Source organism: Poecile atricapillus, chromosome W, assembly GCF_030490865.1.
Source record: "Poecile atricapillus isolate bPoeAtr1 chromosome W, bPoeAtr1.hap1, whole genome shotgun sequence".
NCBI classification, from domain to species: domain Eukaryota; kingdom Metazoa; phylum Chordata; class Aves; order Passeriformes; family Paridae; genus Poecile; species Poecile atricapillus.
This window is the reverse complement of record NC_081288.1, coordinates 23,361,594-23,422,541: the sequence shown is the minus strand read 5'-3', so window position 1 is coordinate 23,422,541 and position 60,948 is coordinate 23,361,594. Positions and strand designations below refer to the sequence as shown.

Below are 60,948 nucleotides of genomic sequence, written 5' to 3'. Positions count from 1 at the left end.
TTTTATCAAGCCAGGTGATGAAAACCCTGATGGAACAAAGGTATTGAGCTTTGTGTCTAGGTTCTAAGGGAGGAAATGTCCTCTTCTGCATCTGTCCCAACAAGTGACAGTGGGCTGGGAACTGAGGGCAGGGAACAGAAGGATGGGACAGAAGACTTCAGACAGTATCATGATGAGGGGGGATGGATATGGAGGGAGAAGATGAGTAATTTCCAGCTGTTTTGCAGCAGCATCTGGCTTATTCTAGGCAGTGTAACTGGTCTCATCTTCATAAGCTTCAGTGCTGGCAAAGGCAGCCCTCACAGAGATTAGCATGAGCTGAAGTAAAGTGAGAAGGATTTGGTCTTGCTAAAGCAATGGTAAGTATGCAGAGGTCACGTTGCTCCTCTTACTGAATTTGAGTACTTTTTTCATCTTAGTAACAGACCTTCAAACATGCTCTTTGAAAATAACTGTCCTGTTCCATTAAAAATAAATGTTTCTTTCTTATAATACAATTAGTGTCAGCAAAGCATTCTGCAGATCCAAGAAGATTTATTTCTGCATAATTCTTGGGAGGCAGGAAAGAGTATTCTAGTTCTTTAGGAGAGATAAGGAGACACAAGTTTAAAAGTGTTTTTAGGCCCTGGGCCAGATTTTCTGATTGGCCATAGACCAAGGGGGAGATGGAGGCACCTCAAAGCTCTGTGGATTTGCTGGGGAGGGTGGCTCTTTCCTACTGCTAACATTGCCCAAATTGTTGTGCACTTTGCATTGACACAGGCAAGCTGGTGGCATCAATGTGTTGCCTTGCTTCTCCCTGGGGAGTTGGGACTGAATCTTAAGCTTATGTGTTATCTTTCTGGGGTTGTTGAACTGTGACTGTCTGTGGTTTCAATGCAGGCTGGAGAAGCCAGGGAGTGGCTGTCATGTGGACCAGCTAGCATCAGCTCCAAAGAAAATGACCTGTCAGCATGGCAAAAACATGTTCTCCCACCCTTAAATCCCTCCACCCCAGGCCTGACACTCACCCTGCTGTGGGCCCAGCAATGAGGACAGTGCTGGAGTCAGAGGGGCTGTCACTCTTGGATGAAAATGCACGAGGGTGCTGGCATCCTCTGCTCCCCTATACCCACTATGGGGATTTTAGAAATTTGCAGTTCCCTTTATGCTGCATGAGAAGCACAAAGAAAACACAGAGAGTCACAAAACCTTCCCTGTCACAATTCCCTAGCCAGCAAAATGAAATTTTCATGCATAATGAGGCTTTGATCAAGTTTGTCACTTAACCAATTTGCTACTGATTTAAAGAGTCCTCTCTGCGAGCAAACAGGCATGAAAAAATGTGATTTTTAAAAGATCTAATAGAAAATTATATTTGGTTCTTGGGCAACTATACACAAACAGATTCATTTTCCATTTGACTATCCTTTGTAGTTCGCTGCCTGAGAATTCTGGGTATGTCTTTTTCTGTGAAAGTCATTCTGGATGGTTGGTACACATCCTAAAGGCATAATATTCTGTTTACATCTTTCTAATCACTTGCCATAAAATTATGATCTTGCCATTAACATTTTTTTTATTATTTGACCTAGTTTTTTTTACAAGTCATAGAAAACACTATTTTCTAAAGCCAGGAAGTGGCTGCAGACAAATGAAAAGTAAACAAAATAAAGCTAAAGGAAGCTGGCAGTCTCCGTGCTGAATCTATTTTCTAATTTAGTATTGTTTTGACTTTGACAAATTAATGATCAGTGAAGGAAAAATACAGAGAGTCTTACAGCTATGAACTCCAGTATTTCAGTGGGAATTTAAAGGGAGGAGGGGAGGACAAGATGATTTCTCCATGTCAGGTTGTATCCCTAGCATGGAGCCTGTGGCAAGAGCGTGAAGTTGTCCCCTGACTTCTAGAACACCTCCAGTGGGGGAAAGCACTGCCTTTGGAGAAGGCATAATTCAGTCCTTTTTCCCCTTGGTCTGTGGAGGGCAAGGAAGTTACCAGCCAGCCTGTAGCACCTGTAGGCAAAGAGGGTATAGAGAGCCATGTTGCTGTCTAGCCCTACAGATTTGTCTCCCAACAGGACTCAGGTGGCAAACAACGCCCATTTGCCCACTCGATTTGAACCTCACACCCACACTGCCAAGGGAAGTGATGCCTGTTATAAGTTAAATATAACAAAGGATGTTCTGTCTGATGGGGTTCATTGTAAGTCATACCATGGTAATGTCATGGGGTCTGTTTTTGGAAACTGGGCAGCATTTGCTGTCAATATCCCTGATATCTGCCAGTCAGTGATAGTCTTATGGAAAGGTTTGTTCAGGTGTATCCAAATGTAGGAACACCCGGTAACTCACTGGTGTCATATCCAATGTGACTTTTAAGAAAACATCTCACACTTTATCTTCTTCGCTCTAAAATTGATGTATATTTAAGAAGAAAAACCCAACTTTTATCTATGTCTTTTTTATTTCCTATGTTATTAGAGCAGCTTTAACCTTATGTTTCCAATAAAACTGATTATGCATCAAATAGCAGCATGAAAAGAGCGATACAATCTATACACAGATCAACAAACCTCAACATCAAAACAAAAATCTTGTGCAAAACATACTCTTGGTTTTCTACACAAAAGCCACAACTCAGGCTAATACCTCTCTCCTTGTAGGAGCTACCCACTGGCTGTGATATCTCCATTCAATCAGACTGCGCAGGAAATCCCAGAGTCCTGGAGTGATGTATCTGCCCCATCTCATCCATGAGTCATCCAGGATGAAGGGGTCACAGTGGCAAAAGTTCATGCTTACCCATTATGTTCCCACACAAACATCTCTGAGCGAAGGCCCTGAGGCACGCAGCTCCCCGGCGCAGCCCCCAGCAGGATCACACCCATTCCGTCACCACCTCGGCTGCATTTCCCTCCCCTCTCTCTGCCCCAAACCCCCCCAAACCAGCAGTGACTGCACAGCTCCACCCTTTTCCGCCACAACCCGCAAGCACCACTGAACACCACCTATGTTTACAGGATAAGGGCCTGTGGCTTCACCCCCAAAACCCAACAGGAAGACACCTCGCCCGCCTGCACTGTTGCACCGGGCGAGGTGGGGCTGGAGGAATTGAGTGATGGTGGTTGGGGATGACCATTCGTGGTGATGCTTTGGAGCAGCTGGTGTGTACGAGCTTTGCCCAGAGCAGATGTTCCCACTGTGGGAGCTGGCGGTGGGCAAAAGAGGCTGGGTGCAGATCTGGCTGCCTGCACACAGCCTAAAGGGCTGATGGTGGAAAGTGATGCCCTCAGACAGTCTCTCAAAATAAGGGCAAAAAACCAGAAACAGCGGAAGGGATGGAACTGAGGGCAACGAAGGGAAGTGATGAGAGGAGGGAAGTGTGCTGCTGAATGACTAAGATATGTTTTAAATGTCTTTTTTTTGCAGTTTGTGTTGTTGGAATGTGCAATCCACTGGCGATTACCCAATGCAATTCTCTGCTCCAGTGTTGCAACTTGTATGTGAATTTTAATCCTGAAAGGATTAATGTGCAGGGAGAGGGAGGGAGCTGCTAATTTGGATTGTATTGCTAATATATTTAATACAATTAATGTAAAGCAACACCACAGAGTTTTACTGAAAGAACATTTAAACTAAATGAGAAATAGGAAAGCAACAGAAGAAAGTATTGTGTGTGCTCAATCCTTCTCAAAGCTGGGCAACAGAAAAGATGCTGAGCCTCAACTACTACATTTCAGTTTTTGGGTTGTTTCTTCTCACTTCTTTGGTTTTGAGGGCCCCTGTTTAGCAATAACAGTGGGGAGTTTTGAGGAAATGTTGAGCATAGAAAAGCAGGTTTTTTATGGGTAAAATCATGTGACATAAGCATACAGGCACACATTTGCACATGTAATCTGGAGATGTAAATTGAGCAGGTGATTGCTATCCTATGTGCTATGGATATCCCAATAAAACATATCAAGCAGCAGAAGAAATGGAACAGTATTACAGGTAAAAATTATAACACATTAACTCTCTAAGTGCTCAGGGAAACCCAGAGAAACAAAAGCTTGAGGCTTGGAAATGGAATTTTAAAAGGTATTTTATGGACATACAGCTCCTCTCCTATTCAAAGTCTTATAGTCTTATGAAGAACCCTAGTCTCAATTCTAGAGTCCTCTCCAAAAGGGCATTACAAGTATTCCTCAGTTTCTTCACTGCTCATAAAGCTCTATAATGGGTCCAGGATCCAGATTCAGAGGGTTTGATTTCACTTAAGTCTTTATTCTTCCTACTGCATGGACATCTCTAAGAGTCCTAGCATCAATCAAAGAACAAGAGGAGACACATGAACTTAAGTGGATGTTATAACCTCCTAATGTGGGCCCTGTCAGTGATCGTTACTTGACTGAAGTATAGTTTTAATAGTGAATGGACATCTCTGGATGCAAACAAGACACACCTCAAAAGACCACTACTTGTCAAGGCAAAGTTTTTTTATATGGCTCACTACAGAGAAAATCAGGAGTTTTACAGTCTTAATCCTAAACTTTCTTGATAACTGCAATTTTCATAAAGCATGCAATTACAAGGATTGGATGTGATCTGCCAGGGTAGATAATATACAGATTCCTGCCACAGCAACCAGATGGATGCCAGCTGTCTCTGCCAGCACTGCTTTCTAAAGGATAATTCCTATCCTTGAGTGGAATACATTAACATGCTTTCACGTCATCAGATCAGAAACCTGTCTCTGTCTCTCAGCAGGTACTTAACACAGAAGAGACAGTTCCATTGAGAGAATGTCCTCCAGTTTCACATGCCAGTATGTTCCAATGATTTCAGTCATGTTGTCCTTAGATCTGCAGTCTGGACTGTGCTGAACACTAAAGCTTGGTCCAGCAAATGCTAACACCCACACTTAGCTTGATCATCAAGCATGAGCAGTCAAAGCAACTTGACTTAAATATGGTTATGTTTTTCTCCATGTACAGATTATAGAGCTCAGTAGAGAGGACTGAAACCTAAGGAAGCAGCATATTAGAATCCAAGAACACATGTCTATTGCATCCAGGAATCCATTTAGTACTCATTTCTCCTCTTTCCTCTACTTTACACTGTAGGGAACAGTCAAGAAACATATTCCAGCTCTTCAACAACCCCCAGAAGCTGATCTCTGTCAGGGTGGTAACAACACTGTTAAACAACTCACAAACACTGGAGAATTCTGAAGAGCTAAAGGTCTGAGTACAGAAGATACCATCTCACCAAGTTGCCATATGCATAATCCTTGCACAGAGAGTACCTGGCCTCAGTTGGTAAATTAAATATTTAATCAAGTATCTTTGAAATCATGTTTTGTTTTTATTTAGCTCAATATATGTAATGAATTATCATCAGCTCTATGAAACTCATGTCTCATTACAGAAGCTATCAATTTCTTGAGGAGCCCTAAATATTTGACTGAGTTCTATTAAGCCAATGGTCTTTTTTATCCTGAGTGTCTCTATGCCAGATAGAAAATAAGTTGTGCTGTTTTGAAAGTTCACAGCAAAATTAATCCTAAAGATGCACTGAAATTTATAATTTTTTACTGCTTGCATGTTGCAATCTTTTAAGATCATTTTCCAATTCACACTGACTTTACAAAGGTAAGCCTACTGAAATCAATGGCTTTTTGTTATTATTGTGATAATCTGTATAGTTTAGATTTGGCACAACAGAGCCTCCAAAACTGTTCTGAAAATTAGAGCCTAATCCTATTTCCTTTGAAGCTGGCTAGCAGAAGTCTGATGGTTTCAATGGAAGGGTAATTCCTTTTTGTGAATAAGGAAAAGCAGTTATGTAAAATAATACTGTCAGAAATGAAGAATTCCGTAGTGGTATTTATAAACTCAAAGAACTGAAATACTCACCAAATGTGGATCTCAGAAACAATGAAACACTACATGTTTTACACAGACTTGCTAAAAATTGAAAGGAAGCATCTCTGTATGTTGGTGATACATTCAAACATATGTATACTTCTGTATTTATCATTATTTTCAATTACCATTGCTATTACACATGAGCACAGAGAGTTTCTTTTGTCCAGTTTCAATTTACATATCTGATTTGCTCAATGCTCACTGGCTTCACTTTTAAGGGCATGGAAATTTAAAAGGAAAAGTGGTATTTCTAATGCTACATAGTACCTGTGCTAATTCCATTACAAAATCAGAAGTTTTAATTTTGGAGTTTCTGGTAATTTATTATGCTGTCTATCTCTCTAATCACAATCCAATATATAGCAATGATTTATGACATATTTCCTTGAAACTGATGATTTCCATGAAAATGATGATGTATGTTTCCAAGCAGCTAGAAGGGCCCACTCTTGGGGATATTAACAATGCTCATGAGTACAACACAATGAAACCTATTTCCATCATGGGCATTCATGCTTTTCTGCTATTCAAGAGGTATAAAGGACCTGAATGCAGGCTATACTGAGTTTCAGCCTGAAGGGAGCTTCCAGACCGTCTGACAACCATAGCTGGACACTTCCCTGCTGCCTCTGGGGGGCTCCTGTCGGTCCTGAGCTGCTCCTGCAGCACGGTCAGCTGGCACAGGTCAGAGCAGGAGCCGGGCTGCTCTTCTCTTTGGTAGGACTAGGGCTTGCACTGGACATGCAAAACCTCCAGGCCGTTGTCACTATTACCTTGACAGACTGCGCACCCCTGACACCCAGCAGGACTGGGACTCTGATTTAATCTACTTAAGTGAAGTTGCACAGAGGTGAGCACATGCCAGGACAATTTTTCACTTCTCTTGGCAGTCCAAGGGCACCCTTCCAGTTCCCTGTGTTGCCAGCCCCTCTCCTAGGTCCCTCCTGCCTCTTGCTGCTGCTGCATTCCCACCCCGTGCCAGTCCTTGCTTGCAGAAGGTCTGTCCCACATTTCTACACTCTCACGTTTGAGGCACTCCCTCAAGTGTGAGAAGAGCTGTGTAAGTGGGTTTCAGACTGGGGGCATGGAAGTCAGCCAGGGCAGTAGCAGATGTCCCTCTGTCCCTCCCCTGCACGCTCAGGTAGCCCAGGCATTGCATTATTCTGTGCCAGCTGCAGGGAATGCAACAGCACTTCAGAACATCAAAATAAAACAATAACACCCAAGCTACAAATACCATCTGGCCCCTTACAAAGAGAAGGCCACAGAATTTTTGTGCTTTCCACATTTAAGAAAAAGGAAGGGGCAAATGTGTGGGGGTTTTTTTGTTTGTTTGGTTGGTTTTTTTAATACAAACAGGATGAAGCTTTCCTTACCTTTCCTGCTTTGGAATAGCCACTTTCTGGTGCATTCTGTAAAACAGATATTAAATTTCATGCTCTCAGACACCAATATCAGGCTTCCTAAGATCAAGAAGCCAACACAGGAGATGTTTCTTCTGACTGCTGCAAGATCTTTTCTGTCTTCAACTCTTGTGGCATGCTGCTGGCTCCTGCCAGAAACAGAGTACTGCATTAGGCTGACTTGCCTTGAGCCAGCTGGACACTTTTGCTGGTCCTAAAATGAAGGTGTATTGATGTAATTACAGAGAAATTTCTGGTTTCAAGTTCAAGTCAGAGAAGCTAAGGCTGCAACCTCAGGGCAGACTGTTCACAGTCTCAGGAAGAAACCTTGCAGAAGTCCAGCTTTACACACAGGCCTGGTGAGTTAGAGGAACCAATGAGAACCCTCACCAAAGCTGGTGCCTGGGTATCACCCCATCACCTTGACATTCCAGAGGCAGTTACCTTTGACAAACCTAAGCCTTTGCAGGAGCCAGCCAGTAAAACTCTGAGCAGAAGAATCAGCTTCTGTGCTAACACTGCCCCAGCAAACCAGAGGGATGGGGCTGTTGGCTCCTGAAGTTCTGTGCCTTGACAATCCTCTGACCACAAAGTGCAACCCAAGATTTCAAAAGGTCTGTGTGTTGTCTTTGCAGAGCAGACAATGCCAGCTGTAATCTGCATCTTAAGAACAGCCAGTGGGGAAGAGACACTGAACCAGGATTCTCACTTGAAAGCTTTTGTGTTGGTCCAGAACAGTGACCATAGTGGAAAATGCCAGAATGATTCCACCCCATGCAAATTTCCCACTTCTGCTACAAGTGACCATCTGCCTTCCCTAGCCATGCACTTAGGGACGGCTTCTTTTCTAAAGCGATCATGTGATTCGTCTCAACCTTGGCAACAATTTGTATGTCAGTATTTAAGTTTTCAAGCTGTCTTTGTGAAAGAAATAACCCTTACTTTAAAATGAAGAAAGCGCAAAACCGACGCATTCTTTGTATTTCAAAGATCCCGAAAGCAGAGACGAGGTGTTCCTCAGCTCTTGGCGCAAATTTGCAGTCAACCACTGCAGACTGGGCCCAGGAAGGTTTCTCACCAGCAAAAACCTTGTGGAGCAGACAAATACTGCCTGCCCATGCCAAGGACAGGCGGCACCTGGGTGTGTCTGAGTTTTTCTGCCAGCTCCACCAACATGGAAACCCTACAGGAAACCCTCGCCCGCTTGGTGAATGGGAAAAATTAGACGTTTTCTGGAAAAACTTTCCACACCTAAATTTGGTGCAGGCTCGGCTCGAGCCCGTGCCCGCCGTCCGTGCAGGTGCACACGCCAGTCCCGCGGGGCCGGGGCCGCTGCTCCGCCTCGCCTCAGCCCGGCCCGGCGGGGCCCAGGGGCTCAGCCCGGGCCCGCGGCGGCGCGGGGCTCGGACCCGCTGAGGCGCCTTCCAGAGCCCCGCTCTCCCCGGCGCACAAAGGAGCGTCCGCAGCACCGATCCCTGCGGCTGCCGCCCCCGCCAGCCCCGCGGCTCTCGGGGCGGGGCGGCCCGGGCGGAGGGGCCGTCCCTCGCCGGTGCCGCCGCCGGGGCGGGCGGCGGGGAGGGGGCGGAGAGCGGGGCCGCCGCCACCGCCCCCCGGCCCGCCCCGCCCGCCGCGCCCCGTGGTGCCGGCGCGGGCGCGGGGCCGAGGCAGAGGCGGCGAGGCCGGCGGGGCGCTCACACCGCGCCCGCCGCCGCCGGGCATGGAGGGCGCCGAGGCGGCCGCCCGCGGCAGCAGCAGCTCCAGCCCCGCGCAGCCCCGCTGCTCCTCCTGCGGGCCCGGCCCGCCCGGCGGCGGCGGCGAGGCGGCAGCGGCGGCGGCGGCGGCCATGGAGGAGCCGGTCGGGGCGGCTCCGTCCCCGGAGGTAACGGCGGCGAGGAAGCAGCAGGGGGTGAAACGGCATCACCACAAGCACAATCTGAAGCATCGCTACGAGCTGCAGGAGACCTTGGGCAAAGGCACCTATGGCAAAGTGAAGCGGGCCATCGAGAGGTTCTCTGGCAGAGTGGTAAGGCAGGCGGAGCGGCTTCTCTCTGCCCCTTTCTCTTATATATACAGGTATATGTACGCTCAGATTCCAGCGCCGGTTTGGGACCGGAGCCGGCTGGGTGCATCCCCTCCGGAGCCCCGTCCTGTGCGGGGCAGGCGGGTTGTGGCAAGGCGGGGACCCGCTCAGCATCCCAGCCGTGCCGGCGGTCCGGGGCTTTGTTCAGAGTGCAGCCCTGCAGAGAGACTTTCGTCTGGGAGGAGTGGCGGAGGTACTGTTGTATCGCATTTTGAAGGGATGTGTTATTATTGGAAAAACAGGGTGGCTTATTGTTTTTCTTCTGTGTTTTTTTACATGCGGGTCCACTGTGAATAGTTTTTTTCCCCAGTGGAAATTCATGTTTTGGAGAAACCTGTCACATCCCCTGGCTAACCAACACTGCTCACAAAGTACTGTCAGAAGGTTTGCTTCTCTGGTTAAAAATGCCGTGATTCGGTCATACTTTTGTGACCTGAACTTTGCTGACACCTAAAAAAATTGCAGGGACTGCAACCCACCCAATTGGTTTTTACGATGCGTTTCACCGCTCAGCGGTGCCGGCTGGCTGGAGACTTCAAGCAGTCCGGGGGTTGTCCAGCAATAACTCAGCTTCAGCATTTCCTCGCTGCTGCAGCGCTCCAGCCGGGCGCAGAAATGCAACTAAAGCAATGTACACATTAGTCAGAATTATTGTCATTTTTCCTTCCCAGAAATACGTAACTATCCACAGAGGGCAGGCGAATGAGAGGCAGGCGTTGTGTTAAAGAAATAGGTGATTTTCTGCAGAGGTCTTTGTCCTGAAGTACACTAATTGAGTTTTCACTAGATTTCATCTGAAAGCAAGGCATTTCCTTGGTGACGTTACATTTATCTTTCCCTTTCGGTTGCTGGGGAGCTCAACACGCACCCAGAGGCAGAAGGATCTGTAAAACAGAAAATGAAATTTCAGATGCTATGACTTTAATAAGGAACACTTACTTTGCAACTGAATATCTTTGTGTCGACAGTGAAAATGAGAGTTCCAGCCAAGTTGTAGAGTCATATCATATATGCTTTCAGTTTATTAGCTCATTTGGAGGCTGACTAAAGAGAAACCAGAGATGGACATCTCTGCACATGCTCACTCTAAGTCCATGATTTTTAAAGTTTGCTGTCTTGGCTGTTTTACAATTTCAGTCTAACAAAAGCTTCAGGGCTATATTATATGCTAACTCTTCTTTTAAAAGTAGATTAATTTTGAGTTGCTTTATAAAATGTAGTGAATGAGCAAGTAAGTTGAAAACATCTATTTTCAAGGAGTTGAGAAATTAAAAAAAAAAAGGTGACAGTAATGTACCATGAGATTTGGCCTTGGAAAGAGTCCTCACAGGGAAAAGGATGTAGAGTAGATGTGTGTCTCATCTAACTCAACAACACACTAGGTCTTTCCATATTTTGCTGTTAAGCTCTTCAGCTGCACAGCTAAAGGATACTTTGATGTTATAGTCTGAAATGAATTTATATGGATAATGCCATCTTGAAATGGAGAGTGTGAAAATCAGATTACCTATGCAATCTTAAATGTAACAAAAATGTAACATTCGCTGTATCAGCTGGCATGTAGAAGCTGAACAAGTCCTTACCAGGGTGTGAGTTTTTTACTGGAGTAATGCAAGCCTTGGCGTGTGGCACTTTGTAATTATTAACTAGTCTGCAGGCGAGTTCTGGTGTAAGGTGTCTATTTGAACTGTAACATCTGTGAGTGTATGTAAAATATCCACACTTTGTCTGCTTGCAGAATAAAAGCTAGTTGTCAGGATTCCAGCCAGATCTCAGTGAATGGAAAACGCTTCTTGTTTTCTCACAGTTCCCTTGTCTGGCTGTTACAGTGAACAGAGATTCCTTTCCATGGGTGAGATAAAAGAACTGACGGGATGACTCATCAGAGAGGGGCAGTTTTTCTTTGTTTTTACCACCTCTCTTTCCCTTCTCTTCCCTTTTCTCAGTTCTTATTAGTGGCAATGTTTGCATCATCCATGAGCAGGTTGGACCAGATGCTGCTGTGTCCAGCAGGGGATGCACAGAGCAGGGGATGTGGCCAGCACTATCTGTTGTTGCACCACATCCAATGCCAATCCTATTGCAGCCGGCAGCGAGAGTCCTAAGGGTGCTCTTGTCCAGGCTGTTTGCTTCCTGTTCTGCTATCAGTTTAGCTGATCATCTCTTTCTTTACTCAGTGGTAAGCAGGTATTTGAAGCTGTATGGTAACAGATTGCAAATCTGGACCTTGTATTCCCATTTGTCAGTCTTGTTCAAGCAATTCTCCTGTTTGGCCTCTCCACTTCTCTTGTCTGTCAAGAATTTATTTAGCTGTATGGCGTTTAATAAAGAGGTTTGCATGATTAGCCAGGCTTTTAATGTGAAGCACAAACTTTGGATTTGTCGTCATCTGTATAAACAGAGCTCAGAAATGAAATAAAGTGGCAGGTTTCGGTAAATAAAATAAAACCAAGGTGAGAAGACAGTTCGGCGTGAAGTACAGATGTGCTTTAATCCTGTGCCATTGGAAATCAATAGCAGGATTTCTGTTGACTTGAATGAAAGTAGTATTTGGCACGTGTAAGCAGGTTACGGGTTTATTCAAATCGTTATTCCTCTTAACTTTATTGTCTTTCCTTATAACACAGTGGAACGTGATCATAAAGTTTCCTGCCATAAAGCTCCGGGGTAGATTGTATGATACATTTGGTTTGTTACTGGAAACAACTTAGGTGAATTTGTGCCTTAGTTACCACAGTGACTACAGACAGTCTTGCATTCTGCATGGAGCAGTTAAAATATTGCCCAGTATATGATGTATGAGGTGCCTAATTTTGCCAGCAAGGTTTCTTCATTAGTGCTGTCTCAGTATGCACAGTTGTAACTTACGACATTTTAAATTAAGGCATCTGTTAGCAAGTGTAAGGATGAAGAGATGATATCTCAAGCCTGTGAAGTAACACTCAACGTTGATGTTTCTGTGGGTGTTTTTTCCACTTGTCATCTTGCACATGTTAAACCGGAGAATGGAACTTTTGTTCATGTTATGTATTCAATGTTTGTTTGCCAAGAAATCCACAGTTACACTTATTTCAGCCTTACTTAAGGTGTGTATTGACCACCTCTGGCTGATTCTTTGCATGGTGCACGAAGATGGTAAATGCTGCTGGAGTCTTTGAGTAAATTATTCCACTGGAGTAAATACTCATTAGAATGCAAATTTGGATTACAGATAGGCATTTTCTGTTTGCAAAAGCCAGGAAGTTTGTCTCCCTTTTTCTCCCTAGGCTGCACTTGGGAGGCAAAGGGAATAGCTGCAGGAGCCTGCCTCCCCTCCAGCTTCATCTCCCTCTTTCTGCCTGAGCCATGAAGTATTTTCTTCCTCCTCACCAGCAGGTGGAGGAAGCACTATTCTCCTCCACCCATTCCTCCAGAAAGTTAATTATTTTGGGAATTGATGACAAGCAGCAGCCCAACATGAAGAACAGGCATGTGATGCATATTTGGACAGGCATGTTATGTGTGGTGTCTGCCGTGTGTTATTTATCTCTTTTGCATAATAAGTGCAGGTAGAATGATGTTGCCAAATGAAAGTGGTTTTTGAATCGAAATTGTGTAAAAAACCTCAAACTTTAAAGCAACCAGTAATTTTATTTACTACTGCAGTGCAAATCTTTTCTTTGAAACAGGTCTGCTTCTTGATGAGTTCGAAGGGTTGCACAGGGTCTTTGAAACCGGGAACAGCAACGGATTACATGAAAGGAGGACCTTTGCTTTGCTGATTGTATCTCTCCATACCATGACAAAACCAAAACATGAACACCAACAATAACAGCTCTGTCATGTCACTAATTAAGGCCTTGTTGGCCACACAACCAGATGTTTATTGGCAGTGTGGTTTTTAAGGGTTCCTTATAACAGGGTAAAAGTGTGCTCGTGGGTCACTGAGGGCAGTGAAAACCAAGTGGAACATTTGTCCCAGTTCTCTCACCTGTGCTGCTGATATCACAGAAAATGTCAGTATCCCTCTAATGCATGTAAATTCCTTTATCTTTAACGATATATTTCCATTTTTTCCCCCCCAGAACTTCTTCAGTTAAGACTTGGGTGTTGATTGCTCGTTGTGCATCTTCCGCAGGACAATGTCCAAATGTAACACAGAACTGTTTATTTCTTTTGACATTCTTCGTTGCTCTTACTAAGATGTCTTCCTTTGTGGCAGACACAGGTGTATGTATCTACACAGCACTGCTGTGATGTGAAGTGTTTGTACAGTACTTTGCTCAGCAGGTTCCTGATTTGTGAATGTGGCTTCCACAGCTCTGATAATACACTTCAATTATAGTAACAATAGCTTGTATTGCTCCCCCATTTTATACATGAGAAAGGAAAACCTTGCCAGTTAAAGCCAAAATCGGCAGAAGTTTCAGCTAATTTTGAGTGCCTAACACCTGATTCATCCAGACATACAGAGTATATAACATCAGGGTCCTGTGGACAACACCCCTCCTCCTGCAGAGCTCAGCCTGTTCTGCCTCCTGGCCTCTCTCTTTACCCTGAGCTTTTGTCCCTGTGTGACATCCAGCTTCGGTCTCCATTCCTGGACCTTTTGTACTCCGCTGCCTCCCACTTTGTTGCGCGTGCCAGCGCGGTGACCCGCACGGGCGTGCGGCTTTGCTCCCTGCTTCCAAGCTGGCAGCTGCCAGCAGGATCTGCACAGCCTGTGGTGGCTGCTGTGGCCACCTCTCCTGCCACGCTACACTCACATGGGACCAGAGGCTCCTCAGGGCAAAAGGGATTCTTGCAAAACATATCACCTAAATCTTATGCTTGTATGTATGTGTGTATGTATTTATTTATTTATTTAAAATGTTCAAACCGAGTTCCTTTAGGGACTCGTAATGTGACTAAATCTGGACAGTGTTTTCATGGTGCTGAAGGCATGTTAGGGAAATTCAGGTCATGCTCTGCACGCCTGGAAATTCTAGATCTGGAATGAAGAGAAGTTGGAAAGAGTATATGGGCTTGAAAATAGTTTTGCTGTTAATTTGTTATTCGTTCCACCTTTAACTATTAGATGTGTTCTTAGATTGTGGTTTAAAAATAGAGGAAAAAAAAGCAGCAAATGGGAAAAAAAAAAAACCCACTGGAATTATTCTAATGTAATTCACAGTGAATATTGTGGGCTTATTACCATAGGAGTTACTACCTGGTTGCATCAAATTGCTGCAGTCTTCATACAAACACTTGGATAATTGAAATGCCAAGGAAGACCTTAACATTAAGGGGTGCAGACAGAAATAACCAATTTCAGCATGAGGGTCCTCAGGAGAAAGACACTAGAATAGAATACCACTTTTCTGCACTGAGACTTTCTCTTGGAGAAGCAGATTAATTCCAGGGAGTATGGGTCAGTGGTAAGAAAATCTGAATTAATGACTAGCCAGTAAGGGGTCATCTGAACATGTTAGTTTGTCTAATCTTTTACCAAATTAAAGAACAGCATGTTCTTTGAACTTTGAGTAAAAATCAAATTATATTCTTTCAATGATGTTGCACTTCCTTACAGCTGAGGAAATTGAAAGTTTCCAAGAGACTGTTGCCTTATTTTTTTTCTCCTGCATTGGATTAAACAATTTTGGGCAGATAATTAACTTCCCTGTGTCTCAGTGTATTCCCTTCTGGAAAGGTTAATATGGGAAAGTTAGACTAATGAACAGGACACATTTTGGCTTGATGCATACCTAGTAAGATTCCCTCTACATGTGAAATTTCACAACAGAATTTGAGCCAATGTTTTTAATGCAGCTTTCAGTTAAAAACTCCATAAAATGCCTAAGTGTTTTTACAAATGGTTTCACAGCACCATGTGCTAGAGAACACAAGAGAATGGAAATTGCTTGTACAAAGTCTTTCATTAGATATTGCTAAAATGTACTGCATTTTTTAGTGGCATATGTTCTAAAAATTATTATTATTTTTTTAGGAACCACAATGTGGATTTGCCATGTGGAGACAATTATTGTATATATTGTAGTTCGGGGTCATACATGTTGAATAAAACCGTGTGGAATGTGCAGTTCTTGTGAACAATTGTTTATTCTTTACAGAACTCTAATTGTAGTTAGTCTGTGTTTTGTCTGGTAAATAAGTAACTAGAGAGTCTCTGCTGGAGTGAAGAATTGGGAGGAGGCATGCGGTGGCCACAACAGTGCCAAGGAAAAATGACAAATGTGTGGGTTGAAAACCAGCTCTGGGTATATCAGCCTTGAACACCAGCAGGTGAACATGTGTATAGCCATGGTTATCCAAATGGAGAGCATATGGGACACGTTTCCAAAAGCTGCATACCAGGCATTCAGAAACTGGTTGATGACCTTTGGTTTAACATAGGCATCTGCCTGGTTCTGGTCTCTCTCTCCTGTACCATGCTAATATACTCTCTATCTGCATGAGCTGGGATGCTGATGTCAAAGCACCTCCTCTTGCTGTGCAACTTTGCTCCTTTCAGCAGGACACTGTTCTCCTTATTGTTGTCTTCTATGTTTTTCTGTAAAATGTGTGACCGAACAATGTTTTCTGCCAAGAAATTGTCCAATGATTCTCTGAAGCCAGAGGTGCAGGTTTGCCTCCAGGCTTGGGGTGGGATGGGAGCTCACAGCTCCTGGCCTGGATAAGGCTGGAGACTGCAGCCAGTGCCCAGCTCAGGCGTTCTGTGTTGATGGTTTGCACGCCACCAGTGATGGGCACGTTGGTGTGGGAATCTCTGACCTACAAAAGAATTTCCTTCTTTCCTCCTCCATAAGTCAGGATTTGTCCCTAAATTGCCCAGGTGTGCACCAGACATTTTACAGAAAAACTTCTTGTCATTAGCACTGATGGGTCGATGTACTTAGGATAGTTGATATGTCAGAGGAAATGTCTCAGATGAAAAGGTCTCCAACTAAATATATAAATGATATTTGTCAGTGTTTCCCTCAAATATCTTCCAGCAGATGTGAGTACCATGTGTGTCCATTTAATAAACTAAACTCAAAATAATTTCCACTTTGCTAGATATATGGGGAATAGCTGGGGAGGGCGGGGAGCAAACTACAAAGCAAGGTAAAAACTGCATATGTGTGTTGTTATATTTGATGACCAATTCATTAAAGCCATAAGTGTATCCAGGCTTGCAATAGTGTTCTCCTGCTGTTGCTTCCTGTACTCCCTGGCTACAGAATCAGTCTCTATGGCTCTCATTTGTCTTACCCACATGAAAGACTTTGAGCATCTGCAAGTTATGATTTGAGAAGTATCTGCTTTTGAACAGAATATATTTATCACCGTGTCTTCACAGGCAGCATAGTACGTTGTATAAATTAGGGGATCCTAGACCTTTGAACACTCGGAGGCTGGGTGAGGTGCTCTGTGTGTGTACTGTGTCTGGCCATACCCATTAAACATCCTGGACCCACACCAAAAATGCCAGATGTTCAGTAGACGTGGAGGCCCTCCTGTAACCTTTGCTGTGTGCTGCAAAGCGTGGAGGGGGCAAGGTTGTAGCCATCCCTTGATCTCCCATGGTTCTTGCACTCTTATTTGAGCCCTGTAATTTCTATATTTTGAGCTAGAGACCATGGGCCAGTCTTCAATTCAGTCTGTTAAACTATTGCATGGTATAAGCTCATTGTGTCCCTCAACTGTCCAAAGATGGATGGGACTCGCTTAGCTCTGATGGTTTATGTGCCATCAGTCCTTAAAGCTGCCACTGGTCCACGATGTGATGGAAGTCCTGGGTCTTGCTCAAGTATGGACTTTTCTAGGCTCTATCCTTACCAGCATAGGAGATAATAAAATACTTTAATGGGTCGTTCCTTTCACTTGAAAAAAAATCCATTCACAGAGCAGCTGTGGGAAAAGGGATTGTATGAAACCATCCCAGCCAGTTGTAGGTGAATGTGAAAATCACAAAATAAATGCAGGTCTTGTTTTTTATAAATATTAAGAAGACAGCAGCTGAGATTGCTGAGCTTAACATGCTCCTGACGTAACTGTTAGTTTCCGGATTCCTCCTCAGTCTTCCCTTCTCACTGTCAGTATTTCCCACTTCACCTCACCACACCTTCAGCCTGATGCTTGGGCGTCCTTGCTGCTTGGGTCCCTGGGCTGCCAGCCTGCTGAGCGGGAGCATCTGCTGCACCTTGCGTGGGGCTGGCTGCCTCTGATGAAGCATTGGTGCTTGGCAGGCTGTGCTTCCCTGTTGCCTCGCCTTTCAGGGGAACATTGGCCTATGGTGATCCCAGAGCCCCTCGGCTACGCTGGTGCAGCAGCCACATGTGGGACGACTTAAGGCTGGAGCAGTGTCTTTGTTCGGAGGTCTGGCGGCTTGAGGGACTTGCAATTATCCTAATGTCTGGCTGGGCCGTGGAGCTGAGTCAGCGTGCTTGGCCTCGAGCAGCACTGCCTCAGAATAACGACACTAGTTAAACGACATTAGGCTTAAGAAAAAAAATAAATTTATTGTTCCTGTGACAAGATACCAAGTTCAGGGACTAAATTTAGATATTCTTCAGTAGATCAGAAAAACTGGGGTCCTGCTGTTGATGGAGATCTGAAAGCCTTCATATCATGTTTCCTGTACACAACAAGGCATTTGATCTCTTCTGAGATTTCTAATCTCTATTAAATGCCTGATGGTGAAAGATACCTCCCTTTATTTGAGGTACAAGTGTTATTTTAAATATGAGTGTGAATATTTTTTTTTTAATCACAAAAGATAGCAATGAGGGTTGGGTAGAAATACCTCTTTGATGCTGTGTGGTAACTAAATGTTCCTTTTTGTTAAACGGTGCTTTGTTGTTGACACAAAAAGGTTAAGTCCTTCGCATACAAGTCTGACAGGGGAAGACAGCAAAGCTTGTTGAAGAAACAGCTTCCAAGGCACTTGTTCAGAGCTGTCACTTACTTGCATATTTTTACGACTCTGCACAAATCAAATATTATGGCTTCCCCAGCAGAGTGCAGCTCGGGAAGGAGGAGCGAAGGTGTCTGGAGATGCCTGGAGACACCTGGTGCAGCGGATTCAGCAAGGCAGAGCTGCAGGCTGTTGTTTTGGTGTGAGGAAATAAAATAGCCTTTGGGAGGAGAAGAGGGGAGAGTGCAGCCTTTCCATCTGATGCATGTTCTAATGCCATGTGGCCTAGAACCTGGAAAATTCCTGTAAATACCTGCTGGAAGCAATGCAGGCTTAGCTGACTTGTATAGGGATGTAACTGAGAGACGCCCATTGCCCCCTTGGGAAGATACCTTTTAAATCAGGACTATACATGAGGAAAGGCATCCTTCATGCTACTTCCTTTGTTTCTATTCTCTTCAGGGTACCAAAATGAGCCAAAATAATTAAATGGTGATCTGTGGGTTTAAGCTTCAACTTCTGTAGCATCCAGTTGTTCCAGCCATGCTTTGGGCATCTAGGAGGAGAGTGGTTTCCGTGAGGTTCATCTAGAAAGTCTGTGGTGGAGCCACGGGAAGAGCAGAGGTTGACCACAGCTCCAGCACTGTGCTGAGCCATTCCTTGTGTGGGTATAACCATCTCAGGAAAATTGCTCTTAAAATGAATGTCCTCTTCCATGGCTTTAGTCACACTTGGAAGGGATGGTGCCAATTTTTCAAAAGCCCACCCTCTCTTGTGCCTTGGAGGCAGCTCATCACTGTTGGGCACCACTTGATACAGCTCAGTTGCCGTTGTGTCAGCACAGCCTGGCAGGAATGAGGGCCTTTAGCTGGACTGTGCAGTGCGTTTGCAGCCAGGCCAGAGACCAACCATCCTTTTCAACTACAGGGTTTTTTGTGTGTAGAGATCGAGAGTTTTCTACCAGTGTTTCAGTAAAACTCCCATTCTATCTGGAATTTTATTGTGTAAATGTGGTCTAAGGGAACCTGTGATAGGCCTCGTTGTGGGTTATGTGTTGCTCACAAGGAATTAATCAGGGAGAAGGATTTCATGCTGTACTTCAACCTCCTTCAAGCCTTTCTTGGATGAAAGGAAAACTCTGCAACTGTGAATGTAACTGGTTATGATTATTGGATGTCATTACTCACTCACTCTGAGCATAAAACAGAAATATTGCATCCCCTGTGATATACGTGGATGAAATGCTGGTCTCAGTTGCGTTAACACTTGTAAGCTGAAGAGTAGAGTCCGGTCCTTTGTTTCATTTGAAATACTCGTTTAACACAGGCAAGGACTAAACAATACACTTGAAAGCGATTTGTGTTATTGTCTGTAGAGCAGAGCTTGTATTTTATGAACTGGCTGATCATAAAGACAGCATAAATCATGTAAAGCGTTCTCATTTGCTTTTTCTTTCTTTTTTTCTCTTTTTTTCTTTTTGCGGATGGGGCTTGTAGGGTAGAGTTGCAGTCAAATGTCTGCTCCAGGATATTTTAGTTGAACTGTGCGAGTCCATTAAACAAATGTAATGGATTTTTGGAAAGAAGCACTGCGTGTTTCAAACCAAATGTTTTACATAGAGAACATCTGGTTAGTTCTGGGTGTTTGTATGTAGAGCACATCAGACAGCAGCCGTAGTGAGTTCAGCTGGGAGGTTGCCTGGGATGTAGTTGTAGGATATGACAGTTTGGTTGTTATGGGGAATAATTCCTATGAAGTATTGCCATAAACTGAATGTTTGGCACAAACAGTTATATCTTTGTTTTACTGCACACCCAAGTTATTTTTCTTATCTGCCCAGCAAAACTCTAGAAGCTGTTTAAATAACCCAGTAAAAGCTGGCACCTCAGATCTGTATTAAAGCATGCCTGAGGAAGGGAAGTGAAGCTTGCTCTGTTTTCAGGGAAGCACTATGGATTCCTGCCATGGGCAGTGCAGTGTGAGTGAGCAATGAATGCAATATGTGCGAATGGTTTTGTGGGGTTGAGTTGGAAACGATCAGTGTTCCACTCGTGTTGTATGGTGTTGCTTTGTGCTATGTGAATATGCAAAACTGGTGAAATGCATGTAATTAGCCTGACGTTAGAGTTTATTGGGGCTACTGGAAGGACTTTAACCTGGGTAAATTAATAAGTCTGCTTTTACTTCACAGCATCGGAAATACTGTATTTCCAGGAAATGTAGGAAATGTAGAAAAATGTCTTATTTGGGAGTTGGTTCTTAAATTATTTCTGCAGTTTAACTGAGGAATGCGTGGTTCAAATGAGATTAAAGCTGTAATTTCCAGAGTAGCAATGCAGCTTCCCCTTTCAGGATTGTTTAACTAAAAAGTTAAACAAAGTGGGTTAGGCAGTCTCTTGGTCTGGTCCCTTGTGGACAGCAATTCACATTATGCAGCACTGCTTTAATAGTCCTGCTTGGTCTGACATGATTTGTGGTACTTGCTGAGATGAGTTTCTGGACCGAGCAGCATGAGAGGGAATTGCTCCTCACTCTGAGGAAGGGGTTATGTCCAAGTCTGTGCGAAGGTCACTGGCAGGGTGAAGTGGGAAGCCTGAGCTGCTGTTGTTACACTACCTAACAGTTTAGCTTCTGGCAAGCGGATCTCAGAAACATGAGTTCTAACTCGCGCTTGTTCAATTGACTCCAGCCAAAACACATGCCAAAAAAAGTGTTTGTGCATGTTGAAGAAGGGGGCAACAGTCCTGGAGCTCACAGGATCTGGGGGAGTTCTTAAGCAAAAGCTTTCCATCCTGAAAAATAATTGCTTTGTGCTTTTTTCCCCTCCAAAGTTAAGTCTCCTCAGAACTACTTAGAACTGCCTGCAGTTGGGAACTCCTCTTCTAGCAGGAAAGCTGGAATTATGCATTTAAGGCTGCAAAATTGCTGTGTCGTCAGTCATTTAATTGTAGGAAAGTGTAATTCATTCATCACTCTCTCACATCCATTCCAAGCCCAACTGGCTGCAGGGAACAAGAGTGTTCCTGTTCCTGTGTTACTCTCTCCACTGAGCCATTAGGGTGGCCCTGGTAATTTACTTTCAGTAAATAGAAGGGAACAACAGGAGGTTCCTCTACCTTCAAGGGGCATAAATATTTCTCAGAAATCAGAGACGGATGGGGAAGAAATCTTAGCAAACTCCTTTTCTCATGCTGTAGTAATTCCACCACATTCTGTCATAAATTCCAAGATGGTCCCTTCCCAGAAGGGATCATTAAATAGGTAATGTCCAGGCAGAACAATGTAATACTGAAGTAGTGTGTTAATAAAAACCAAATTTAATATTGCAAAGCGATCTGTAAGCCCTGGAGCAAAATAATCTGGGTGAGGCTTTGATACACGATTGCCAATCTTTTTGTTTTCCAAGAGTATTTTTCCAGATAGGATGTGGGTTTATGGTTTGCTAGGTTCCCACCAGGAAGTGGTGTTTATATTTTGATCCGCCTTAGATCAGTTTAGGAAAGTGTACTAGATACAGGTGCTTCTGATAGTTCTGCATCACTAACCCTTCCAACTGTGCTGTTTAAACACATCTGTCCATCCTCCATCATATGATTTCTGTGGTCCGCCATTTTTGCACAATGAATCCTTGCTCATCAATGTTAATCCAAAAGGCTAAAATCTATAAATTCAACTTTAAAAATCTCTCCACACTTAAAAATTCTGTTCTGTTAATTAGGAATTTGAGGTGGTCAAACAGTATGGTGTTGGATTTTAATGAGTGTTGTGGTGCATGAAAGTACAGACATTTCTTCTTGAAAAGACTCTTCCCAAGTTTTTTCCTTGTACTATAGTAATTCCCATGGTGAAACAACACTTCCGTTTTTTTCTCTGAAGGACTGCAGAACCAGAGAGCAAAATCAAAAGATCCACACAATACCAGCTGACTTCACATTTGTCGTGGAAGAGGCACTGTAAAGATGTGCAAAGCTCTCAGTGATTCTGAGGTTTCTTTGAACTCACAGCAGCTTCAGTGAAAAAGAGAATAATCCGAGTTACATTTACTTATCCACAGCTTTCTCAAGCAGAATGTACCAATAAATGAAAATGTGCTTTGAGGTGGCTTCTTGGGAAAATGATTCTAAGAGTTCAAACAATGTCTAACCCTCTTCCTTGTTTAATGTGAATTACAGCCTTGCACTGATGTAGTACCTTTCGCCTAAACCTGTAAAATCACTTTAGAGACTCTGGTAACTGCTGAGGTTACCATTATTTAGCAGCACATTGTAACAGTTTGCAGCAGTTGCTTAGAGGGTGTGAATAACCCCATTTCCAATTTAAATTATAGGAGGAATTACAGGAGACTGTGTAATTTTCAAACTGGAGCTAGATCCAGGCACCAGGACTTTATACCTGTCTTCTTAAGAAAGTCATAAAGGGCTCTTTATAACGACATAGCCAAGATCTTGGTTTTGTGTTTCATCCTCAAATTGATGCCTTGAACAGTGTGCACTCCTCCTTTGGAGGATTACTTCAGTGTGGTTCACTGCTTATTCACAATGAAAAAACAACATTGAATTAAAGTCCCTCTCTGCTGCCTCAGGTTAGCATTTTGCATTACATCAGCAGCTGTGGTAGCTGTGAGATCAAGCCCCAAAATTACTGTGAAATCTTATCTTCCAGTTTTTGGACAGTGGATCTGTAATACCCATGTAACATTGAGAACAGTAAACTTGGGGCTTGTGAATTCTTTCACTCCTCTTTATCCTGACTTGCCAGTAATTAAATTAGTGCTAAACAGTCTGCGCACAGGCTTGCAGAAGTTAAAAGACTGACTGACACAGGATTCACTTTCAGTGACTTTTCCTCTTTTGCACATGTGCTGGATGGAGCTATGGTGTGTTTGGAATTTGATCAATAATGATTGCACAATTCTAACCTCATTTAAACTATGATATAAACAGACATGGTAGAAACGGATGCTACCAGGTTTTTTTCCTGCTTAAAAGTGAAGTCAGCTTTTTTTTTTCTGCCTTTTTCCCCCCCTCCTTTTTTTTTTTTTCCCTTTTTGGTTCCAACAAAATTGTAACCTGGAAGAAAAGCAATTAGACTTTGTGAAATCCCAACTCAGTGTAGCATTTGGCTTTGGTAAATGTGGAAGCCAAAAATAAACATCTGCTTGGCAACTTCACTAGAACTTAACTGTAAATGCAGTTTTCATCTTTTGAGTGAATGTGGCATTCAGTGCTGGTTAACATCTATGAAGGAGAATGATCCATAGTTGAGGCTGTAAAGCATTTTTTCTCTTTTTTTAATTATAGTTATGAACATCCATTGCCTTGGGGAAATCCCCTACCCCAGTTTCTTTCCAGATCTAATTTCTTATGTGCCAAAGCATGAACTTTTCTTGAAAGTTTGAAGGTAGTTGGCTGGGACATTTGTGAGTTATTAGACTTCGGAAAGGAGATGGTTACATTTAGAAGTGTATTGAAGAAAATGTAATCAGTCCCTCTTTTCTCCAGGAAGGTGAAGTCCGCACATGCTAGGGCCTCTCCCAGGATGCCAGACCTGCCTTGGGCTCCAGTCCTGCCAGGACACAGCTGCAAGTATCTTTAAAAACCTGGTCCTGTCAGATATCTGCTTTTCAACAAATCTTCTGCAACCTCTGCTCCTATCACAGCAAATTTGTTTTACTGTGGATCAGGGAGGATTGAAGTGGATGCAGATTTGTGGTAGCATGCTATTGGGACAGTAGGGAGGGGTGAAAAGGGGCAACTTGAGGCATCACTATGGGAAGCACATCATTATTGCTAGAGATGTTGGTTATTTGTAGGATGTTTCTTCTCGAACTGAATAGTGCTATGGCTTAGGAGTTCAGTAATGTGGTGTAAAAAACTTTGGGGAAGGGAGAAGTTTTTTAGTATATTTCTGACATAGGTGACTTGAGGCAAGGATTCTCAGCATTAAATGAGGAAAGGTCTGCCAGGGAAATTTGTCAGAGAATGCATGGTGTAAATATGTCAGGCTTTTTATACATAGCTGAGGGTAGTGGGTACCAGACAATGAAAGGATGCAAATTTCCCAGTAAGGCAGTAGTTACTCAGGAAATGTGCTCACAAATCCTGATAACAAGCACCGTATGCGGGGGTGAGGAAAGAAGTGGAGGGTGTTGTATGTTCCTCCTGGCACCCACTTTATATATGTACAGCATAAATGTGTTCATCTGGTACCTTCTACTGCTCATAAAAACTTGATTCCATAAACATCTTTCTCTGTGAATAAAGGGGGAACTAGAGAGAATATATAATCCCCTTGCAGAGTGTTTGTGAATAGTTAATTCCTCTTCTCCACTTGGTGAATCGTTATTGATGATATGATAGCAGCAACTATGTCCAGCAGAACCAAAAAAGTAAAATTAAACCTGAAGTAATTATACCTTCATTCTCCCAGAGACAGTGGCACATTGTGCCTCATCTTATGCAAATAGAATTTTGATTTAACCTTTATCACAGTGACTCGGGACTTCTAGTGCCTTGGCACAAGAGTGAGTTTCTCTACAAGTAGTGACATCAGCTTTGGTTTTTAGAAATATAATCTGTCTGGTACATTGTGAAGAGGGGAATAAAACAGGGAGATGCTGATGTTTGCCTTATGCTGTTACCATGCAGAGTGAGGCAGCTGTAAAAAATACCTTTACCTCATACAAGCACATGGACCTGAGAGGTGCATGGAGGCACGTGCATCCTTGCCCTTTATGTGTGCAGCTGCTGGCTTGCAAGAACAATAACAGTGTTTTGTCCTTGGTAACATCCATGACATGAACAAACATGTGATGGAACAAAGTAGTGAGCAGAAGCTGAGATTTAAATCAGCAAAGGCTCACTTGGGTGCAGATGGCACCGATTACTGCTTTGAGCAACTCCCCCGATTACTGCATAGTTTGCCAAATATCAAACAATAGAGTTGGGCTGCTGATAAATAATTAATAAGGATTTTGTTGAATGCTTGTCTCCCAGGCAGTATCACCATGGAGATGATCTGGCTTTTAGGATGTGAAAACTAACAATCTCTGAAACAATGGCATTGTGTCAACCTTACTCTTTCTCTGAAAGGGAGAGCTCTCAGAGATGTGTTAGCACATTGCACAACGCCAGGCACTAATTTTGCTTACACTCACAGTGGCCTTTTGTCAACTTTTCAGTGTCTGCATGAAATGTTTCCTATGACCATGCAAAAGCTTGTTCTTAGAATTACATGTCCTTGCATGATGCTCTTTAGTACTGCATCTGGCCCAGGGCTAGAATCTCAAGATTACTTTTTTCCAGCAAATGGACACAGCAAAGGTATAATCATGTGGTACGAGGCTTACAAAAAGAAGTCCTCATGAGAATTCCTTTTCAGAACCCTTTGGATGCTTCATTTTCCCATAGGATTATTTGTCCATAGCTCCTTCTTCCCACCTGGAAGGTCCAGAGGCTAGTTAGACAGTTACTCAGCCCAGCCTTTCCTTTTTCTCCTTTGTGCAACCTCTTGAGGTGCCATTTCAATGCAACTTCATTATCAGCATCCCCCTCCTTATCATTTGATTGCAGCCACCTCAGGGACCACATAATTTTGTAGCTTTGTTTCTTTTACTCTTGGTTTGGTGATGTCTGGGCCAAGAGCCATAGGTAGAGACTCGCCTGGAAAAAACATTATGTGGTGCCAGACTTTATTCTTTCTTACTTGGCTCTGTGGAGCTGGAGAAAGAACAATGTACCTTTTCTCTCCCCACCCCCAAACATCCTCTGCTCTCCCTTTCTCTTCCTCCCCTGGTTGATCAACCTATTCTTTACCTCCACACCCCATTGGCACATTGCACTTCCCACCTTAGAGTCTCAAAGAAAGGAAGCAGAGCTGTGAAACTGGCTGGGCTCACCCACTTCCCATTGCTGGGTGGGGATGGGTTCAGTCCACAGCTTTCAGAAAGGAGAGGTTTATGTGTATTTAACCTTCCCCTCCCTCTTCACCCAAAGAAAAGAATTTTTCATAATTTTCTTTAAGCGTCTTTTTTGACACGTCACTCAGTGGCAACGAGCTGGTTTCCTTTTCTCAGGGAACTTCGCTCTCTGTCCTCATGCTGGCTTTTTGACTCTCTGCAATAGTATTGCAAGAGCCCATTGGAATTTGTTCGAGCATGGGTGGTATGTACAAGTGCTGGAACCAGCTTAAAAGTCACAGCCTCCCTCGGTGGAAAAAAGCAGTTCATATCTCACTATGGTCCTAAAAATAGCCTTGGTAGATAATAGAGAGTGGAAGATTGTTTTCAATGGATCTGAATGTACTGCATGCAGAAATCGCTGGGGAAGGGTCAGTAGTTTGTGGCCTTTAAGTAGTCAGGCTCAGCTACAGCACTCACCGACGTAAAAATCTGTGACTCTGCCCTGTGGCTAGTTCTACCTTTATTTATATTCATACAACTCAGCTGGAAATGAGGCAAACTTAGGTTCATTTGACTAAAACAAACACATGAACCAACTTCCTGAAATCAAATGAAACATATTTTCACTTTGATGAAAATAGAGCACTTTTTTGCTTAGCCATAAATGATGATGCCAGCAGTGACTCAGCAGACAGGGAGATTTGATATGGAAATGGGCACCTACTGCCTGCCATGCCCATTGCCAGATGTTTAGACCTGGAAATGCTTTTTGGTACACAGTGGTCTTGATAAGGCTCTGTAAAAATAAATTCTACCTGTTTTGCTCTGCTAAGCAGCCAAGAGGCTTGAAAAGGAAGAAGGACATTTCTCTCACAGACAGGACTGAATGTACAGAAACCTTTGCAACCATCATACTTTTGAAGTATTTATAGTTCAAGTCCAGTTATTTGTATGAAACAAAAGCAAAGAAGCATGAAGTGTGTTGGAAAATACTTTATAATCTCTCTACACCAGTTCAGAGAGTGAATATAAATCCTCTTTCCAGCAAATGGAAACCAGTAATTTACTGCAGCCTTGAAGAAAGCAATTTATTTCTCTACACTTCCTGCCCAGCACACTCTGCAAGCTGACTCACGGAGGGATGGGAAGCCAAAAGCTGTTCTCCCTCTTTCCTATCTGCTTCTGGAAGGCAGAGCAGCAGTGAAGGTGGGGGTGTGTGCTTGTGCAGAGCAGCTTGGAAGTGCCTGGCAATATTAGAAGCTCACAACCACTGCCTGTGCCATAGATTTTGGAGAGGGTATTCTCTTTACCTCCTTCTGAGCAGAGACTGGTACCAGAACTGGCAGTGCAGGTGGAGGCAGTTTCATCCTGTCTCCGATGGTCTTCTCTCCCTCTGACCCGATGTGTGGGACCATGCAGCCATCGGAGTTGCAGAAGATAATGGAAATGGTTTTGGTGCATACAGCCAGTAATGATCCCCAGAGGGAAACATCACATGGCCTAGTTTTGAGCTGTGACCTTGGTGCTTATGCATGTATTTAACTTTGCATGTGTGAGCTGTCCCACGAAAGTCAATGGACTGCTCACATGTGTGAAGTTAGGCATGTGCTAAAGTGTTTTGCCAGATGGGATATTGTGTCTATGGGGGCTTTGGGTGAACTTAAACCTGTTTTGTTGGGGTGAGAGGCTTTAGATTTCATTATTAGGAATCTGATACATTACTCTCCGTGAGTGCAAGGTCTTGGAGTTATCTGAAATTCTCATTAAAACAAGAAGCTAGGAAAAATACAAATTCCTCCACTAGTAATGTCACTAAAAATACTATAATTAAATTATCTAAGTCTTAAACCCAGTAAAATATATTGAGAAAGTGTGGTAGAGGTATAAGTACAGTGTTTTGAGAGTACCAAAGGGACTAACAGCACTCTCTCTGCAGATACTGACCTGGAATATTTGGAGTAGTTAATGTAGCTGATGTAAAAAAGCATGTTGCTTTTTCTGTACTCTTGATTCATAGGCTGTGACCCTTAATAAATTTTGATGTTGCGAACAGTGAAGCCGCTGCTTTCAGAGAAGGCAAGAAAGCAGGCAAGAAAGAAAGAAAAGAACCTTAAGAATGAACAAACAAGTTCTTTCATAAGGGATTTCTCAAGTGACATTATTTCCTATTATGCTGAAGTTATTCAGGTTTATCATGCAGTGGTCCTGTAAGTGGGGTTTAGAAAAATGGAGCTAGCTCTGTCTGGTGTTAAAAGCATAAGCACTCTTTAAAAATGTATTTTCTGGAATATATTTCTGAAACAAATAAATTTCATGAAAGAAGTTACATCATTGATATTTTAGAATACCTGGAAGAGAGGCTTGTTTTATGGTCCTATACCATAACATACAGCTAGGGGTCTTATTTTACTCAGAGACATGAAAACAATGAAACATGTAATAAATACCTAGAACGTGATAATGATTTGTAACGTCTCCATGAAATACTGAATAAAACCCAACTGGATTGCTTTCTTGTTTGTGTTGGGTTTTTCACATCAGTAGACTTGAGCCCAAGTATTCTTACTGACATGGTCTAAGCAAACCGGTGCAGGTGAAAGACTTGACTGGCAGAAATCTGTTTCTTAGAAGGGAAGAGCTGGAATGAGTGCTGTCCTGCTCCACTAATCCTGCTCTGGGATGCCACTGCCAGTGACGGTCTCCTGACATTGATCGCTCACTGTTTGGCCTTTCAGACCAGGTCACCAGCAAGGCTGTGCATGGCTGGTAGCCTTTGAAGTGTTGAACTTGTCCACTTGGGGATTTTGCAGGCCACCAGGCAGATGGCATGGGGCAAAAAGTATTTGTTGAGATGCCTTTGAACCCTTCACTTTGCTGACACCCTTTTTGAGGAGAAAAATAGCAGTTTGACATGGGAAAAGGTATCAGAAACCATCCTGTTATAACCGGATGGTTTGTTGAATAAGGCACTTCCGAGGTGTGTTGCACAGTTAGGGAGGAAAAGGCAGGCAGCAGTTTGTGAGATGCTACTGTCCTTGTTTCCTTTAGGAGTCATGTTGCCTTTCTGTTTCGATTTCCTCATCTCCTGAAAGTGGATAAATTGTGCTGTTTCACCGATTGCTTATCAAGGTTTAACTAATAAATGGCTTATGTGCTGTGCAAATAGACAGTGATACTATTTTGTTAGTGCATGTGAGTAAGCCTCTGTTACGTGTGAGTGCTTGTACTGGTAACATCCAAGGGGCACTGCCTCCCATGCAGCGCTCTTGCTGTTTGTCAGGATTGCAGGGGGTGGGCTGACCGTGGCCAGATGGATTCTTAGAGCTGCCCTGGCTCCATTGGCACCACTGGAGTAAAGATATTTCATACCTGCCAATTGTCTTTCCTTGTTTCCAAATGCTGGTCACTCTGATCTGAAGGAGCTGAGTGAGGGAAGAGAAAGTCTTGAATGTTAAAACCCAGGAGATGTGTTCAGCATGTATTCTTTCCTTATACTGGGATGAGATGTTGCAGCCTGGATGTCACTGACAAAATCCCAAGTACTTTGTCTGGGCTGTTGAATTCTACCCCTGCAACTGGGAAATGATGCTTGCAGGAGAGCTTAAGTACCATCTTTGAAATTTAGGTAAACTTTTAGGAATAGCCTTTATAAATTAAGGTGCCTTAATTTTCAGCATGGCTTGTGAGACTGTAAGCTCTCTGGTCTTGTTAAAAAATATGTTCCCAGGCAACACAGCTGTTTGTGAAGATGTGTAAAATATATTAGAATGTTGATCCAAACATATATTTACAAAGTGCCACCACACTTCTCAATCATGTTTGCATTTTTGTATCTAAAAATATGTTTTCTTACACACAATGATTCCACAGAGGCCAGTTGCAGTAATTATGGGTAGATGTGCAAAAGTCCTCTCTTTGAAGCACACAGTCAAGTTATCAGGAGATTGGCATGTCCTCTGGGCTGCCGTTATTACTTTACCAGCCATGAATGGGGAAGAATTTGCTCCCTGTTGTATATTTTGACAATGAAACCCTTCTTAAATTCTTCCTCAGAGCCAAGTACAAGGCTGTCTTAATAAAAAATATGTTTTTACCCATGTCTATATTTATTTCTTGCAGGAATGCACATACTGCTCCAAGAGCCACCCACATCCTTCTGTATACAGGGTGTATTTGCATTTGCAGTCAGTCCGAGTGCAAACGTGGGAAGGGGAAAAATCCAATGTCATCTTTAGAGTTGGTTGCCTTTTCCATCTCTAGAATTACTTGGAGGCTATCTTGGTCACTCATTCAATTAAGATCTGTTGTATTACCTTTTCTAGAAATATGTACCATGTAAATAAGACCTATATACTGTAACTATGTTGTTACTTTTAAAATCTCGATTCCAAATGTTTGGGTCAAGAGGAAAAAAAATAGTTTTGGTTTTAACATGCAAATCATTTTGTCCCTTGACTTCTTTTTGTTCCGCTGTCCCAAAGTAGGGGAGCACTTGAGCAAGAGCTTAATTTTAAGCACGTGCAGCAATCCTTGGGAATTCAAGGGGATGGGGCATGTGCTTAATGTTTTTTTGAACAATGTTGCTTTTCAGAGTTGAAGGCTTTGTAGGAAACCTGATCCTTTAAACTGGCTCCTGTTTATGTACATTTCAATTTTATAATATCGTAAGTTTTTCTCTTCTTTCTTCAATATCCTCAATGCTACATCATATAATGAAAACAATACTGGTCATGCCACTTACAATTACTAAAGTAGGCAGTGAAATTTTTTTTTTCTAGAGTAACTGGGGAAATAACGTAAATCGTAGACTTACAAATGTTTTCCCTGGAGAAGTCCACAGTAGTTGGCTGCAAAGAATGACACAAGTTTGGTTTACCCGTAAAAGGGTGGTCATCTCAGCAGGTCAGTGATGTTTTTCAAAGACGTATTGCTGATTTTAAGATAGCTGATAATTTATTCCCTGAACCCTAGCTTAAAAAAAACAATGCAGGGTAAATATTGAATATAATAAAGGCCATGCTGCCATTCAGTATGCACAATGCCCTCACCTTCCCTCTCCTACCAGCTTCTCTGCATTGTCTTCTGCATTTCTCACAGGGCATGAGATGACCTCCACGATTATTTATGGGGGTGTTCAGATAAGCCCTTTTTTCACAGGCAACACACATGCACACTGGACTCACAAGTACTGTTATAATTTGAATTTATATTCCAAGTTCAGCTATCACTTCCTCTGTTCCCACCCTGCCTTTTGGAAAGATATCCAGTCACATTATTTGCTTGTTAAAAAAGCTTGCTGATTGAGGAAGGATGCAGGAAGGATATGTTTTTGCAGTGATTGCATAAGTGTTGTGTAGGACCTGAAGCCTTGAGTTTATATGAGGACGAGTTTAGATGGGAATTTCAAAGATTTATTTCTTCTGATTTTTGAATAAGTTATAACTCTTAGACAGTTTGCCTGCTTTAAAGAACCATGGACTAACCTGTGTTAATGGGATCCTTTATGATTAACAGAGATATCAATACATAATCGGCACCCTGGATTCCCTGCCTCTGTTCCATCAGAGATCTCAACGTTTTTTCAGAGAAATTGTCTCATAAGTTTCTTTTTAAAATTGTCAAATGCAATTTTGTCTTAGCAAATGTACTTCCCATCAAAGTCTCTTGCAGAGTTTTGTCATTCACATAAGCACATTTGCATGTGCTTAGGCTAGCACAGAGATCTTTCCAAAAGACACTGTGCTCCCCCTCAGTGAAGTCCTAAGACCTGAAGAGCCCAAAACTTCTTGTCACCCATTACTGTAATAAGAGTGTATTTATTGCTATGCAGTGAGGGAGCTGGAGCATGGAGGTTTGTATTTTAAAGATTTGTTTTGGTCATTCCACGTTCTGCCAACATCTAACATCTGTATTTATTTTTGAACTCTTCTTAGTGGATTTGATGCATCTGTTCAGTTCCAAGAATAATGCTTGATTTCCTGAATTTATAGGTTGCAATAAAATCCATTCGTAAGGACAAAATTAAGGATGAACAAGATATGGTTCACATCAGACGGGAGATTGAGATCATGTCATCCCTCAGCCACCCTCATATCATCACCATATATGAAGGTTAGTGGATGTGATTTTCCTCCCTGACTGCTCTGTTACGTTCTTGCAGACCTGATGTTCATGTTTCTTGAGATCGTGCACCAAACCAACCCCTACTCCTTGTGTAACCCATCCCTTACCAACGAGACTGCCTTGAGCACTGCCTTCCCTCTGAGCTAACAGTGTTTCACAGATCCATAAACCTGTGCTTGGAAGAGCTTCTTCTTGTGTGAGTTCACTGTGTCAATCGCAGGTGGGAGATGGTTGCATGTGTCACCTCATGTCCTTGCTCCCTCTGCACAGCTCAGGTTCATTTCGTCCTCACTCATGAACCAGCCTGATGTCTGTTTCTTCTCCCAGCCCCTGAACCAGTCCTTGTTTGCTTTATTTTCCCTGGACTGCAAGGACCGCTCTTATCTGCTCTAGGACTTTGGTCCTCCTTTACATGCCAGTTCAAGTTGCTAGTTCTGTCATTGCAGCTTTTCCCCCTGAATCCCAGCTTCCGCTTCCTGTCCACCTCTGCACACTTTTCCTGTCAGTCTGGTGGCTGACTTACCATTCCTGTTTCCTTATCCTGTCTTCTTCCTCTACCTCCTTTCTTCCTGGGACACGGCTAGGAAGATTTGCCAGTTTGTTTATGTCGCAGCAGTAGCTGGGCGGGTCAGGCGATGTGCATGGTAAAAGATACCAGCCAAAGGGTCTGTTGCTGCAGGGAGGGAGGCTGCATGTTGGATCTGGGATGTAGATTCCAGAGGTTCAGAGGGGCCTGGGTCAGACAGCCTTGTCCCTGGGGATCACCCCTTTTCCTCTTTGAAGAATAGGAAGCCTGCATGTAGCCCTACACATTTCCATAGCCATGAGGTAAATGCAGAAGGTGATGAGATGTGTATGGCAGCTCTGCTCTGAGAGTTGATATGGCTGATTAAAACAAGGGCTGTCTTGGCATACTGTTACACTATCGCATATTGAGTTATTCAAAAGCATGTTCTTGTACTTGAAAAGAGATGAGTATCTGTCTTTTTATTGAATAAACTCATAAAAGGATCTGGGAACAGAAAAGGGGAGGGATACTGCGTCAGCATGTGGGCTGCAAATGGAACAAAAGTTACTTCAAATGTGGATGGGAGCTTAAGAAGAAAAAAATATTAAACATGCTGTGGTTCTTTGACCAATTGCCCTTCTCATCCTTAATTTAAATAGTTTTTACTGAATTAAAATATTTGTAAAAATGAAAAAGGTTACAGCATTTTTAGGAAGCAGACACTAAGTCTTGTGGGAGCAAAACTTCCCTGTCTGGCCCTGCAGAGGGAGGAGCAGTGCTTCTGCAGCAGAGTCAGTTGAGCTCCATGATGGAGAATTCATCTTGTCTGAGGAAGATGAGCACGTATATCAGTTCTGGTGTGTTTTCCAAGGGGTCAGAGTCACTATTTGGCCTGTAGCAGCCAATGCTCTAACTTTGATATGGTAGCACTGGGAAGATGTGTGGTTGTGCAACTAAACACAGAGGAGCTGCCCAGAGGTGAGCGTGTGAGATCAGGGGCCCTTGAGTGTGCGCTTCACTTGAAGCTGAAGAGTACTTGTTGCGAAGTTAAGGGACTATGTCAAGGACTGAAGTATTTGTATCCTCTTGAAGTTGGATTTTAGACACATAGCTCTTCCTCTTGAGTGATGCATGAAGAGTGATAATATCGCTGTCCCCTGACACAAAATGTTGAAGTCAGTAAATCCTAAGAGATGGGCTTAATCTCACCAAAATGAAGCAATCCAACATTTCTGCAGCTGGTGTATGCTACAAGTCTAGTGTCCCTCTCTAGTCAGGAGAGTTCAGCATCTTCACAGGGTGGTTGGCTCTGTCCTGGGAGATGTTTTTCTCAGATGAGTGGGATAAATGACATATTGGAGGCTCCTGTTGGAGTCTGACTGACTAACTTAGATCAGATGCTTAACTTTAAAACAGGAGCCACCCTAGAGATATTTTACTCCTATCTCACAAATTTTTACTGTAGGTTTCCAGACTGCCACTGCACATCTCTGTAGGTGCCAGGTTGCACAGATACACTTAGCATTGACAGTGATGGATGTCCCTGTAATAATCTTTGAAAGCTCTTTGTATTGCATTTACAAACATGTGTTTTCCTTAAGTAGGATTTTGTTTAGGTATCCTTTTGACCTTCCTGCTAATAGCGATTAACCTCTGAATTTGTCTCCTTGATGTAAACACAACCTTATCTTTTTTATTGATACCAAGGAAATTCAGATGTGTGGAAACCAAGCTTTCCAGTTTAGAGGTGCTTCTTTGTAACCTAATCATAAGGCATGTACCTTGCCCATTACTGCCAGGGCAGATGCACAGTTGTGACTAAAATTCCATCCTCTCAGCAGGGCTGTAATTGGCAATCTGTTGAGTGGGGTTGTGAGGGAAGTGCTCTTTAAGTGACTTTAAACTCCTTGAAAGGGACTGGATAAACAAAGTCGGCTTTGCTGGCAGTGTTCTGATTTCACCACTAAATTTTAATTTATAGAATAATGCCTCTGTCCATTCATCTGTCTGTCTCTCCCCTACCCCTCGCCCTTCCTTTGCCCTGTTGCTTTTTTGCCTTGAAAACTCCAGGATTTTATAATAAAGCCTTTGACAGCTAACATATTTTTCCAGGGGTAGCTTGAGTGCAAAATCTACCTCATCTGGCAATACTTTATAAAAGTTAAACCAGGGAAGGAACATTCTGCAAACATTTAAACACATGTTGGGCCAATCATGAGCGTGAAGTTACACTTGGTACATTTAGGAGTGAGCTCTTGAGTCTTTGTAGTGTGAAATGCAGTTGTCTGTGTGACTGTTTATGTGCTGAAAGAGTTGTCCTTGGTCAGCATAGCCATAGAGAAAAGTCTGCCCTTTTGCAAAATGCACTTAGAGGTGAACAGACTGTTAGCTAACATGTTTGTAGAAATAGTTTACTGAAGATCTTCTCTGGAGGATGAATAAACATTAGGATCAAAATTGGATACCATTGGAACACGATGGCATTAACCTAAATGGATAACTGAAGGAAAGTGTGTGCTGAAGTGCTCTGCTGAGTTGGGGCCAGGATGCTTATTAGGAGTGCTGTACCCTTTGCATTAGCAAGACACAAAATATGGATCTCCCAAGTAAGATGCACTTCTTTTTCTCCTAGGTTGCATTTTTGGTACTCTGCAGAAAAAGCAGAGAAATTCTCCATCATGTGTCTGTGAGTCCACAGTGGCTTGAGCTGGGGTGCATGTTTAATCAGGAGACTGGTTCAGCTCTACCTTCAAACCCCAAAGGCAACAGCAGATAATCTGACAGACTGTAACAGCAGTGGCATAGTATTCCAGGGTACTCACTGCACTGGCCAAATACATGTTCAGTCTCACATTTTGTAACAGACTTCATGCAACAAAGCATAAACACACTTGGTATTTCACACACACGTAGGTCTGTCTCTAGTGTGGGGAGCTGAGTCGGTCAAGTCACCAGCCATATCATCAGCAAAGCCAGCTGCACTGTCAGAAATCTGCCTGTGTGGCAGCTGCTAAGGTGTGTGGACATGAGCCATTGCTGAGGAGCTGCATCCCTGCAGCAGCACTGGCTCAGACAAATGTTTTCCACCATCAGCTGCATGTGGACCTCAGGGTGGGGCAGCAGCCAGGTGCCAGGGTGGCAAAACAGTCACCTATCTCAGGCTGTGACCTGAGTTCAGAGCAATCCCAGCCTGTCTCAGCCTTCACTATCTCCTGATTTTCAGACATAATCAAAACAAACTTTGGTGCCTAATGACCCCACCCCTTCTGTGTGCAAAACACCTGAAAAAGCCACAAGTCCCTTCAAACATCACGTGCATGACTGGGCTTTATTCAAGAATGCTGGATGTTGGAAAGCTGAAATGACTCCTTTTTTTTTTGGCCAAGAGAAAGTACTTCAGCAGTGATACTGCTTAACCACATGTCTAATTGATTTCCTCTAATTATGTAGACTTTTGACTTTTGAGTGCTTTATTCTCATTGTTTTCAGTTGATAACATCCAAGAACATCAAGTAATATTTCAGTTGTCTGGAGATACTTATGAAACAAGAATAAACAAACTTAACTCCTTAGTTACTATACGCCAGCTTTATGAATTTCCTGTCATTCAGGGTGATCACCTAAACAGCACTTCATCGGACATGACATCAACTCAAACGTGTGAGACGACAGGCAGGTCCAGTTTAAATGTCAGACCGATTGCCAGCAGTGATGAAATTTATTTCTATCTTCCCATTTACACAGTCCTACCATAGCAATATAAATATTTGCTTCTCTGAAGTTCCTCGACAGTGTAAATCATAATTTAAATAAAGGGAAGTTAGCTCTTGTATTCTTTGCTGAAACAAAGACAATTAGTGTAACATATTATTGTGGCCAAATTAGCAGCTGTCATTTTTCCTTCCTTTTAAAGAGCAAACCATCATAATCTGCATATCCTCAGTCTTGCTCGATGAGAAACAATCTCACCAAGGATAATAGTTCCCATTCTGATTAATCTTCTCACTGGGGAGTAAATTATAGCATGCCATCTGATTTAAAGAGATTATTGCAGGATCTTAACTATATTCCTTTAATTTAAAATGAAATGCAACTTGGCTGAATAAGGCCATAATTCAGGAAAACAATTTAACACAAGCTTAGCATTAAAACACATACTTTATATATATTGATATCTTCAATTATAATTAAGCAAATGCAGAAATTCATGTGCATACATATAAGTGGTTTTCTCATTGGCCCTGGGATATTTTCATGTCTGCTATGTGCTCTGTTAAGAACAGTAACAAAATACTACTACTACTAAAAAACTAACTAAACAAAAATTGTGCCAAGGGGCTGTAAAACAGTCAAAAACACAAAAGCTGAATCAGGCTGAATTTCTAAGGTAAAAGACAGTTTTCAGTACTTGCATGACTTTTTGAAGAATAATTCAAGGTTTATTACACAAGTGAGGTAATTGGGTCATACATGAATTTTCTGAATGAAAAGGTTATTCTAGTCTGCATCTCCAAAATTAAAAACAAACTCGCTTGTTCTTTTGATTTGGCTGACCTTTAATAAAAGAGCATTTTGTAGCAGTGGAAAGGTACTTCTGTCTGCGGCTGTTAGGAGAGTAATAAAAATACCACTGAATGGAAAGACACCAGATGGAAGGAATGTCAACATACTGGAACTAATTTAGGAGATTGCTCTGATAGAGAGCAAAGGCATGAGGAGAATTCAAATGGTTCCAGTGCAAAGAGATTGGCCGCCCCTCTTAAACTAACAAACTAAAATCCTTACCCCAGGGTTACATGTAAACGAAATGGAATCAGCCCACAAGGAGGTAGTCCTTTGAGGCAGGGGGAAAGAATCCACCCCCCTCAGCACTCACTCTGACTTCAGTGTTCTATGAGCTTGGAGGAAGGGCAAAAGCCTTCTGCATTTTTTTGATTTTGGTAGTAAGTCAGTGCAGAGTGAACTGTCCTTATAGAGAGGTGTACAGTGTACCATCAGATATTTCTGTCTGATGTTTCCAAAACCATGCCCATCTGGGCTTTCAACAATTTTAGGGTGAATCACATCTCAGCAGTGAAGAAATGTAGTGAGTATGTTCATTTGGTGTCAGACTTGAGTTTCAGAAGAGGTGACTTTGGTATAGCTAGATCTAGGGAAGAATTTGGCAGTAGGGTTGAAAAGAAGAGTGCTGATGAGCAAGAGGTCAACCAGCGCTATTTGGAAAATAGAAGGCTGTAGATAGAAGCCTCTAAATAAAAATAAGTGGAGAGATTATATGCAGGAACTATTACTATAGTAGAACAACCTGCAAAAGAGGGACAGATTGTTCACATTACAAAATGTACTTTGTCTCAGATATACCTTTGATAGTGAGAAGTGAAATTCTTTCCCAATTTCACATTTATGTTCTTCAAGGAACTTTGAAGTCGGCAGATTTGGTTTCAATTATGAGCCTGGAGATACAGACTTTTTCGCTGTCACTTTTAAAAAAGAAACAAACACATGAGCATTAAGGGCGGGGTTTAAAGAAAAGTAAGAAATTTTTGACCACTGTATCTTAAGCACCCTTTGCTGCTTAGGTTCCCAAGGCTTTTGGGGTGACCAGACCAAAGCCAAGCAAGCTTGTAGCCCCCAGGGAAATGCTGTTTGTCCACGTTGCTGTGGCCAGTGTCCTAGTCCTTTGCTCATCTCCTGGGGATACAGTCATGTTGTTCCTCACACCTTGAGGTTCATGCTGTTCCTGCTCCTGATTCCTGATGTGCTCTCACACTGTTGTCTCTGTTTCCTCCCCTGTGGCCACTCTAAGTGCAGTCATCTCCACAGTCAGTCCTTCAACTGGCAGGCTCTGTCTGCTAAGGAGTAGTAGTGATCTGCAAGCACTACTCTGTAGCAGCCCTTGACCACTATGGCTGAGGCAGTGCAGCAGCCCTCCCACCACATCAAGGTCTTGCTGCAGCTCTGAGTAACTCAGCTTGCAGAGTGGTGAAAATAAAACAATGGCTCAGAAAGGAATGGTACACAGCCAGTAGCAAGCATTTCTCCTGCTGCTGTGCCCTCTAAGAGGTGAAACTCATGCCTTGTATCTAAGCAACCCCCCTGTCTTGATTCTTAATTGACAGGCCATCTCCCCTGCTATCCATGTCTGACAGTTCTCCATTTATCTAATTTGGCCAGCCATTTACAGAGTATTGATGGTTTAAAAAAAGCTAAAGCAGCCCCACCTTATTCATACATGGCTTCCTTCCCTTGACCTTGCTCGGGGCTGAGGAGCAGGCTTGTATGACATGGCTGTCCCAAAAGTAGGAAGCTTTGGGAGGCTCCTGGGGTTCAGCATCCTGCCAAAGCCATGCTTCTCTGCTGGCAGTAGGTGCAGCCAGGGTTCAGGCACACTTCTAGGTGGGAGTGAGTTTCAGAATGAATATGCAGTAGGATGGCAGGTAATAAATCATCTGCAGTAAAAACAAAGAGTGAACCAAGCAGTCCCAGAAGCTATATGGAGGCAACCCGTCCATCATCAGCCCACAGGTTACAGCCCAGGTGCTAACAGGGCAGTATATTTATTACCCCATTATTCTTTGCAGTAAGTCAATCCAGCCTTTAATTAATGCCCTCCTGTCTTCCCCCAGCATTGGCCACAAGGCTTTCTTGAGCATGTGTTTATAAAACTACATGCTGTGCTCAGAAGGGAAATTCAGAAGTGCCTGTGAAAACCTGCCTGAAGTGAAGAAATGAAGAAGTGAAACCTGCCTGACATCCTAAATACTACTGTGAAAATTCATGGTGTACTTGGCTGATGGTGTGAGACTTGCCAGAATGCCACCTTGTCATTTGCCTGATAGCCTTGACCACTGAATTCCTCTTTAAGGCTGTGTGTGTGCATAGACATAAATCCCACTGCCTTTCAGCCTCCTCTTCTTCAGCTGCAGCTCTCATTTTAGACTTTTTTGTCTGCTATTCAGTTCCCTCTCTGCAGGAAGGAGCTGTGTGTCCACTCCTGACGTTCAATTGATATGGTGGAGGTGCTCTGACGTGAAATGATGTAGTTGTTAAAAAATACCTCCCTATTCACCTCTGCTCCTGGGTGGAGAAACAAATTGCTGTTTAATTCTGTAATTGTTCAGCTGTGGTGATGCTGAGGAGGCCTCTGTAATGTCACCTAAGTTCAAGGATAGCTTCCATCTCAAAATTCTCCCTCATGAAGAAGAATGTGCCAGTAAACTGAAAGCCAAATACGAGTTCCTGGAACGATATTGTTCTCATTGTTTCTAGTGTGGCCTTGTGACAAAAATTTGAAATTTGGAACAGGGGTTTACTCAGCTTGGTGGTAGTATCTCAGTTTCCTAGAGGGTGTAAGAGAAAATTTGAAATGGAAAGTATCTTTGAATGCACATTCCTCCAAATCAAATGCTTTCCACCTCATTTCTGTAGAAATATTAGAAAATATATCTGGATGAGGACTTGAATTAATATGGTGAATTTGAGTCTAAAAAAATTAGATTTTTGAATTTAAAACTTCAGAACATCAAGGATGATTTGAGAAAACTCTTTGGACTGTGTAATGAAGACAAAACTTTAATAAAAACACAGCCTGGAAGAATGCTCTATCATGGCAGGGCTGCTATTGCTGTTACTGTCATCAGCAGCACCAAACACCTGGTGGGGCATCAGCCTTTGGGGGAGTGGAGCAAGAAGAGCCAAGAACAAATATGCCTCTGAGCTGAGGGTAGTCCTCAGTTGGAAATGCTTGGGATGTGCATTCCCATGAAAGTGCACTGAGATGGTTTGTGCCATGTGGCAACTTCACCTGTATGTGTGTGATACAGTAACCCCAAGCTCATGGAATCAGCTGGGGTTCTGGGGGAATTTTGTTGTTGTTGTTGTTATTATGTGATTTATATGTTTATTTTTAAATCAGATCTCTTATATAAGAGCATTTTCAGTGATTTGTCTCAGCTTACTAAAACTATTTCTTTTTGCCTTTTTGAAGAAGCCTGTACCTAACAAGCCTTTCCGAGCTTAGAGAAGCGAATGTATGCATTACTGTTTTATTGGTAACACATCACAGCACTTCCCTGTGTGACACAGGGCATGTTCAGTTTTTCCCAGACAGTATCAGTCTGTCATTCTTGGAGAGGATACTGTATGTATAATCCATCCAGAGACAGCTTTTCCAGTTTCCGAAGTTTATTGCTAATGAGGATGCACATAGGATGTAATCGCTGGCAGGAGCCTCTGCTTCGGGGTACAGTGAGGCCAGCAGACAAGTAAGCAGCCAATTTTATCTGGCTGTTTGCTCTCCCTTTTATCAGAGCTGTTTGGCTGGGGTTCAGGGGTGTTAGAGGGAACTGCAGAGGCTTTGGCTCGTAGATTTGAGTGACAAGGTGTGAGAGGACATGAGACAAAGCCTAAGAGAAGCAAATATCTGTGTGTTAAGAGAGGCAGCTTTGTATTTCACTGCAAAAGCTGAAGCTTACTTCTGTTTTTTTTTTTTAATCACCGAAGACTACTGGCTGAGCTTTGATAAAGAGATATAGGAAGGCATCATTACAGTAGGGCTGGTCAAAACTAGCATATATTTGTAATAAACCCTTTAACCTCATGAATTCGTATATGCCTTGTTGCCAATATGACCAGTGCTTAAAGATAGAAAATAGATAAAAAGATTAAAATGATAAAAATGAAAAAGGTAGAATATCTTCTAGATGAAAAGGAAAGAAAAAGAAAAGAAAAATCACCATGTTTTCATATAGCAGTGGCTATTTGTGGCAGGTGCAGGAAGTTTCCAGTGGGTTGCAGTGGATTTTTGCTGACAAAAGAGAAGAACTATTTAGCAGCCAGCAATTCCAGGCTATTAACAGCCTGCTTTACTAGATTGAATATTAGTATCTGTCACTCACAGTGAAGTCCTTGACAGCATGTGACACAGTGTACTCTCAGCCCCAAAGAAGGGTCGGGCTGTGGCAGATATGAGATGGATTTTCCTTGCTCTGCTTAGGCTGCCGTTGTGCATTGCTGCTGGCTCTGTGTAAGCAAGGGAGGATTACAGCATGCAATCTGTGATATGTGGTAGGGACAGGAGATAAAGAAGCTTGAGGAAGAGTTGGTTGCATGAGGTGGGGTACAGAGCCACACTGACAAGAGCTGTAGAGCTCTGGAGGCACTGCAGCCGCAGCAGTCTCGGGTGTCCATGCCTGCCATGCTGTCACACAGAGTTGGGATGGAGGAGGACATGTCTATCAGTTCCCTTATTGGATTTTGCTGGTAGGTGAAAGCCAACCAACAGTCATTGTAAGCCAAATGGCAGTCCTGTATCAGTCACTGAAGACAAGAATTTATTTTGCCTTCTATGAACCCTTTCCAAATGATATGAGGGCTCCTCTTTGCTTCTGTCCTCTGGCCTCAAGTAGGCTACTTGTACAAGGAATTCCATCCTGGAGCAGGAGCTGGTATTCATGTGTTACTGGCACAAGTGTCCACCTCATCTCACTAGGATAGACTTTGCCACCTTGTGACCCCATATTACTTGAGACAAAGAGGTTCATGTAGCCATATGAAAGAGAGGATAACCTCAGCTTCCTTCTCTTGGTCTGAGATGTTGTAATCTTCCTCTGGTAAAAAATAGCTTTGGAACTTGCTTTTTGCAGTGGGATTGTTAGTACATCTTTCCAGCCCACACTGGTGGTCTAGGATGTGATCAGACATCCTTGAGTCTTCTTCACTTTTTAAAGTGTCACTTTCAGATGTATGGAATCAGCTGTGGTATTTTTTCTTTTCTTCTGTGCAGTGTTTGAAAATAAAGATAAGATTGTGATCATCATGGAGTATGCAAGTAAAGGAGAGTTGTATGATTACATCAGTGAGAGGCGGCGATTAAGCGAAAGAGAGACAAGACACTTCTTCCGACAAATAGTCTCTGCTGTGCATTACTGCCACAAGGTGAGCAAAGGATTTCATAGTAAAGAATGCTGTTTCAAGGCTGATTACTGACATATATTTCAAAGCATGTCTGAGGTAACACCATTCATTATTATCAGAGCACATGATTTTATCAGTATAACAGGAGATCTTCATTAAAAGTGCTACACTGAACTAATGCCTTTTTTTAAAGACTAATGGTGCTTTCCTGTGTTATGGCAGATGCCAGACGCACCCTTACTTTAGATTTACCTTGTGTTTTTGCCTTTAAATAATTCTCCTGACATTAAAATCTCAAAAATTAAAACATCAGCTGGAGAAGGCATCCATACATGCTGTCCTGCACAGTATTAGTATTAATGCATTCAAATAAATGTTAGTTTGCAATTTGAATATGCTAGTAAACAACTTTAGAACAGGAGATATAATACATGAAAGAAAAAGCCAAGAGATAGCTATGAGGTTCATGTATGAGCTTTACTACATACTCATTCTGGATAGCTAAAAGTAGCTTTACCAGATGTAGCGGGAAAGATACCATTTGCTAACGACCTTATCCATCATGGTACCCACTTGGAATGACAAGTCAAGCAATTAAACCTAAGGTAGCTGACTGGCTGTCATCATAGACCTTTATCCCTGTTTATAGAGCATATCCCTGTTTATAGAACTGCGTAGAGCCAAAACTTGTCTGAAGCTAAAGGCAATGAGCAGCTAAGATAATTTTAATTTGAATTCTTAAAAGAAGTCTCTACTTGAATTCTGATAAAAAGGGGGTTTCTCAAAGTCCTCACTGCATAGTGCTGAAAAGCTGCAATGCCATTCCTGATGCAGTTAATTTTCCCAAGTTTCTGTAAAGAGGGCTCTGACCTGGACCCAGTCTGTTTGCTTCCATCCCTAACATTTACAATCCTTTGGGATTTTAACTCCCCCGATCCACATGGCTGCTCATTGGAGGAATAAGCGCTTTTGTAGGGGCTAACGTCATTGACAGATATTGGTTTCTGGTGCCTGGGAAGAATATCCTGCTTTCCCGCAGTGGGGGTAGGATCCAGGATGAAATTAAGTTCCGAAAAGACACCCCCAGCCCTCTGCCCCCCTACTCCCATGCTGTTTTAGAGTCTTTGTGGGAGGACAGATTCCAGTCATTCTTCCCTTAACCACACACCAAGTGACTAATACAGTGCCTGCCACTAGTCACTGGGCCATGAGTGTTATGACAGTGACATCAGCCCTGAAATGTAGATGCAAAGACCACCCTGCTAGCTCACCTTTAATTTTCCCAATATTTCTCATGCTCTTCCCTGTTTTTTCCTTCCTTGTTTCAGAATGGTGTTGTCCACAGGGACCTAAAATTGGAAAACATTCTTCTTGATGACAATTTTAATATTAAGGTAGGATTCTTTTTCTCAGCTTCTCAGAATGGATTTGCATGTTTTATAACGTTTTTACCCAAGGTATTAGAAGAGCCATTGTTATGGTAACAGCTACTAAGCAACAGCATCTGGCAAGAGGCTCAGAGGTTTGGATGTTGGGGGAAGACACCACTGATTCCCAGTTATACACACTAAATGAAGCTTCGCATACTTTGGAGGAGAAAGCCCTGTCCTGCCATGCAAAGGTGATGATTCCCAATGCAGTATCTGCCCACTGGTAGAAAAGAGCAGAGCATTTTGTGCAATCAGGCTTATTGTACAAATTATATTATTGCTGGCTGCTTCTGGGGCTAGGAAAAAACTGTTCTGGTCTACAGGGTTCAAGTGCCTCCTACAGAACAGTCTGAATGTTCTTTTGATCATGGCTGGAAAATAAGCAAATAGAGTTTCAAAATAAACCTAGTAAAGCACATGTGCTTCATTAGGAAATGGCCTTGGAACTTCAGACACAAACGTATACTTTGGATAGTGATGTCAGTGATGTCATTTCCATGCCATTTCACTCCAGTGAAAGCATGGGAATGACCTTTTTTCCTGTCTTTTTCTTCTATTGTTTATAGATATAGCACAAAGTTAATTAATGCAGAGATTTAATTTCCAGAGTAATTTCCTATATACATCCTATCTATATTCCTCTATAAAATAAGTGTAATTTCCAGGTGGCTGAACCTGTTTCACTTTCAGCTTTGTTCCTCCTTGGGTAGCTGGGTGTAACAGTGACTGGATGTGCTCATCCGCAGGCAAACAAGCAGAGGGAGGAACACCAAAGAGTTTCTGCTGACACTTGAGCATCCTTATTTAATTAAAAAAGTAATCAAGGAGCTACTTGCATAGCCCGTTATCTAAATAGCCTGGATCTTCCTTTTGTCTCCCCTGAAAGCCCTGGGGCTGCAGGCACTGCCTTCTGTGCTTCACACTGGAGAGATTGTCTTCGTTTGGAGCTGATGCGCAATGGAAATGGAAAGTAACATGTGGTAGCTGCCATCTGTGTAATGCTGATGACAGAAGCTAACTTGGATCAACTAGTGGATTAAAGGCACATAAATATGTGGTTTCCAAAAATAGTCTTTTACAGAAGGCCCATCCAATGCAATATTTGGATGTTTTGCTGTTAGCATCCAGCGTTGGAGCAGGCCTCCCCTCTCCTGTTCCTACAGGGACGCTGTCTGCAGCAGCCAGAGCCGTTCTCAGCAGCACTGAAAACAAAAAGTAGCCTTTCTAGGACATTGTATACAAGTCAGGCTTCCGCAGGCAGGATGACCTTTCTTTCCACATTACACGCCAAACTATCTTCCCAGCTAATCAGAGAATTCTTGAGAGAAAAGAGGAATTTGTGGAATTTGCTAGCTGTGGAGGGCTGGATCTCTGCACTGTGGTCCTCATCTGCAAAACCAATCAGTTCCTCAAGCCTCTGGGGAGCTGAGCTTTGTCAGACGGCTCCACTCCTGCCTCTGTCTTCTTTATGGGAGTCGTTCTCCTGCAGGTAGAGCGGAAGGATGGGGCAGGGACAGGTAGCTTTGTTTGGTCCACCCTTGGAGCTGAGCCAGGAGCTTTAGAACCGCAGATGCATTTCAGCTGCCATAGCGAGTGGCACTGCTGTGAAGAAATTCAGGTAGCTCTACCTCCTTATATACCTTCCAGTCATTTGGGCGTCTTTTTCTTGAGGGTTTCCCTTTCCTGACTTGTGCTGTGTTTAAGCTGCTGTAGGTATTTTTCATATTTCCAAGCTTTCCTCAGCTATATCTTTTCAATGTAAAGGCCTCTGAGCAGGCAAGGCTGCCATGGCATGGGCAAGTGGCTTGTTTGCTGTCCCCTAGGCACTACTGCAAAGGGTCTCATGAAACTGAAAAACATTCTGAACTCAGGAAGGTAGTGATATTTCATACATCTTACAGTCAACAGTGTTTGAATTTGAATTGCTTCAAGAGGTGTCTTGTGGTATGGCTTTCCTTTATCTCTGTGCTCTCTGTGACAAAGACAGCTTTGAACACTTGATGTTAAGCCTACAGCCACCATTTCCCTGATGCTGAAGCTTTGAATATGTTGCTGTGGTTTCTGTGTTACTTGCACAGAATTTTACTTCCCACTTTTTCTTTGTTTCACTAAACAGTAACTGGTGGCAAGGAAACACATATGGAACTGTAAATTATTTATTAGGAGTAAATTTATCAGGTCCTCACTCTGAGAGTATTTACATGTGGTTTGTTCAGGCAGAAAAAAATGAAGTTTGGGGTTTGGTATCGACCAAAGTCTTCAAATACTCAGGGGAAGGCATCTTCTAGAAATGGATTGATAGTCTTATCTGTACTTTCCTAGTATTTACATTTCATTCAGTGGATTACAAACACAAAATTGGCAGTTTGATTTTAAGAATGAGAAAATTAAAGGAATTTCTTTGTTTCTTGGGTGCAATGTGCAATTAAATATGTGTTTCTGATGAAGCCAGCGATCTATGCATTATGATTTACAAAAACATGTCATAATAATGTGAAGAAAAAATAAGATGATGTAAAAATGGATCCCTGTATAGCAGCTTAAACAATACTTTTAAAACAGGAAATAAAGAGGACAAGTAATCCATTAGAAATTATTATTTGACCTAAAAGGGCCCCAGGCCATATTACTTGTTACTACACTAACTTGGAAACCATTCTTAAGCTTTAGATAATTAAATGAAGGTCATTAAGGAGTGTATGGAGACATAAGAAGGGTGGGTTTTTTTGTTTTTAAGAGTTGTGATGGTGAGTAAAAATCTCTGGAAGCACAGTCATGTGTTAGAATATAGCAACAAGGAAACACCAGAATCTGGAAGCAACAAAAAATTACACATTTTGAAGAGTTCTGCCTATCCACAGGCCAGAGGTGGAGTGCAATGAGAGGAAAAAGGTGATCCAGTCTGTGGTGTATTATTAGGTTTTTCATGGACTTGTTGTATGCAGTACTATTTTCTGTAGACTTCTACTGAAAACCACTAAATGCAGCAGACATAAATGAATCAAATGAGCTTTAAACACTTGTGAGACTGAACATCCTTGTTCACAGTAGGGATGAAAATGGTTCCTGGGCTGGGAATTGTAGCTAAAAGAGATGTCTAGCAGAGGTTGACGTAAACGCTATGATCAACCCCAAAGTGATAGAAGAGTAGAACAATGCAAGTATAACAGTAACATAATCCTGCTAACTGCACATTCTCTCAGGCTGGTAAGAGGACACCAATCAGACTAACCACTAAAAACCCACGAGGGTTTCATATATACAGACTAAGTATATGGAATTGGGATTTACTTTGCTGGAAGGCTCACCAACTGCACGTACTTTTCATTTGCTTTAAGAGACCTAATTATTTCTCTATCTGCAGTGCAGAGAGACAGATTCTTAAGCGGGATAAAACTGACAATATCCATGAGTGTGAACTCTGTGGAATTTATATTCCACACTTCAACAATAACTTACATCTGGTTTATCATAGCTAACAGTAAATATGGAACATACATTCCTGAAGCAAGGGGAATAAAAGTCCACTTTTCTGCTCCTCCCAATTTAGGAAGTTTTTTTGACTTGATGCCTTAGTTCCATTTAAGTGCCAAGAACATGAAGTAATGTTGGCTTCTATTAAACTTGTTTTGGGGGGCATGACACTTTTAATGGGAAAAGCTGATAAACATCAGTCTGTGAGCATGGGAGTGGACTCTAACATAAATACTCTTTTCCTGAATGGTCAAAATGAAAACATGAATGCCCAAGTCTGAGAGTTTCTTAGAGTGAACAATGGTATGTGTATATATATATATATATATATATATATATATATATATATATATACTTATGCACATCCACAGGCATTTTATACATTCCATGGTGTTAAGGGAATGTATTTTCATAAGGAATCACACTGTGCAGTGTTTGTCCTTGTCTTAGTTGCATCCTGAACTAAAATAAAAATCAATGACTAGCACGAATTTTTAACACTGAAATGATCCCATTCTTTCCCTGATTGACAGGGCACACTTCATAAGGCTTAAAACCAACTTCCTGCAAGCCAGGCAGAGTGACTTGATAAGAAGGTGGAATTTAAGGCAATTAAGTGTAATCTGAGCCATGAGAATATGTTTGCAGACTGCAATTCTACACCAGCTGTTTTCAATGACATTCCAACCATACAATGAAGGTTTTACAAACCGCATTTATGTAAGGGTTGAATTTTCGGCTGTGGGTTGATAATACACTGTCTGAGGGACTGAGTGAATTCAGTCTATGAATGAAGATGGTGAGATGAATTAAAATTAATGAACAGAAATCAGCTGTTCTTTGAGCAGAATGAATACAGATTGTCAGTGAAACACCTGCACAAGCAGAACATCAAAATGGGGAAGAGTGAAGCATGGAATCTCATATCTGACTTGTGACATTAAAAATTGTGTAAAAAGGATATATTAAAAAATTCTGCATTTCTAACATGAAAGTATCTATCAACTATATTTATATCTGTTTAGAAAGCATATACGTGTTCCTGTTTTGGTCTCAACTGTGTCATTTTTCAGTGTAGCTGTACCAGTTGAGGTAGTAGAGACAAAGACTACCTCTTCCAAGAGTTCACTGAACATTGTAATTCAACAGGTATTAGAGGCATTGATGATACACATTTTAGAAAGCCAATAGTGAATGATGGTGCTGGCAAATCCTTTTCTTTCCCACTCACTTTGTGTTTTCTTGAATTTTCTCTTGTGAAAATTCCTGGGATTTAATTTCTTTCATGTAGAAAAGACATGAATAAGGTGAAGAAAACCCAGAGAAAACTCCTGTCTTTTATATCTACAATACCTTTTTTATGCCTGTGCTTTATGTCTTTTATGTAGGCATTATGTTGATTGTAGGCAGTAATACAAGTATCTCTGGGAAGCAGAAACATTTGGGTTTTAAACAAGATGAAAATGAGATGTGTTGCCTTGTGCTAGAGAAACAAAGAAAATGCAGAGGCTGTGGGAGTATTTAGTGTTGCTGTCCTCAGCTTTTGTTTTGTAAGAACAAGAACAGAGAATTGAAGTAAACAAAATATTTGGACCTGATCCTGCAATTCCTACATGGGCAAAATTCCCAACAGTCCCAAGGGAAGTTTTGTTTGAGTTGGGAAAGCCGGATTTGGGCCCATTGTTTCTAGTTAGGAACCAGACTTGTGTTTATTATCTTGTGATAGACATCTCATGGGTTTAACAGCTCAGATTCCTCAGCCCAAAGTCCCTGAATCTGGAGGAGTGAGTGACTGCCTCACTTTGCCCCTCATTCAGGCGTAGCTACATTCCAGCTGATTTAAAAAATCACTTTCTTCAGTAATGGTTAGCTTCCTGCTACACTCCTGCCTCCCTCCTCCTGTTGATTTTAAAGGTTATGGCTTTTGGCTTGCATGTGTGTGATAAGAAGGGTGGTACTTTCTGCTTGCTTTCCTCTGGTACTGATGACTATACAAGATGAAGAGCAGTCAGTGGACAGCAGGCTTCCCAGTATGAGATTGTCTTCGCAAGCATATGCAATTCATCCAGGATAAAATTACCAGCTCATGGTTGTGCAGTTGGTGGCTTGTCTGTGAATGGACCCAAAGCATCCTTGTTCCTAATCAGGACTTAACCTGGGAACCCTTCTTCTCTGGGGGATCTTTAGAGAGAAAAGTAAAATCCACATCGAGTTCCTTGCCCCGTGGTAGAGACAAATATAGCTGAGTCTTTCCAGATAAAGGATTTTTTGTTACTTTAAGAAATCATTAATATTACAAATGCCTTGTGCAATTCTATTTGCAGATTGCTGATTTTGGACTCTCCAACCTTTATCATAAAGACAAGTTTCTGCAAACCTTTTGTGGAAGCCCACTGTATGCTTCCCCTGAAATAGTTAATGGACGGCCTTACAGAGGCCCAGAGGTAAGAAGGGTCAGTTTTTCTGTGGTGGTATGGGGATGTGTTTGATGATAATGTTCTTGAGGGGTAGTCTTAATGCAAATCTTACTCTGCATGTGAGTTCACTTGGGTTTGTCCTGTGTTTGAAGTGCTTAAGCTGCTTCACTTCTGTTTACATTGACTGTGGGTAGCTAGTGAGATGTTAGATACCCGTTTGCCCAGCAGTAGGTGCAGCTAGACATGATGCTGCTCTTCTGGTGCTAATGGCATGGAGAAAGGCAGGGATCAACTTTCCTGGGCTTCACACACATTGTGTCTGTATTTCAGGTTGACAGCTGGGCCCTTGGTGTATTGCTTTACACTCTGGTTTATGGAACGATGCCCTTTGATGGCTTTGATCATAAAAATCTCATCAGGCAGATCAGCAGTGGAGAATATCGTGAGCCAACACAGACCTCAGGTATGAAAAAGGAGGGAGAGCCATGTACTGAGCTGACAGCAGTTCAGAATGGAGCCTTTTGTTCAGCCTCTTCCAGCATGTTACAGTGTCATATTAGAATGATGCGCATCAAAAAAAAAATCTCATTCTCCTACTGAGCTCATCTGCTATAAATTTCCATCTAGGTACAGCACTTTCCAAAAGCCCTTTTGAAATTAAAGTTTTGTAGCAGACAGATTTTGTTGCCTTGTGGAGATGTAATGGGCTCTTTTAAGCAGATCTGTGGCAGTGGAAGGTCTGTTAGCTATTGCAAGTGGAATTGTTCAGACAGGCTACACAGACTGCTACAACATACTGGTACAGATCTCTACATAGTGGGCTATCACAAGCAGAGAGAAGGTGAATGGTCAGAGCAACACAGTCTCTTATTAAAGAAGGCAGGCCAAAATCTGGATTAATGCCACTGTGTTCACATTGGCTTCTAGGATAGCACATTAAGCAGTCACCTGACAGAAAAGTAGCAGCTAAGTCTGACTCATTGATTATAATGACTCCTTCCAGCCTTAAACATCTAGGCAAATACTATATTTAAATGAATATTTATCTTGTGTCAGTTGCTTGCCATTCCATTCAGTTTTCTGTCTTATCTCTCTTTGTATGAAAATAAACCTTTACCATATACAGAAGACTACATTGTTTATGGAAAAAGTAATAAAAAAAGTAAATACAGAAGCGATAATGTGTAGATCATTTAAAATATCCCAATTCTGTTTTATTTTCCTCTAAGTTTTGTCATTAGAGTCAATAGATTGGTGACTTCATTCAGTAATACAGCACTCTTCACTGTCTAATTCCAGTACAAACATGAATTTATTGGATAGCCCAGTGTACACTTTCCAGAGTGAATCATATTCTTCTGATAAAAAGTAGTGCTCAGAGGCATTTTCCATCATTGACTGATGGTCAAAGCCTTGCTCCCTTTCACTTTCTCTGTAGTATGGAGCATTATTTTTGCTCATTTGATTGTCTTTACACTTTCAGTTTAAGCTGACAAACCTAAGAATGTCCATATTCTAAAAATGTTATGTGCCATTCTTCATCCATAGATGCTCGTGGTCTTATCAGGTGGATGCTGATGGTGAACCCTGAACGCCGAGCTACAATTGAAGACATTGCCAACCACTGGTGGGTTAACTGGGGCTACAAGAGCAGTGTCTGTGACTGTGATGCCATGAGGGAATCCGAGTCCCCACTGCTGGCAAGGTTCATTGATTGGCATCACCGTTCTACTGGCCTCCAACCAGAAACTGATACCAAAATCAAGTGCCTTTCTAAGCCCAAAGGTCCTGAAGTCACACTAGAGAGACAAAGGTCTCTGAAAAAATCAAAAAAGGAAAATGACATTTCACAGTCCATCCAGGAAGGAGGAGCTGAAAATGCAACCAGACTGACCTCCAAGAGACCCAAAGGCATCCTGAAGAAAAGGAGCAACAGTGAACATCGCTCTCACAGTGCAGGTTTCATTGAAGGAGTTGTCAGCCCAGTGTTACCCTCTGCTTTTAAGCTGGAGCAAGAGTTGTGCAGGACTGGTGTGGCCATTAAAGGTGTTGTGGAGGGAGAGGTAGCTGGTAAATATGGCACTAAGCAGTCTTCACTAATGCCAAAAAAAGGAATCTTAAAGAAGACTCAGCAGAGGGAGTCTGGCTATTACTCCTCTCCAGAAAGAAGCGAATCTTCTGAACTCTTGGACAATACTGATGAGACAGTAAACGGTGACACTTCTCCAGGGGTTGCAGAGCCATCCAGAAATGGGTCTTACAGCCATTCCTGCAGGCGTAAGGGCATCTTGAAACATAACAGCAAGTATTCTAGCAACAACACTGAACCTGCTTTGATTAGCCCTGACACACCAACGCTGGAGGCCATGGAAGAAATGGTCTTGCCTGGGGACGCATTACCTCGAAGTTACAGTCGCCCTTCCAGCGTAATTAGTGATGATAGTATTTTGTCCAGTGACTCATTTGATTTGCTGGATTTGCAAGAGAACAGGCCAAACAGGCAGAGAATACGGAGCTGTGTCTCTGCTGAAAATTTCCTCCAGATCCAAGACTTTGAAGGACTTCAGAACCGCCCACGGCCACAGTATCTAAAGCGATACCGCAACCGTCTGGGGGACAGCAGTTTTTCTCTTCTCACAGACATGGATGATGTGACTCAGGTCTACAAGAAAGCCCTAGAGATCTGCAACAAGCTCAACTAGCAGAGGGAAGATGGAAAAGGGAGGGAAGGGAGTTATTCTGTGTACCTTTATGATGGAGTAAGCCAGGTCACTGATTTGCTGACAATGGTAGGGTTTGATTCAGAGGAGCTGACTGTACCTATTTAGCTGAACTCCGAGTAAAGTTGCCCCAAAGCCATCTCACACTTCTCTAATTTTGTGTCCTCAAAATATTACCTACCTGACCAGAGAAAAACCTTTGGTCTTTGTATCTGTGATGAAAGCACATCAGGAGCTAGCAGACAAGCATCAAGATTTGATGGCTCAAAGTCAAAGCTAGTCAGAATTAAAACTGGAAGTGAGTGACACATGATTTGAGAAGTTTGTAATTAATAATCGGTAAGCTTTATTAAGAGATGAACTGAATTATTCAAGTCAGATTTGGATGCCTTTTAGAACAAGAGGCTTTATTTCCCTCTGAAGTTATTTGTCTGGGTACAGTGATTGCACAGTGGGAATATTTGGCTTGCATTATGCATGACACCTGGCTAGGTGGTCACCATGGTCCCTTCCACTAGAGTGACCTGAGAGGCTCTGAACATCTTCTAAGATAATCTGAGAGACTTGCCCCAGAAAAACCTCATGAGGTGTTTGTGGACAAGCAATGGAACAGGCATTCATATCTGAACCTCCCATAGTGTCCATAGCCATTGCTCTTCAGTGAGTAGAAAGTTCTAAAGTTGTTTCCAACTACCAGCAAAAGCAGAACCACAGAAATGATAATGGCAACTGGAAGGAATGCGTGTTACCAGCAGCTAAGTGAATTTCTAAGGCATTTCAACCCATATGTTCAATCTGTGACTCTTTCAAAATGGCCAGCCAAATGAGTGCCCAGACAAAGATGGATCTGACAAAGATTCTCAAGGGTTAACTGACCCTCCAGTCTAGAGTTCAGTCACTGTCAGCAAATGGTGCCACCTTGCTGCTAGCTTGTAGTATTAGGGGGTGACAGTAGTTTGCAATCAGAATGTTAGGTAAGGAAAAGGTTGTGGAATGTAGGAAATGGATAGAGGTCAGAAAGTTAGTGGGAAGATGCCTTTCTGCAAATGAAAATGTTTCTAGGTTGGTGGTAATGGAGCAGAAAGAATTGAGTGATGAAATGATAATGGTAGATTTAATAACAGTTAGTTAGCATAAAGCTGTGGGCCTGCCTCTATTTAGTGTAGCTGGTACTGAGTGTGCAATGATACCAGTTTGAAAAAAAAAAGGATATGTGTTTGTGTTCACAGACATATCCAGCTATCCAGACCGAAGGCTTCAACTCCCATAAAGGTACCACATGGGTCTACTGGATTACCTGAATGTAAGCCTATGTCAGAAAGGCACTGTGTGTTTGACAGGCCTGGGCAAACTGGAATCTTCAGGCCCATTTCAGTCTCATTTCCATGAGCACATAGCCCCTGGCTTTCTTGGAGGTGCACTGGTGTGATTCGATCACACGTTTCAGCCGATGATGTCAAAATGATCCACAGCTGCAAAACTTGTATCCACACTTATACCCAGAGCAGAGGGGCATGGGGAAAGTTCTGGTCTCATTCCTGACTTGTAACTGGAACTGAAAGCAGAGTTTGACCCACTGTGTCCCAAATCCTAGAGATGGTGCAGAAACCAAATATATTTCCCCTGGGGATTCCTTGGGAATCGGGGATAAGTCCATAAATCGCTGGCATCTGGGACAGGGAGCTATTTCACTTGCATATTCCTCTTACTCAGTGTGTCATGGTACTTAAGTCTGCTGGTTCCTCCTAAAAATCAAGTGGGCTACCTAGCACAACAATGAACCAGCTTGAGTTTCCTAAATCAGTTAATCTGCCTCTGTGGAGAACCTTTACTTTTTACTTACTCACTTACACTGGACCAAATTTGACTCTGAAATAAACAGCGTCAATACCATGAAATCTCTGAGAGACGTACTCTCAGGTGGTCAAGTAAAATCTGGCTCACTGTTGTTTGCTCAGGAAGGGCAACTGCAGGTCACTTCTCTACAGATGTGTACCTCTCTGTATGATATTCAGACATCTCATCTTGTCTCACAAGCCCTGCATGTGCTCTGTTACCCCATCCCAGACCAGCACCCCCTTTTGCAGTGTGTTGAATTAACAGGTTTGCTGTGGTGCATTTTAAAACAGCTCAACAGCAGTCTCCATTGCCTTTCTGAAACAAGGGTGGATGTGCCTTGCAGCCACAGCTTTTGACTCCTGCCCTGGGGTGTAAGAGCTGCATCCTCAGCTAGTGTGAGTCAGTGTTGTCCTGTTGAGGCTGGAGCATCACACCTTCCCTGCACATCTGGCACTAAACCTTGAGTGGATTTATAGAGGTTTCAGGACGAAGGGAAGGGAGCTCAGCCGGCCATGGCAGGGAAGTGAGGAGCACTCTGAAGGCTCCTATCTCCGAGGCTTTTGCCCAGGCCTGCTTCCTTGTGTACAAATGTGAATGAGTGAGTGACTGCTTGCTGCCAAACTGGAAATGTTATGTAGGGATTTACTGGCATGTTACTGGCATGTTACATGTTTACTGGCATGTTATCATTCCTAGAAGAGAAGAAAAAAAAAAACTTGACTGCACATTGTTACTATTAGTGTTGTGATTCTTATTTAATTTTTTTTGTAATACAAAGTCAACTTTTTTATTTGAATTTGTCATTTTTTTTATTTATTGGTCTGAAAGCCATTTCAAAGTTATAATAATATATTTGGTGTAATTTAATTGGTGCAACATTATTTTACAGCTCCGGCCAAAATTGTTTGGTGTAATTTTTTGGTTTTTTTTGGTTTTTTCTCCCAATCCTTGGTTGGTTTGAGCTCTACAAGGCACACAGGGAAAAACGCTGGATAATCACCCGAAGTGTTTGTATTTTTAATCTGATACTGTTTTTTATTAAATAAAATGAAATTAATGTAACTGTGAAGAGTCTCTCTCCCCCTTTTCTTTTTCACTGTACATCAACATGAGCCAATGCCAAATGGTAATGAACTTGTCATGCAGAAATACAGCAGCATCTCAGCACTTTGTACCAAGTTGTTTATGCAAACCTCCTTGGCTCATTTGTGCATTTGAATATAACGTGGGTGGCCACAGAGATTCCCTTGCTGTGAAACATTTGACACTGCAAAGCACACAGAGCCTTCAGCTCTAGAAAAGTTCGGTGGAGAACAGCTGGCTGGGGGTTTTCTGTTGAAGGTAAATGAGGTTTGTGGGCCAGGTGTGCTGTAGGTGAGACAAAGCTGGCTGAGCAGACACAGCACAACTCATTTGTAGCTCAGAGACAGATGGTCATGGTCCATTCTCCTCCACATCTGGGAAAGGGATAGTTTATTGACAATGTTTTTGTTTGTAAAATTTAGAGGGTTTGAGCAGTAATTTGATCAAAAAAAATGATGGCCATGCACTGCTGTCGAGTTTGTGTTGATTTTGGTCAGATGGCTTTGAACAGACAGAGAAATTGGTGAGGGGGAAAAAGGGGAGTCAGTTTTCATTTTTTTTGGAATCCCCATGATCACCAGAAGGCTTTAGATTGCTTTTCTTGGAAAACAGGTGGGCATCATAAGAGAAGCTTGGTGTTAGGTATGCTGTGTGTGCTGGGGACTTGTTAAAATAAAGAAAATGGTTGGCAATGTCTTTGTATTGGCTCTGAGTAAGACACAATTAAGCTTCACCCTTGATGCAGCCAGCCAAGATACTGTGGCATATATTCTGCTTTTTTAAATTACAGGCAGTTTGTATTAGGATCTGAGGTTTGGATATTATAAAAAAAAAAAAAAAAAAAAAGGCTGTAATTGTTCTAATTTATTTTCTCTCTCTTGAGCTTTTCTAAAACAAGAAGCCATGGCTGTAGCTGCTAAGATTATGACCACTTGAAACCCAGTGGGAATAAAGGGAAGAAACCAATAATGCAGAAGGGTAAGCAGGCATTAATACATTACAAAAGGAATGATTATCTGCTGTGTGCTAATTGAGTCAGGAATTATGAGGTGTATAGTCAAAGCCAGCAGGCCCGTTCTTGCACCTGAGGTGAATAAGGTCTAACTGTGCTGCTGGTGGAAAATATACTGCAAGTCTCTTCTGTAATAGTAATTATGAAACAACTTTTTTTTTTTTTTTTTTTTTTTTTAAACACACTAGTTAAAAAGTGAAGCTGAGGGCAAACTATTTGTTTTATTTTCAAAATAATGACTTTTAGAAAGTTATGGATGGCTGGGCATGCTGCACATTTGTGGCAAGCTCTGAGGAGTAATTATGTACATGTTTGTACAGCTCTGATAGTGCACAGCTCTGGGGTGGGAGCTCATAGTCTTAATTTTCCTATTTATTACAGAAGGTAAGTGCAGAGCAATATGCCTTAGCTGAAGCCGCATAGTAAATCTGTTGACAGACCTGGTCTTTTATGTTTACTGCATAGGCATTCTAGTGGTTCTCAGAAATAGTTACGTTTTTATGGTTTGGGCAAGACAGGAGCAAGGAAGCAAGAGAAGAGCATTTTTAGTTACTGCAGACAAATGAATTTGCAGATAAATTTGTTATTGACTGCAAAGTGTGTGCAGTAAAACTTTGCAACAGCAGAGCCTCAGTTACAGCTACAGGGTAAGTAGTAACCAGCCTAATGAAGGGAGATGTCTGATACTTATGTAAATTTGGTATATATAAGAGGCTTATCAGTTTGATTCAACATTTATCTCAGTGATTCACGGCTCATTTTAATGAGCTGCTTCTGGAGACAAATCTGCAGGAATGCTTTTGTTGAGCCAATAGAAACTCTGATCCTTGCTAGCATCAGCCCAAGGTCTCTGGTACCTGTTTGAGGGTTAGTAATTTCAGGGTTTCAACTGAAAATTTTACCACAGCAGAGAACAAGATGGGTTTCCACTGTGTTATTGGTATTTAGAATTCAACTGGAGCCTTTTTTTGTCTGGTGGAGCTATTTTTTCCTCCTTGCCAAACCAAGACATCTTTCTCATAAAAGACTGAGTAATTTGGCTGAAGAAGCAACTTTTTTGGACAGATGATCTGAGCATTTCTTTTCTGGCTATTTCTCTCTATTCTTTACTCCCTGCCCCATATTTCCTGGAATTTTATCAGTGCAGAAAACCCTTTGATTTGTGTGTCATCTGGCCATCCAGAGCCCCAGACTTTTAAGGAAATTATATTTATTTGCACTGATGCTTAATTGTTCCTTGGAAAAGCATTTTACAAGACAATTTTACAAATCTCCAGAAGACTCTTCATCCCAACTCAACTTCACGCTGAGTATTGCACCAGGCCCAGGGCCACAAAGGAGTTAGGTGGATGGCTGCTGTCAAAATAAGGAAATCAGCTGTTGGTGTTGGCTATAGGTACACTTCTGGGTCAGGACATCACCCAACTTCTTCATTCAGCAAAGCGTCTTGACTGCCAGTGTGAACCCAGTTTTTTTGACACCGAGCACCTCTGAAAATCCATGCCCAATTGGTCTCACAATGAGCACCCTGCACTGAAGCCTTTGCTGTCAGAGACCATGTGGGAATGTTGGCATCAACCCGCCTTGACATTTTCCTTTTTGCCCTTTCCCCTTTAATTTTATCCTATTTACTTAACACGAAGCGTGTCTCTCCCTCGTGTAGTCCAAATCCTGCTTGCTGTCCTGTTTAGCTTTGTTCCATAGACTGCATCAATCTCCTGTCAGGATGGTGGGTTGAACTTTGCTCCTAAGTTCCTTTTGCAGCTCCAACCCTGGCTGTGGCATCGCTCGGCCTTGGAGGCCGTTGGGATCCATTGCTGAAGTGGTGGCTCCAGCACTGGTCCTTTGCAGCAGGTGGCTTTTCTTCCAGGATGCAGAAACCATGGATGGGACCCTAAGCTAACAGCAGGGAGCTCTCTGAAAGAGGCGCCAAGCTGCAGGACAATTACAAAGCTGGGCTGCCAGGACAAACGGGTTAGACTGACCCAATATAAATCCCTGGAAGCTGGTGGTGAGATTATACCCTTCCCAGCAGGAATCCACTGGGAAAACTGTGCTCCTTTCATAGGCTGGGGAGATGCTAATGCATTCAGAAATATGAGGAAAGAATAACTGTAGAAGGACTGTCTGAAAAGCTGTGGAGGAGGGAGAATTTTTCTTGTGGCTCTGCAGTACACAGAGTTTATTAAGAAACCCTTCCAAATTTAAGCCTCAGAGATAATACGACAAGACATACTTTAAATAGAACTGAAGGGAAAACAAATTCATAACAGATGTTAGAAAATATGTAAATATATATTTGTATTTACATATAAAGCCCTAGCCCTTGCCTGCCAGACAAGATTGCTAGGACCAGAGCATGTGTCATCATCCCAGCTGCATTGGGAATTGTGAAAAATATTTCTTTAAATGGTCCTTCAAACTCTGTTGTTCTCTTTAGCTGCACGTCCACAGCTTGACAATTTTATCAGAAGATTTCTTGAGATGAGGGATCTGCTGCCTGAGAAGAGATCTTTGCTAAATTCCCATACAACTCAGTGCCACAAGGAATGTTCAGTTAGCTCCAGCCCTTAGAAACCCCAAGGTAGTTAAGCCCCTTGCATTCCCAGGACAAAATTGTGTCAGAGTGGAAAGAGGCAATGGGTAACATTGTCAAGTATTACATCCCCAGATGGTGCAAACTGATGGTGACCCAACCTTGACAAACATCCAGCCTTAAAAACCAAATTCCTATCATTGTGAAACTGTGACTGGATTGAGTGGGAATGGCTTCCAGCCTCACGTGCTCACCATTTGATCTCTCCATATGAGGAATTCTGTATTTTCAAAAGTAGTGTTAGAAATACCTGTTTCTGAGAAGCCAATTTCAGCTGCCTGAAATTTTTGAATTTTTTTTACCTGAATTTTTGAAACCAATGGCCACCATCTGCTCCCTGTGACCTTAGTCTGAGCTCAGACTTAGGTCTAAATCTAAGTTAGACTTAGACCTTAGTCTGGTCCTGTGTGCTTACAAGGATAAGGCTTACTGGACCTCAGGCTGGACATTTCAAAATAGAGATACTCTGAAATCTTGAGCCTTTCCTTAGCTGTCTGGGGTCTTTCAAAACATGGACACACCAGGGCATTGTAAAATTTTGGGGAAGTTGAAAAATTCTTCAGCTGAATAGGAATTTTATCATTTGTGGCGATGGTTTAGGGAATCAAAATGCTTTTAATTTCTCAGGAGTGCATGACTGCGAGTACTGCATAGAGGACAGGAAGCTTCAGCCCCTTAGGAAAACAAGACACTTGCAAAGCTTTCAACAACCAAGAACTTGAGTGTTACAGTTCACTAAATCTGTCCTTTCCTAAGGGAAATGATGCTTTGGTTAAGTTTCTAATGTGATCTTATCCCAGGGTATCCCAGCAGACTAGTCTGGGTGGGCATGGAAATTGTCCTCTTGTGACATTAATAGAGAAGACAAAAAAACCCAGACGAGTAGCACATGAACAACATCACCTGGCCCATGAAGAAATAACTGCAGTTGCTTTTTACTAGAGCCAGAATGTTGTTTTCTGAGAAGTTCCAAATTATTGATCTAGCAATGACTTAGGTAGGTAACTCTGGAACAAGCAAAACCATTGATTACAGAAAATGTGGCAGAGTAGGGGCAACATTTCATCTTGGTGAGAGAATAGAGGGACAATCTTCTCTTGCACTGGATATGAGTGAATAAATTCATTTCCTCCTACTGTTCCATGCTGAAATTGGAGCAGATTTACTAGAGCCTCCTTTTCCCAGGGCAAGTACCAGTAGTTAGGTTTTCTCACAAGAGATGCAGATTTGTCCCATGTCACCATTTGCAGCAGGACCGAAGTTGCACAGAGAATGGGACTCTGCTGGCTGACATGCTGAGGGAGAGCCCTTAGAGCTCCGCCCAGAGCCCTGGGACAATGACAACTTCAGCGTGAGAGAGGGATCAGAGCCCTTAATGCACTTTACTGGAGCTGCCAAGGATAGCTTTTGTTCAAGTTCTGCCATGCAAAGGAAGATTTGCATATTTCCCCCTCTGACATCAACACGCTCCCCAACACCTGCAAAAGCGCCCTTGCCACAGAGAGCATCTCTAAAAATACTTCTGAAAATTGTTGTGAGCAGACCTGATTTTCTGCCTCAAACAGCAGAAAAGCCTTGTTTGTCAACACACTTACTAAATATTAATTAAAACTGTACTGTTCCACCACAAAGTTATCTGGCTTTTCTTCTGGCAAAGCTGTTACTACTGAGAAAGGATTTCC

At 42.4% G+C, this 60,948-nt stretch overlaps 1 protein-coding gene across 1 annotated transcript; it reads left to right on the top strand.

Annotated features, from left to right (window-relative positions):
* The first annotated feature begins 8,951 nt into the window (after positions 1-8,951).
* On the top strand, positions 8,952-53,990 carry LOC131591623 (NUAK family SNF1-like kinase 1). The gene is made up of 7 exons (XM_058862509.1): positions 8,952-9,317; positions 32,140-32,260; positions 42,565-42,716; positions 44,024-44,089; positions 49,924-50,043; positions 50,347-50,479; positions 51,565-53,990. Exons 1-7 carry the CDS (start codon positions 9,012-9,014, stop codon positions 52,716-52,718), a joined length of 2,052 nt encoding a protein of 683 aa, XP_058718492.1. The 5' UTR covers positions 8,952-9,011; the 3' UTR covers positions 52,719-53,990.
* The last annotated feature ends 6,958 nt before the right edge of the window (positions 53,991-60,948 follow it).

Bases quoted from the DNA above. Each gene is read 5' to 3' on its own strand.
- LOC131591623 (XM_058862509.1), top strand. From the start codon at position 9,012: ATGGAGGGCGCCGAGGCGGCCGCCCGCGGCAGCAGCAGCTCCAGCCCC. The intron at 9,318-32,139 runs GTAAGGCAGGCG...CTGAATTTATAG, and splicing joins AGAGGTTCTCTGGCAGAGTG to GTTGCAATAAAATCCATTCG. The intron at 44,090-49,923 runs GTAGGATTCTTT...TTCTATTTGCAG, and splicing joins ATGACAATTTTAATATTAAG to ATTGCTGATTTTGGACTCTC.